The sequence below is a fragment of the Cervus canadensis genome, chromosome 20 (genome assembly GCF_019320065.1).
Source record: "Cervus canadensis isolate Bull #8, Minnesota chromosome 20, ASM1932006v1, whole genome shotgun sequence".
NCBI lineage: Eukaryota > Metazoa > Chordata > Mammalia > Artiodactyla > Cervidae > Cervus > Cervus canadensis.
Genome location: NC_057405.1, coordinates 19027070 through 19099158, shown reverse-complemented (window position 1 = coordinate 19099158; position 72089 = coordinate 19027070). Strand labels below are relative to the sequence as shown.

The window sequence follows — 72089 nt, the reverse complement described above, 5'->3', positions numbered from 1 at the left end:
GTTATATCAAAGCCAGTTCTCTTCTTTTGGTAATTAAGGGAATTAGAGATAGCAGAGCAATATTTCTAAAAGACTGAGGTTTCAGAAGCTTACTGACTTTAAGGAGACTTTTTGGGCACTTGTTTGACTATCATGAATGTAAAGCATGGATTGGACTTCAGGTCAGATGTCTGTCATCTCAAACCTTTTGGAAGATGGTAGGATATATCAAATAGCACAAAGCATCTGAGTAACTTAGAACCACAGAACCCTACAATTAAGAGGATCTCATTCTGAGCTCCATTTGCACAGTAAATCTTAAAACGCAATTTGTCTATTTTTCTACTTTACTGCAGATTAGAAGCCACAAACTTGACGTAGGAAGAATTAGGGGAGGTGGCAGTTAAATGTATTCTGAACATTAAGAAGTTAAATCTGACAGCTTGACATTGAGCAGTACAGAAACTCCACCAAACTCATTCTTTACCATTTGGTGAAGATGAAGAAGGATTAGGACATGAAATAATTTCCAAGGATATCTCTGTTCTTCTTGGTCTTTACCGTGACTTCCTGGGGATATCGTCTAGTGTTTGACCTTGAGGCACTTTTATGGAGATAGGGCAGCGGGTGAGAAGTGGCTCTTCTCTCTCTCTACTTCATGCAGAAGCGAGCTGACGACAAGTAGAAACAGAAATTATGTTTGCTGATCACGTGAGAAAAGAACTCTGTGACTAATGCACAAAGGTGTGTCATGCAAGCTTTGGGTAAACAAGTTGGAAGACTGGCGAGATGCATAAAATTTCTCTGGAAGAACATATACATTTAAACAAAGGTTTCATAAGTAATGAGGAAAAGGCACTTCAGTAAGTGATTTTCATGGCACCTGGGAGCTTGTTGTTATTCTTACCATTTATTTTGCTTTTCCCATTTTAGGAGGAAGGATTCATGGCATACATACATATATATATATACATATATATATATGTGTGTGTGTGTGTGTGTGTATATGTATATGTACATATACATATGTGTATGTGTATATATGTATATATGTATGTATATATATATGAATGTGTGTATATATATATATATATGTATGTATATATAAATTGTATATATATACAATTTACTAAAAAGGATGGCAAATTCAGTCTGAGAATACCAGTGTGTTAGAGGCTTCTCAGGTGGTGCTCTTGGTAAAGAATCTGTCTGCCAAAGCAGGAGATGCAAGAGATATGGCTTCGATCCCTGGGTCCAGAAGATCCCCTGGAGTAGGAAATGGCAACTCACTCCAGAATTCTTGCCTGGACAATTTGATGGACAGAGGAGCCTGGCAGGCTACAGTCCCTGGGCTGCAGAGAGCCGGACCTGACTGAGTGACTAAGCATGAGCATAAGCACAGTATCAGAGTACTGCGGTGTCCAACAGTGAGTGTTCCCTCCACATCCCCATTATCTGCTCTGTTCTACAGAACGGTGAACAGTGATGGAGCTGCTTTGTAATCTGGCTGCCCTACTGGTAGCCATTAGCCTCAAGTAGTTACTAAGCATTTCAGATATGGTTAGTGTGATCTAGGAACCAGTTTTGACATTTTATTTCATTTTCTTGGATTTAAATTTAAGTGACCAAGTGTCCTTTGTGTTTATGGCATTGAACAATATAGACCACTGCATGATTTTTGTTAAATATCAAAATAGTTGAAATTAATGGAAAGGTTTTAATTCAAAATGTTTAAGAAAATGTTTTTGTGTGTGTAGACTTAAAGCTAAGAACTAAGAAAATCTGAAAGACTCTTCATTGAAGCTAAATGTAAGAAAAATGGCATAAAATGTTGCACTAGTTGTTCTTTCATCCTGATGCCTACTGTGAAACTGAGTAGTGTTATCAAGCAGCAGAGGAGTTACTTAATCATCAGTTAGCACTTACTAACGAAGGAGGTGCATTAGGGGGTTTAGAATGAAAGTTTTTTTTTTTTAATTTTTTCAAGATGACACAATGCAGAAAACTTTAGTGAATATTCTCAAGGAATATTTATTTAATACTAATCTCTGTTATACAGGTGGTATAGCTGATACTGTAACAAGATAGCAAATAATTCCTTTTAGAGACAAAGCTAGGGGATGGTATCCCCACTAGTCCTGGTAGAATAGAATAGAGAAGACAAATTGATGCCTGGTTATTGTAAAATAATGACTTTTCAATAGAGGAAACTATAAGAAAATATTAGATATAATACACTATTTATAATTTCTCATATATATATATATATATATATATATATATATATATATATATATATATTAACTTCAGTTCAGTTCAGTCGCTCAGTCGGGTCTCACTCTTTGCGACCCCATGGACTGCAGCACACCAGGCTTCCCTGTCCATCACCAAATCCTAGAGCTTGCTCAAACTCATTTTCATTGAGTCAGTGTTGCCATCCAACTATCTCATCCTCTGTCACCCCCTTCTTCTCCTGCCTTTAATCTTTCCTAGCATCAGAGTAATTACCATGGAATCAGTTCTTTGCATCAGGTGATCAAAGTATTGGAGCTTCAGATTTATCATTTGTCTTTCCAGTGAGTATTCAGGACTGATTCCCTTTAGGATTGACTGGTTGGATCTCCTTGCAGTACAAGGGGTTCTCAAGAGTCTTCTCCAACACCACAGTTCAAAAGCATCAATGCGTTGGTGCTCAGCTTTCTTTAGAGTCCAACTCTCATATCCATAAATGACTACTGGAAAAACCATAGCTTTGACTAGATGGACCTTTGTCGGCAAAGTAATGTCTCTGCTTTTTTTTTTTTTTTTTTAATTATTTTTTTATTGAAGGAAAATTGCTTTACAGAATTTTGTTGTCTCTGCTTTTTAATATGCTGTCTAGGCTGGTCATGGCTTTTCTTCCAAGGAGCAAGCATCTTTTAATTTCATGGCTGCATCACAATCTGCAGTGACTTTGGAGCCCCCCAAAATAAAGTCTGTCACTGTTTCCATTGTTTTTCCATCTATTTGCCATGAAGTGATAGGACCAGATGCCATGATGTTTGTTTTTGAATGTTGAGCTTTAAGCCAACATTTTCACTCTCCTCTTTTACCTTCATCAAGAGACTCTTTTGCTCCTCTTTGTTTTCTGTCATAAGGGTGGTGTCATTTGCATATCTGAGTTTATTGATATTTCTCCCCACAATCTTGATTTCAAAGCGTGCTTCATCCTGCCCAGCATTTTGCATTGATGTACTCTGCATATAAGTTAAATAAGCAGGGAGACAATATACAGCCTTAACATACTCCTTTCCCAATTTGGAACCAGTCTTTTGTTCCATGTCGAGTTCTAACTGTTGCTTCCTGACCTGCATACTGATTTCTCAGGAGGCAGGTCAGGTGGTCTGGTATTCCCATCTCTTTCAGAATTTTCCATAGTTTGTTTTGATCCACACATTCAAAGACTTTAGCATATTCAATGAAACAGAAGTAGATGCTTTTCTGGAATTATCTTGCTTTTTCTATGATCCAATGGATGTCAGCAATATGATCTCTGGTTCTTCTGCCTTTTCTAAATCAAGCTTGAACATCTGGAAGTTCTCAGTTCACATACTGTTGAAGCCTAGATTGGAGAATTTTGAACATTACATTGCTAGCATATGAGATGAGTGCAATTGTGTGGTAGCTTGAACATTCTTTGGCATTTCCTTTTTTTGGGACTGGAATGAAACCTGTCCTTTTCCAGTTTTCTGACCACTGCTGAGTTTTCCCAATTTACTGGCATATCGAGTGCAGCACTTTAGCAGCAGCATCTTTATAGTGTGAAATAGCTCAGCTGGAGTTCCATCACCTTCCACTAGCTTTGTTCATAGTGATGCTTCCTAAGGCCCACTTGACTTCACACTCCAGGATGTCTGGCTCTAGGTGAGGGATCATACCATTGTGGTTATCTGGGTCATGAAGATCTTTTTTGTGTCATTCTTCTGTGTATTCTTGCCACCTCTTCTTAATATCTTCTGCTTCTGTTAGGCCCATACCATTTCTGTCCTGTATCGTGCCCATCTTTGCACGAAATGTTCCCTTGATATCTCTGATTTTCTTAAAGAGATCTTTAGTCTTTCCCATTTTATTGTTTTCCTCTATTTCTTTGCACTGATCATTTAAGAAGGCTTTCTTAAAAAATTATTACTAAAAGTAGAATTAAGGCATCAATTATATTTACTATCTGTCAGATTATCTTATAATGAATATGGCAAACATGTAAACAAGATTTAGAAGTAAAGAATGCTTTGTTTTTCAATCTTCATTTTGAAAGGATAATATATTATAAAGAATGAAAAATATCTATGTAATTGGAATTTCAGGTGATTATTAATATCCAGATAACCATTTCCCCACACCACAGAGGATGGTGTGGGTGGTGGTATGCACTGCTCTTGCATGCTCTAAAGCAGTGTTCTTTCTGTCAAAGGCACGGAAAAGTTTCATGCCCTCAAGTAGCCGTCCCATTTTTAAGTACAGAGTTCTTTAAAGGAGATTTTTCCATATTTTCAAAGTGTGTGCTCTCTACTCAACACCCCTCTTTGCTTTTCTAGTTTGTCTAGGCAAAATCATTTGCTAAAGGGGAAATAATATATTTTTATTTTAAATATTGTCAACCTAAGAAAATTAAGTGCCTTAACAGAGAAAAATATCTATCACTTATTGTAGTAAGAATCCTATGTATAAAGAATAGCTATCACTTTTGAGCTTTCCTGATTAAGAATATTTTTCAGAATTCTCAGAATTTTGATAATCAAAAATTGAATGATACAATAACATAGAATGTAAAAAGATACTTAGTAGGACTTGATGAAAATGTAAAACCACCAAATGTCTTTAAATGAGTAATAATTGGCTGCCTACACTGCTCACTGTGTCCTGACAGGGGCTCTGGATGTGTCAAATGAAGAAAGTACAGAGACACTCCACCAAGATTTGGGAATGTTGCAGATGCTAGGGGCAGGTAAACAATTGCTACCTCAGCTGGTATGAAATGAAAGTCTTAGTAAAAGTAAAGTCAAATAGTGTGTGAACATGTAATGTGATTAGCTTCTTTTGTAATATTTTAGTTAATTTGGATGAAATAATGTTTAATCCCAAAAAGAAACAGAACTTCTAACCTGGATAGTAAAGGTTTGTATAATTTTGAGAAATAATACAAGGTGAAGAGCATCTCATTCTGAGGAAAATAATCTTGAATTTCTGCATAGTCATGAATTTTCATAGAAAATGGAGAACTAAATGGGGTGTGGGGTGCATGTGAATGTAACATAGAAAATGAGTTTGGATGGTAGTTGGATGGTCCAACTGAAATGTTTTTACATAAATTGTAGGTAATATAGTATAATAAAAACATTTTTCTCCATCAGAAAAGAATCAGCAATTTACACTGTGCTTTAAGATTTAATTATTGATTTTGATGGAAAAGATGGCTGGAAAAACAAGAACTGTGCACACAGAAAAGCCTATTAACAAATATGTTATGGTGGTCCGGCAAAACAATAGGACAGTCTGAACCTGTCTGCATCAGTAAGGTTGCAAAGGATATGTGCTCAAATGACAGTGCACATTTAGAAATTTGAGGAAACAAATGAGCAAAACTTGTTGTTTTGTTCACTTTGCCGAGTGGGGATACATGATGCCCTCAACACAGCAACAAGAGTGAAAATAAATGACAATAACTGAGCAGAAAGTCTATGAAAATGGAATAAATTCTACTTACTTTACATCTTTTGGACTGTATTACGTATGATGTTAGGTTCTGGATAACATTTGCTTCTAATACATGAAAAAGTTTGATTGAGGTATGCTATATATACTCAGGGAGGGGATTCACATTGCTGCATGGCAGAAACCAATACGACATTGTAAAACAATTACCCTCCAATTAAAATAAATTTAAAAATAAAAAAATAGTAAAACAGAAAATATTGTCTGGTCATACTTACAACATAATTAAAATTTCTTCTGGCTCCCTCTTTCTCAGTGAAAGTGTCAGTCCCTCAGTCGTTTCCGACTCCTTGCGACCCCATGGACTGCTGGAGTGGGCTGCCATTCCCTCCGACTGGCTTCACAGAAGGTAACTCAGGACTTAGAAGAGAGTGTTATATCAGCTGTTTATAACCTCAGTGAACTGTGGAGATATTCTTCCAGTATATTAAATATATCCCAGAAAATTAAACGTCACATAAAGTCATTGCCCTCCCCGGTCCTATCTGTTTACTATAATGACACGTTTTTGTTCTCTAACTTTCTCTGTTGTTCTTTTTACAAGAGTGATATGGTAAAAGCTTCTCCATCACAGTCATCATTCTTGAGGTTGTGAATTGAGCAACTGGTTAAATAGCTGGTTCCATTTACCGAGTTATGATACACTTACACATGAGGTCATATGAGGACAGAAATCAATGCTTCTGTCTTGGAAATGTAAATTTTGAAACACCTTTTATATATTCAAGTGGAGAGGATCAGTAAGCAATTTGACATATCAATTTTGTTCATTTTTAAATGTAACAATTGTGTCCAATATATCCCAGATATCATTCTCATGGCAACATACAGTAGTCCAGACACACTTGATCTAAAGATATTAAAATGTAACAAAAAGCATTAAAATAATTCCATGTCCTCCAAATAATAATATTTTTAAAAAGTTTATATAACATATAATACACATCTACTATGTGGAAATTTTGTTATATTCTTATTGAAAATTAGTCATGAATATTTCTTTATGAAATATTGGTTTATGGCTTCATAGAACTTTTTCATTTCTCTGAAATATATGTAATAACATAAAGATTCAATAGTAGTTTTTAATATGTGGTTAAGCCATTTTGAAAAATTTCCATGAAAAAATATTACTATAACATCTGAAATCAGGGTATATTTGGTTGTTCTGTTATACCTCCTTAGTATACCCTCTTGTACTCAACATAGAATATGGATCTGCAATGAAATTTAGTTACCTTATGCATATATTTATTTTCTGACATGACATTACTTCAGAATGTTTACATTCCATACATGTTAGAAAGTGAATCTATTAAACAAATTCACATGCTTTTATTTTTTATCATGTAGTTACATATACTGGCTTCCCTGGGGCTCAGATGGTAAAAAATCTGCCTGCGATTCAGGAGACCTTGGTTTGATCCCTGGGTTGGGAAGATCCCTGGAGGAGGGAATGGCAACTCACTCCAGTATTCTTGCCTGGAGAATCCCCTTGGGCAGAGGTGCCTGGAGGGCTGCAGTCCTTGGGGTGGCAAAGAGTCAGACACGACTGAGTGACTAAGCACACAGCACAGTTACATATGAGTGAGTGAGTGAGTGAAGACGCTCAGTCGTGTCCGACTCTTTGCGACCCCGTGGACCTACCGGTTCCTCCGTCCATGGGATTCTCCAGGCAAGAATACTGGAGTGGGTTGCCATTTCCTTCTCCAGGGGATCGTCCCGACCCAGGGATCGAACCCAGGTCTCCCGCACTGCAGGCAGACGCTTTAACCTCTGAGCCACCAGGGAAGCCCAACACACTGCACTTTTTCTATGGAGAAGATCAGGGAGATAAAGTAAAAAGGGGAAATCCAAGTATTGCATTCTTATTTGCCTGCATTACCTCCTATAAAAATTCCAACTCTAAGGGACTTACTACTTTCATATGTATATATTTCTGAAAAATTCACCTAAGTTAAAATGTTAACAAATTATCATTTTTTACAAAATTTTAAGTGATATATTAAAGTTTTATAAGGGAAAAAAGGCCACATTTAGATAGCTAGGACAAGGTATGACAAGTAGGGAGAATTAGAGTCTGACTGCCATTCTAATAAACATTAAAAGTAATTGAAAGTGGCACATATGATTTATATATAATTTTTATTAAGCCTTACTAGGGTTTTGTTATCCTATTTTCCATTAACTAGTCTTAAATTTTAGGAAATAAATATTTTAAGAAAAATATATATTTTAAATATCTCAAAAACCCATTATCTCTATTCCATTCACACTTCTAAAATTTCCACCACACTAGTATAATAGCTGCCCATATATATAATGTTTCTCTTCCAGTTGCTTCCTTCTTAACTCATCACTCATTTTATATCAGATATTATGATACAACTATAAGTGGTCATATAAATTAGCTACTTCTTATATTATACATTATATATATATATATATATATATATATATATATATATATATCTGTGTGTGTGTGTGTATTATATGTAATATATGAAGCATGTATAAAATACACATACACAAACTTCCTGAGTGCCAGCAAGGCCAATTGAGAGCAACAAAGACGGATAAAAGTGGCAGCTGTCAGAAGTTAAACTATGTAAGAATCTTCTGAAGAATTTCTTAAATCACAGATTGATGGATGTTACATTTAGTTTTTGATTTAGTGCATCTGAAGTGCTTCCCAAGAAGTTGTATTTCTATAAACTTTTCAGGTGATTCTAGTGCTTTTGATCTATGGACTACACTCACAAAACCAATGCTCTTGAATATGTGTCAAAATATATTATTTTAAACCTGTCATGCATTCAATTTTCCCTTGGCTAGCTTTTTATTTCAAAGAAGTTAGCAAGAATCTGTTCTTGAATGTTATGCTATAATTTACAATGCTTTATTTGTTCACTTTAAAATAGAAACAACAGAATGATGAGATTACTTAAAAGCTGAAAATATTCAGTTTAATATTTTAACACTCTTCCACATGATGAAATGTGCTATTAATAGATTTTTTTTCTTCTAACTTTACTAGGAGAAGTAAAGACTGAGATAACAATAATGCACACTGAATATGGTGAACAATTTACTTTTCCTTTTTATAAGAATTTATTTCTGAAACAATTTGAATTTTTGATGAAGTATTTTGTTTCTTTCCCTTTGAAATGTCAAGACAGCATAAACAATCTAAGGTTTGGGGGAGTTTGTTGAATGAAAGACAAATGTGTGTATATAATTTTAGGTTTATCATAAATATATGACCAATTCACCCAATCGGGTTGCCTCTGTATTTATTAGACATTATGGATAGAAAAAAATGCTCAATGTATTTTAACCTTTTTTTATGGATGTGATCCCATACCTACTTCAAAGAGAAAGAGCTAATAATTTTCAAAAAATATAAAGTGTTAAAAAGGCATATCTATTGGCCCATCTTCAGAAAAACTTTTTTTAATTTATTTATTTTAATTAGAGGCTAATTACTTTACAATATTGTAGTGGTTTTGCTACACATTCACATGAATCAGCCATGGGTGTACATGTGTTCCCCATCCTGAACCCCCCTCCCACCTCCCTCCCCATCCCATCCCTCTGCGTCATCCCAGTGCACCAGCCCCGAGCACCCTGTCTCATGCATCAAACCTGGACTGGTGATTCATTTCACATACGATAATATACATGTTTCAATGCCATTCTCCTAAATCATCCCATCCTCTCCTTCCCCCACAGAGTCCAAAAGACTGTTCTTTACATCTGTGTCTCTTTTGCTGTCTCACATATAGGGTTATCGTTACCATCTTTCTAAATTCTATATATATGTGTTAATATACCGTATTGGTGTTTCTCTTTCTGGACTACTTCACTCTATATAATAGGCTCCAGTTTCATCCACCTCATTAGAACTGATTCAAATGAATTTTTTTTTAATAGCTGAGTAATATTCCATTGTGTATATGTACTACAGCTTCCTTATCCATTCGTCTGCTGATGGGCATCTAGGTTGCTTCCATGTCCTGGCTATTATAAACAGTGCTGCGATGAACATTGGGGTGCACATGTCTCTTTCAATTCTGGTTTCCTCGGCGTGTATGCCCAGGAGTGGGATTGCTGGGTTGTATGGCAGTTCTATTTCCAGTTTTTTAACAAATCTCCACACTGTTCTCCATAGTGGCTCTACTAGTTTGCATTCCCACCAACAGTGTAAGAGGGTTCCCTTTTCTCCATACCCTCTCCAGCATTTATTGTTTGTAGACTTTTGGATAGAAAAACTTTAATATCACTAGGATGACATATCATCATTACAAAAAGATAACATAATGAATACAAGAATATAAAGAAAAAAATGAGTAAAATTTATGGGCATGGTAGGCAAAAGAAGGAATACACATAAATGGTCAATAAACATGTGAATATATATATTCCCACACATATTATTTGTGAAAGAGAAATAAAACAACTGACTTTCAATGTATAAAGCACAATGGGAGAACATTTTCCTGTCTTCAAGTGGTCAATAATTAGAAACAGACAAAAATCTTAATTATTTCAAGCTCTGATTATGATGGGAAAAATAATAGATTTTAAAAGAATAATCTGGCAAGATTGATTCAAATTACATTTCAAATGCCTCTGTGCCATTTTATTCCTAGTTTAAACTTTTACAAATCTTCTAGCAGCAATGTAGACACCAGAAAAATCAATATCTTTGCAAGGACATTTAATAATAGGCTAATCTATAAAGGCATAAACAAAACAAAAACAACTGGAAACAACCAGAATGCCCATCAAATTGGAAAGATTGAATGCATTAAACTATAGACACTATGCACCCACAGAAAAGAACTCTGTATCCAACATATCTAATATATATATATATGTGTGTGTATATATATATATATATATACATTACACATAGACACATATATGCATATGTGCACAAACATACGTAAATCATGCTAGAGGGTTGGAGACAGAAAGACTGAAAGACTATTAGTTCTAATATTCCAAACTCCAATATTCTATTATTGGTCAGAATATTACTGTATCTACTGTATATGTCCTCTAAGACTCTACAAACTGAGATCTGTTCTAGAGCTTGTGTTCAGGACATCATTTTATTTTTTTTTTTGCAAGGCTTATGTTCTTTCCCATGTTTATCTTATTCTGTCAGCTCATTTCTGGATGATTTATCTTATCATGTTATTAGTTTACATAAAATGAATTTCTCCTTGTATTATAGATATCAAATCTGGATCTCCCTTTACATTTTTCAGTTTCTTAAAAGATCCAGTATTTTTTGGTTGCTCTTTCATAATACAAATAAAACATATCCCAATGGACTTAAACAGCTGTAGAAGATTTTTCCTCCATTGCCTCCATATGCCATGAGTGGGCCATGCCTCAGTGAGATGTGGATAAAGAGGACCAGACTTGCCAATGAGCCACTTCAACAGAGTGTAGATGGAACTCTGGAAAGTCTGTATTGTCAACAGAAATGTTCTCTAGAAATCGTGAAATACAATGTATTTGCTGCTGTATTATTTTGTCTTATTTTTTTAACTCCATTTTTTTTTTTTTTTTGGAGAATCGTGTTCCATGATGAGTTAATGTGATGATTCCTTAATGTCCAATCTTGTCTTCCTTTATAGTAAATTATCCTTCATTTAGTACACCTTTGGTGCTCCCTTTAAAAAAAATAAATAAATCTTACTTATCTCTGGAAAACTTTCCCCTTACCTATTTTTCTTTATCGATGTGATTTCTCAAGATGTTGATATATGAAATATCTTAAAACAGTGTGTGCACTTATGGCTGTCCTTCCAGTTTTTAGCATTTTGACTGGATATTCTGCGTGTTTGTCTGAGGCTGCCAACGACACCCCAGGCCCACTTATCAGGCATTGCAGTTTGCTCTACAAGTCATGACCTTCATTCTGAAGAGCTCTTCTTTACCTGTTTATCATACAGTACTTAGGCTATTTCTCATATTCTAGCTCTGACTTTGCTCCTCTGCCTTGCCTCTATACTCTGATTTTTTTTTTTTTTATACTCCGATTTTATATTTTTATCACATTAACCTTAATTCAGTCTCTTTCTACAGTCTCCCAATGCAAACATATTGATTGCTATTGACCACAGAATCTTAGTGCCAACCTTTTATGGCTGATGTTTTATTCAAGTTAATCGCTGCCCTGCAAGTTGGAATTGTTCAGTGGTGTTGACTGCACACTCTGGGGAGATCTGTCCTGTGTCAATACACTTAGTCTTTGTTTAGTAATGTCCTGAGATATGATATTTGCTAAAACAATATTTATCCAGGAGAACATTTTAGTGACAAGGTTGAGAAATATATTTTTCACACTATTTTCATAAGTGCTCATTTAACTTTGTAAATCTTCAAGACATGATTTGATGTTTATTGGATTTTAGTTACCAGTATACAATTATAAACTTTGGGGGCAAGGTTGAAAGCCATTCCTGATCTTACATGGAAGTCAAAAGTCGTTGAGCACTTCAATTTCACTGGAGAAGGTAAAGATTTAGAAGAGCTTGCTGGTGGAGGGATGGTATCAGAGAAAACTCACAAAACAGTTCAGTTATTGACAGCTTCTGGAGCTCCTAAAGGAGAACAGTATTTTAAAGTGGGAAAGTTTGCTAGGGGGATTGACAAGACAAATGTTTGGTTTATGAAATGAAGATAAATATCCCTACCAAAGGACAATGTAGATAAGTGGGAATAAAGAACTGAACAGACTCAAGAACTACCAAGTTACTCAACATATAATGAATACAATTGACCTTATTGTATCCATGTACATTCAAAGACAGACTTAACCTAATTTTTCTATGATTTATATCTTGCAGTTTGAAATTTGTGCTACTTTTGAGGCATTTTTTTTTTTTTAAATAATCAAATTAGATAGTAATTGTCTATGAGTCCAGTCAACTGGACTTCAGTATGTACTGCACTTACGGATGATTAACCTTCACCTCATAATTTCATTTCTTAACCTTTGCCAGTTAGTTCCCACACACGTACTAGAAACCAAGCCTTTCTGATTCTAAATCCTTGTGCTTTAAAGTTTTGCGTCCTTTTTGTGGTGTGCTCTCAGACACAAAGAGACAGGGGGTTATGTTCTGCAAGAATTTGCAAATATCTTACAGGTGGCCCTGAATCACAATGATCTACCCATGCAGGGAGTGATAGAATTATCTTTTTGGTGGTGATAAAAGTGCAGTGACTGTATATTCAACTATATGCATAACGGTTGGATCAATTCATAATGTATCTGAATTATCTTCCAAGATGAATGACTTTTTTTTTTTTTCCTTCTGCAGAAAATGATGGCTTCAGGTAAAAAGCTTTAGCTTGGCAAAAAGTCACTTTGAAATACTTTGGACTGCTTCCCAGATCTGCTGTGCTTCTTTTTTTTTTTTTTCCAATATAGTGACATCAGCATTTCACATTTCAATATTTATTCTAAGGGAAAAAGTAATTTTCAAATTTAAACAACGATATCATTAAATTGGCAACATTGAGGAAATAACAAAATTTCTGTATATACTTTATATTCTTTTAAAATTGTGGGCTGTAGAAACAAAAGAAGATGGCTTTGTTAATCAAAACTAGGTTATACAACTGATAACATAAGCAGCTTTTCTTAAGCTGGAAAATATGCACATTCTTGCCTCTCATGTTTCAAAAGTGACTTATCATGGAATGTAACAAAATAAGTCTACTTCATATTTAAGGAAAAATGCTTCACACTTAGTATTTGAAGAAATGTCTTCTGTTGAGGGTTTATATAATAAATGTTTCTCAAGGGGACAGGAAATATCACATTGTTTAGTTCAAACATGTTGACATAGAAAACTACCAAGCTTTTTCATATGAGATGTTAGATTCATTACAAGTAACAGGACTTTTAAGTTACTTTTTTTATATGACTTAACCGTGTAAATAAAGCTCAGGAATGTGAATGCATTTTTAAACTTTATATATTTTAAGCCCATTTCTCAGTGGTAAATCAAGCAAGCGAGAAAAATATTTATAGTATTCAATGTTGCTGTGGGCTCTAATAAGATACATAGAATTGACTCCTTAATAAGGAGTCAGTGATATTGATAGAAGAGAAAGAAATGTAAAAGTAAATTACAGTTTATGTGAATAATTCATGGGGATTTTTGTTACATGAGATGTACACATAGAGGCCTTATAGAGGAAAGTATGTATTTTAAAGACTCTGATCAGAACCTGAGTTTCATCTATCACATTGACTCAAAGCCAACCACTTCTAATTAATAAGATTTCAGCTTGAATCAGATCCCTTCAAATAGGTCTTACCTGACCACAAATTATTGACAGTGGTGATCTTTTTCACTTCTGATTTCCTGAAACACTTAATTATCTAATTATGTGTGTATAGATATATTGGTTTGGCCAAAAATTTGTTTGGCTTTTTGCATAATATCTTACAGAAAAATCCAAGCAAACTCTTTGGCCAATCGAATATACACACACACACATGAATATGCAATTTAAATTTAATATTTTATGCTGTTATCTATGACTTTATGAGTACATTCAATTGATCTTCCCAATTTTACTATAATCTCACAGTAGAGATTTTTTTATATTATACCCCTTGTTAACCCATCTCTCAGCAGAGTGTTATATGTAATAGGCACTTAGTACATGCTTTCTGATCAAACAAAATGAAATTGTAAGAGATGTAGTTTTCGGCATGTCCTCTGTCCAAAAAATCTTTAAAAGGCAGTCCTAATGTAATACGGGAACGTTCCAGACGTAGATTATTAGATCTATGCATCTGGTAAACGGTCTTTAGATAGCCAAATAATTGATGACACATAAGATGGTAATCATCAGATTTTGTCTATTGATTATCTAAAACAAGAGACACAGAGAGACTTGCCTTCAATAGTAAGCTGTGCATGGGCTAACTCAGTCATAATGAAGAATCAGGGATGGGCTGTAATTGGGCCCAGAAGGAACTGGTGAAGAAAACCTTGCTTTTTAAAGAAAAGACAGATTTGAAAGAGCAAGAAGTCCCAGAGAAATGCTGTGTTAGGCCCTGAAGGATTTCTAGAGAACAGTTTTACTTTGCAAAGATTAACCTCTGTTTCATTTTCTACCTAAGGGAGAAGATAGGTCAGAATATTCTATGTATAATCTGAAGAAAAAAAAATTTTCTCAAGTTATTTTGATGAGTGCATCTCAGATAAGTCCTCCTATTATTTGATAATCACTGCTGAAATAGACAAAAACCAATGTGATTTCCTAGATCTCATTGCTTAATTCACCAGAGCAGATAAATAAGGTAAAATAGCTTCTTTCCTTATTGCAAGCATAGTACAAAAATTAAGGATAAATATCCAAATACTGTCTTTGCTTATCTGTTTAGGTTGATAAATGCTATTTTAAACCTAATTTATATACACCAAATCAAATTCTAAATATATATATATATATGAATAAAATAAATCTAAATGTACAGAATCACACATTATGATGTTATTGCCATTGACTAGCTTCTATCTGAATAAGCAAATCATCCCATATGCTTTATGTATCTCTTGAAGAGCAGTTTGAATTCTAAATATTTCATATTAAGAGCATAACATCCATTAACTTTCTAAATGTTGGGAATATGTTTGTTTGTTTGTTTTTTAAGAAAGTGTTCATTTTATCTAGCTTGATAGCATTCTAGCAACTGCTCAATTATTCTGTGACAGAGTCTAATGCCAAACCAGGGTATGCCTGATTCAACAGCATTTAGAAAACGGATGTTAAAAGTCATTAAATGAATTGCTTATAAAAAGTTTAAATTCTAAAAAGAGTATCTGAATATGTTGAACTCTGTTTGTTTGAAATGCCATTTCCAACATTTATGTTGAAAGTAATGTTCAGTTTATTAAACTTACTCCTGGCCAGAATGTGTCAAAAGAGCTATTTAAAGTGATAAAATTTTCAATTTAATTCTGCAAGTATTTATTGGGCAATTACAATGTGCAAACCATGGCACTAGACTCAGTGTAGAAGACAAGATGAAAAAGATAAGGTCTCTGCCTTACATTCTGTCAAGAAAATGTAAGCAACTATACAAGCATGTAGTTATTATCTGTGGAATTAGCTATATACATCTTTCCTGAATTGCTATTACAGTTTTCAAAGTGTAAGCCACATTTTCCCAAGCTGTGATTATCTATTGCTCCTTCAAAAAGCATATCATAGGAACTGATTCAATAAGCTCATTATATATTTTTTTGTTAAAGGAAACAAATCTGTGAGAGAGTTGTAATAAAGAAACCAACTCTTGAAGCCAGGGATTGTCATTAGAGTTTTTACATTGTCAACATCATAGTTTCCTTTTCTCTAAATCACTAGTTTGAGGAATGAAAAGTTATTGTCTTAGCAGAATGGAGACAATGTAAAGAATGACTGCCTGAAAAGAGAGTTCAAATTAGGGTGTAGGAAAACCCTATGGTCATCCCCTCCCTCAGACACAGCGAATAGAGATCAGCATATAGGACAAATCACTCTAAAAGGACCCCGAGGACTAGCTAAACACTTGCTCTACAAAAAAAAAAAAAAAAAAAAAAAAAAAAGGATAAAAGAAACACCTCTAAATAGTAGAACAGAAACATACTCTTGGCAAAAATCTCATCCCTGATGCGGCAGCCCACAAGCAAGAAGAATCTCAGAATTAACTAAATATATAACGTGAAAATAATTAGAGTTTCTCCCTGAGAAGCAAGGGGTTTGTGCCCCACACTAGGCATCACAGCCATTAGGTCTTGTACCATACAGGCAATATCCGAATTGTCTAGCTTTGAAAATCAATGATGTTTGTGTTCAAGGAAAACACTGGCATGTAAGGAAAAAAGATTTTGCTCCTAAAGGACTACTGAAGACCCACTTGGCCCAGGACTCAGTACAAAAAGCAACAATTTGTAAAGAGCCTACACCATATATGAAGGAGATTTTGTGGCTAATCTTAAAGCATCTGCCAGAGGGGCAGAAGTCTGCTGGGGCTCTCTTCAGGACTGGAACCCTGCTAATTTTTACAGGTTTCCTCTACTTTGCTGGTGCTGGTGGGCAGCATTAGTGGAATCTTACTCTAACCTGCTAACAGTGGTGGTTTAGCAGACAGAGATTGAGTGTCCCTACAAACCTGCACTATTGGCAGAGCTAGTCATCCCACTAGAGTTAATTATATACAGTCCACAAAGGAAAGTGCTAGGTTCAGATCAGGGGAAGAAAGCAAAAATCTGATGCTTTTAGAAAATGTCAAATGTAAGTGATTATCTACTTAAATTAGACTGATGTAAATTGGTAACCAAAAGCCTATAATAGATACACCCAAAAAAGGATAAAGGAACAGAAATACACAACTGAAGTAGGCCATCAGACCATAAGGGAAGTGAATAAGTAAGTAGACAGGAAGGAAAAAGCAGGGAAAAACAAACAAATAAAAATATGGAAAAGCAACCAAAGCAATCAGAAAATAATTAGCAAATGGTGATAAGTCCATAACTATCAATAATTACTTTATATATAAATATACTAAAATCTCCAATCAAAAGACAGGGTGAGTAGAGGACTATAAAAAAAGACCCATGTATATGCTGCCTGAAGTAAAGTGAAGTGAAAGTCGCTCAGTCATTTCCTACTCTTTGCAACCCCATGGACCATACAGTTCACGGAATTCTCCAGGCCAGAACACTGGAGTGGGTAACCTATCCCTTCTCTAGGGGATCTTCCCAACTCAGGAATCAAACTGGGGTCTCCTGCATTGCTGGCAAACATTTTACTAGCTGAGCTATCAGGGAAGTTACATATGCTACCTAGAAGAGACTGATTTCAGATCACACACAGGCTGAGAGTTAAGGAAAGGAAAACGTTATTCCATGCCCACCCACCAAAAAATGTTGGGTAGCGAAACATATTAAACAAAGTAGACATTAAAAGAAAAACTGTAACAAAAACAAAAAAAAGCATTACGTAATAACAAGGGGTCATTCCAACAAGAAAGTATAACATTGGTAAATATTTATGCACCCAAAAGAGAAGTGCCTTAAGCATAAAGCAAATATTAACTTTCATAAAACAAGAAATTTTATAGTAATACAATAATAGTAGGGACTCTTACACCCCTGTTATATCAATAGAAAGATTATCCAAATGGAAAATCAGAGAACATCACCCTTAAATAACACACTAAATTGGATGGATTGCAGAATCTTTTATTCAAAAATAGCAGAATATACATTTTTTCTGAAGTGTAAATGGAGCATTCTCCAGGAGATATCATATATTGAGCAATAAAACAACTTCAATAAACTTAAGAAAATGGAAATTATATCAATAATTTCTGACTTCAATGGTACAAAAGTATAAATCAGTAATAAAAGAAATGGAAAAAAATAAACATACACAGAGACTAAAAAATATGCTACTAAAAAACAATGGGTCAATAAATAAATCAAAAGTGCTTTTAAACAATGAAGATGGAAACACAATACATAATCTATGAGATAAAGCAAGAGCACTTCTAAGAGAGGATTTCATAGAGACACAAGCCATTCTCAGAAAAGAAGAAAAATCTCAAATAAAAAACCTAAACTTACATCTAAAGAAAGTAGAAAAGAAGAATTTAAAAAAAAATAGCAAAAGCTTTAAGGAAGGAACTAATAAATGTCAGAAGAGGTATAAATAAAATAAATACTAAAAAGTTGATAGAAAAGATCAATGAAACTAAAAACTGGTTCATTGATGTAATAGAGTAAATTAAGAAGTCTTTAGCAAGGCACATTAAGAAAAAAAAAATAGTGGCCACAATAAAGAAAATTAATTATGGAGGAGGATAATGTTAAAAGTGAAACCACAGAAATACTAGTAATCATAGGAGACTACAAACAATTCAGTTCAGTTCAGTTCAGTCACTCAGTCGTGTCTGACTCTTTGAGACCTCATGAATTGCAGCATGCCAGGCCTACCTGTCCATCAACAACTACCAGAGTCCACCCAAACTCATGTCCATTGAGTCGGTGATGCCATCCAACCATCTCATCCTCTGTCGTCCCCTTCTCCTCCTTACCTCAATCTTTCCAGAATCAGGATCTTTTCAAATGAGTCAGCTCTTCACATCAGGTGGCCAAAGTGTTGGAGTTTCAGCTTCAACATCAGTCCATCTAATGAAAACTCAGGACTGATCTCCTTTACGATGGACTGGTTGGATGTCCTTGCAGTCCAAGGGATTCTCAAGAGTCTTCTCCAGCACCACAGTTCAAAGCATAAATTCTTCAGCACTCAGCTTTCTTTATAGTCCAACTCTCACATCCATATATGACTACTGGAAAAACCATAGCCTTGACTAGACAGACCTTTGTTGGCAAAGTAATGTCTGCTTTTTAATATGCTGTCTAGGTTGGTCATAAGTTTTCTTCCAAGGAGTAAGGGTCTTTTAATTTCATGCTGCAGTCACTGTCTTCAGTGATTTTGGAGCCCCAAAAAATAAAGTCAGCCACTGTTTCTATCATTTCCCCATCAATTTGCCATGAAGTGATGGGACCGGATGCCATGATCTTAGATTTCTGAATGTTGAGCGTTAAGCCAATTGTTTCACTCTCCTCTTTTACTTTCATCAAGAGACTCTTTAGTTCTTCCTCACTTTCTGCCACAAGTTTGGTGTTATCTGCATATCTGAGGTTATTGATATTAATGCCAGTAATCTTGATTACAGCATTTCACATGATGTACTGGAAAAGGTCAGTTTTCACTCCAATCCCAAAGAAAGGCAATGCCAAAGAATGCTCAAACTACTGCACAATTGCCCTCATCTCACACACTAGTAAAGTAATGCTCAAAATTCTCCAAGCCGGGCTTCAGCAATACATGAACCGTGAACTTCCAGATGTTCAAGCTGGTTCTAGAAGAGGCAGAGGAACCAGAGATCAAATTGCCAACATCCACTGGATCATTGAAAAAGCAAGAGAGTTCCAGAAAAACATCTATTTCTGCTTTATTGACTATGCCAAAGCCTTTGACTGTGTGGATCACAATAACTGTGAAAAATTCTGAAATAGATGGGAATACCAGACCACATGACCCACCTCTTGAGAAATCTGTATGCAGGTCAGGAAGCAACAGTCAGAACTGGACATGGAACAATGGACTCGTTACAAATAGGAAAAGGAGTACGTCAAGGCTGTATATTGTCACCCTGCTTATTTAACTTATATGCAGAATACATCATGAGAAACGTTGGACTGGAAGAAGTACAAGCTGGAATCAAGATTGCCAGGAGAAATATCAATAACCTCAGATATGCAGATGACACCACCCTTATGGCAGAAAGTGAAGAGGAATCTCTTGAAGAATTTTCCATAGTCTGTTGTGATCTACAGTCAAAGGCTTTGGTGCGGTCAATAAAGCCGAAGTAGATGTTTTTCTGGAATTCTCTTGCTTTTTCTATGATCCAGTGGATGTTGGCAATTTGATCTCCGGTTCCTCTACCTTTTCCAAAGGGTTATATTGCTTCTGTAAGTAACTCTAAAGTGCCTAATATGAAGTGAAAAGTCAGTGTCATGAATCTCTGTCCATAGTTCTACAGGCTCTTTGTCTAACAGATCTAATCCCTTGAATCTCTTTGTCACTTCCAATGTATTATCATAAGATCATAAGGGATTCGATTCAGGTCATAACTGAATGATCCGGTGGTTTTCTCTACTTTCTTCAATTTAAGTCTGAATTTTGCAGTTAAGGAGTTCATGATCTGGGACACATTCACCTCCCAGTTTTGTGTTTGCTGACTGCATAGAGCTTTTCCATCTTTGACTACAAAGAATATACGCAATCTGATTCCGGTATTGACCATCTTGTGATCATATGTAGGGTTGTCTCTTGGGTTGCTGGAAGAGGGAGTTTGCTATGAAAAATGTTTTCTCTTGGAAAAACTCTGTTAACTTTTGTGTTGCTTCATTTTGTAATTTAAGACCAAATTTGCCTGTTACTCTAGGTATCTCTTGACTTCTTACTTTTGCATTCCAGTCCCCTATAATGAAAAGGACATGTTTTTTGGGTGTTGGTTCTAGAAGTTCCTGTAGGTCTTCATATAACCATTCAACACCAGCTTCTTCAGCATTGCTGTTTGAGACGTAGACTTGGATTACTGTGATAATGAATGGTTTGCCTTTGAAACAAACAGAGATTATTCTGTTGTTTTTGAGACTGCATCCAAGTACTGCATTTCAGACTCTTCTGTTGAGTATGATGGCTACTCCATTTCTTCCAAGGGATTCTTGCCCACAATAGTAGATATAATGGTCATCTAAATTAAATTCCCCCATTTCAGTCGATTTTAGTTCACTGATTCCTAAAACTTCATTGTTCACTCTTGCCATCTGCTGTTTGATCACTTCCAATTTACCTTGATTCATAGACCTAACATTCCATGTTCCTATGTTTTATTATTGCTCTTTACAGCATCAGACTTTACTTCCATCATCAGTCACAAACACAACTGGGCATTGTTTTCGCTTTGGCTTTGTCTCTTAATTCTTTCTCGTGTTATTTCTCTACTGATCTCCAGTAGCATATTGGGTCCCCACTGACCTGGGGAATTCATCTTTCAGTGTCATATCTTTTCTCCTTTTCATACTGTTCATGTATGAATGAAGTGGTTTGCCATTCCCTTCTCCAGTGGGCCACATTTTATCAGAACTCTCCACCATGACCCATCCGTCTTGGGTGGCCCTTTGGAGCATGGCTCGTAGTTTCATTGAGTTATACAGGTCTGTGGTCCACGTGATCAATTTGATTAGTTTTCTCTGATTGTGGTTTTCATTCCATCTGGCCTCTGAATGATAAAGTTAAGAGGCTTGTGGAAGCTTCCTGATGGGGGAGACTGACTGTGGGGGAAGCCGGGTGTTGTTCTGATGGGAGGGCAGGCATGCTCAGTAAATCTTTAATCCAATTTTCTGTTGATGAGTGAGACTGTGTTCCCTCCCTGTTATTTGACCTGAGGCCAAACTAGGGAGGAAGTAATGAAGATAGCGGTGAGGTCCTTCAAAAGGTGTCATGCACGCACTGCCACACTCAGTGCCTCTGATCCTGTATCAGGCTACTGCTGTCCCCTGCCTCCACTGGAGACTCCCGAACACTGACAGGCAAATCTGGATTAGTCTCTTATGGGGTCACTGCTCCTTTCTCCTGGGTCCTGGTGTGCACACAAGATTTTGTTTGTGCCCTCCAAGGGTCTGTTTTCCCAGTCCTGTGCAAGTTCTATAATCAAATCCCACTAGCCTCCAAAGTCAAATTCCCTGGGGGTCCTCAGTCTCTTTATCAGATTCTCAGGTTGGGAAATCTGTTGTGGGTCCTAGAATTTTTCTTTAACAATGTGAGAATTTCTTTGGTATAATTATTCTGCAGTTTGTGGGTCGTCTGCTTGGTGGCTCTACAATTGGGTTAATAGTGACCTCCACCAAGAAGGCTTGTGCCACATGCTGTGTGACCCAGGTCTGCTGCACCCAGAGCCCCTATCCTTGCAGCAGACCACTGCTGACCTGTACCTCCACAGGAGATGCTCAAACACTCAAAGGCAGGTCTGGCTCAGTCTCAGTGGTGTCTCTGGGTCCTGGTGTGACAAGGTTTTGTTTGAGTCCTCCAATCATCTCTGGTGGGTATGGGGTATGATTCTAAATACGATTTCGCTCCTCCTACCATCTTCTTGTGGCTTCTCCTTTACCCTTGGACATTGAGTATCTTATTTTGGTGAGATCCAATATTCTGTCAATTGGTGTTCAGCAGCAAGTTGTAATTTTGGAGTTCTCATAGGAGAAGATGAGCACACATCCTTCTACTCCACCATCTTGATACAGAATACAGATAAATCTATAGCCAACATCATACCCAAGGGTGAAAATCTAAAAACATCATTTCCTCTAAGATAAAGAAAAAGACAAGATTGCTTACTGTCACCATAGTTATTCAGCCTAGTATTGGAAGTGTTACCCTTAGCAATCAGACAAGAAAAGTAAATAAAAGTTATCCCAACTGGAAAAGGAAAAAAAAGAAAAGAAGATAGTCACCATTTTGCAGTTGAAATGATACTATACATAGAAAACCCTAAAATTTCAATCATAAAGACTGTAAGAACTAATAAATAAATATTTCAGGATACAAATTTAATATGTTTCAGGATGCAAAATTAATACAGAGAAATCTGTTATGTTTTTATAGAATAATTAACTATCAGAAAACAAGTAAGAAAAGAATCTCATTAATAATTGAATTGAAAAGAAAAGAAAAAAAACTAGGGAAAAATTTAAAATGAAACAACTGAAAAATCTGTTATCTGAAAACTATAAGATAACAATAAAAAAAAATAAAGACTACACAAATAACTAAAGGAGATAATGTGCTCATGGATTGGCATAATTAGTATTGTTAAAATGTCCATAATAACTAAAACAATACAGATTCAGGTCAATTCATCTCAATATACCTTTGGAAATTTCCATGGAATCAGAACAAATAGTCCACAATTTCTATGGAAGCACAGAAGACCTTGAATAGCCAAAACAAGCTTGAGAAAGAAGAATAAATTTGAAGCTTTCACACGCTTTGGTTTAAAACTACACTACAAAGCTATAGTGATCAAAATGGCATAATACTGGCACAAAAACAGATACACAGATCAGTGGGACAGAATAGAGACCCCAGACATACATGGGCAATTAATCTACAGTAAAGGATTAAAGAATAAAGTATAAATGAATCTATTTACATAACAGACTCACAGACATAGACAATAAATAGACAACAAACTTATGGCTACCAGATGGGAGAAAGAGGGAAGGAAGAAAAGATTAGAGTATGGAAATAAGAGATAGAAAGCACTGTACATAAAACAGATAAGCAGTAAATGTTTACTGTGTAACACAGAGAACAATATTCAATATCTTGTAGCAACCTATAATGAAAATAATCTGAGATATATATATATATATATATATATATATATATATATATATGTTTATACATTGTTTTATTTTTATATTTACTTTATAAAATCAAAGACATAAGAGAAAAGCAAATTGTTGTACACTTTAAACTATAAAAATCCTGTAATAAAACACAGACAGTGATCTCCTTGACATCATTCTTAGTGGTATTTTTTTTTTTTTTTTTAATGAATTTGACTCCACAAGCAAGGAAAATAAAAGCAAAAATAAGAAGCATGATTATAAAACACTAAAAATTTCTGCACACTGAGGAAACCATCATCTGTTTTGATTCAGCCTACTGAATGGGATAAAATATTTGCAAAGCATATATCCAGTAAGAGTATAATACTACAAAATATATACCATATAGCTCAATATTTTTAAAAATCCAATTAGAATAGACATGAATATACATCCCACCTAAGAAGACATAAAGATGACAAATAGGCGTATCACTATGAGCATTGAAAATAAGCTCATCATTAATCATTAAGTAGTTACAAATCAAAACCTCTGAGATATCACCTTACACATATCAGAATGGCTATTATCAAAAAGTTAAATACCAAATCTGGCAAGGCTATAGCAAAAAGATAACCTTCATTCACTATTGAAGCACTTGTATACTGGTGCAGTCACTATGGAAAATAGTGTGGATGTTTCCCAAAAAATCAAAAATGGAACCATATAACCCAGCATCACTTTGTTTTTATCCAAGGAAAGCACTTATTAAAATATATGCCCCTCTGTGTTCATTTCAGCAAGGTTTTAATAGCCCAGGAAAAAAGCAACCTATATGTCTATCATTACATGAGTGTATAAAGAAGTTGTGTATGTGTATACAATGGGATACTCCTCAGCCATTAGAAAAAGAATGAAATCTTGCCATTTGTGATAACATGAGTGGAACTTGAGGTCATTTTGCTAAGTGAAATAAGTCTGAAATAGAAAGAAAAATATTTTGTTAATTCATTTATATGTGAAATCTAAAATATGAAACAAATAAATAAAGCAACACCGGACTAATAGATAGGAAACAGACTGGTGTTTGACAGGGGAGTGGATTGGGGCAGTGGACAAAATTCATGGGGTAATTGAGAGATATAATTTACCATCAATACAGTGAACAAGTCTTGGGATAAAATGTACACCACAGGGATCAAATCAATAATATTGTCATAATTTTGTCTGGTGATGGATGATAACTAGACTTACTGTGGTGGTCATTTGGGAATGTATGTAGACATTGAATCATTATGCTATATGCCTGAAGCTAATATGATATTATATTTCAATTATACTCCAGTAAAAAGATATGAAAAATGGCTACTTAAGGGGTAATTGAAAAGTATCAGTTCAGCATGTAAAGTCCTTTTTGAGAGTAAAAAGGGTTGTTGTCACTTTAAATGAAAAAGAGAAAAAGTGGTAGATGGTAGGATAAATCCCCTAAAGAATAGAGACACCCTTTTGCTTTTTTGATTTTAAAATTGTGAGATAAAGACATGGAATTTATTTAGTGTATCTTCAGTCAGTTCAGTCTCTCAGTCCTGTCTGACTCTTTGCGACCCCATGGACTGTAGCACACCAGGCTTCCTGTCCATCAACAACTTCTGGAGTTTACTCACACCCATGTCCATAGAGTCAGTGCTGCCATCCAACCATCTCATCCTCTGTTGTCCCCTTCTCCTCCCACCTTCAATCTTTCCCAACATCAGGGTATTTTCTACGACTCAATTCCTACGCATCAAGTGGCCAAAGTATTGGAGTTTCAGGTTCAGCATCAGTCCTTCCAATGAATATTCAGGACTGATCTCCTTTACGATGGATTGGTTGGATCTCCTTGTTGTAAAACGGACTCTCAAGAGTTTTCTCCAACATCAAGTTTCAAAAGCATCAATTCTTCAGCACACAGTTTTCTTTACAGTTCAACTCTCACATCCATACGTAACTACTGGAAAAATCATAGCTTTGATAAGACAGACATTTGCTGGCAAAGTAATGTCTCTGCTTTTTAATATGTTGTCTAGGTTGGCCATAACTTTTCTTCCAAGAGCAAGCGTCTTTTAATTTCATGGCTGCAGTCACCATTTTCAGTGATTTTGAAGCCCAAGTAAATACCGTCTGTCACTGTTTCCATTGTTTCCCCATCAATTCATCATGAAGTGACGGGACCAGATGCCATGATCTTAGTTTTTTGAAAGTTGAGTTTTAAGCCAAGTTTTTCATGCTCCTCTTTCACCTTCATCAAGAGGCCCTTTAGTTCTTCTTCACTTTCTACCATAAGGGTGGTGTCATCTGCATATCTGAGGTTACTGATTTTTTTTTTTTTAATTGAAGGATAATTGCTTTACAGAATTATCTTGTTTTCTGTCAAACCTCAACATGAATCAGCCATAGGTATACATATATCCCCTCCCTTTTGAAACCCCCTCCCATCTCCCTCCCCATCTGACCCCTCTAGGTTGACAGAGAGCCCCTGTTTGAGTTTCCTGAGCCATACAGCAAGTTCCTGTTGGCAGCCTATTTTACATATGATAATGTAAGCTTCCACGTTACTTTTTCCATACATCTCACCCTCCCCTCCCCTTCCCCCATGTCCATAAGTCTATTCTCTATGTCTGTTTCTCCACTGTTGCCCTGTAAATAAATTATTCAATACCATTTTTCTAGATTCCATATGTATAGAATATGGTATTTATCTTTCTCTTTCTGACTGACTTCACCCCAATAGGTTTTAGGTTCATCGACCTCATTAGAATTGACTCAAATGTGTTCTTTTTTATGACTGAGTAATATTCCATTGTGTATATGTACCACAATTTCTTTATCCATTCATCTGTTGGTGAACATCTAGGTTGCTTCCATGTTCTACCTATTGTAAACAGTCCTGCAATTAAATAGTGCTGTGATGAACAATTGGATACATGTGTCTTTTTCAATTTTGGTTTCGTCAGAGTATATGCCTAGGAGTGGGATTGCTGGGTCATATGGTGGTCAAACCACAATATTCCTAGTTTTTTAAGGAATCTCCATATCATCTTCCACAGTGACTGTATCAATTTACATTCCCACCAACAGTGCAGGAGGATTCCATTTTCTCTACATCCTGGAGATAAAAGTATTCACTTTCAAAATTTGTGTTCATTTCTCTAATATTGAGTGATGTTGAGCATCTTTTCATGCATTTGTTAGGCATCTGTGTGTTTTCTTTGGATAAATGTATGTTTAGAGTTTTTTTTTCCCCATTTTTTGATTGGGTTGCTTGTTTTTCTGGTGTTGAGTTGTATGAGGTGCTTGAATATTTTGGAAATTAATCCTTTGTCACTCATTTTATTTGCTATTCTTTTCTCCCATTCTGAGGGTTGTTTTTTCACCTTGCTTATAGTTTCCTTTGCTGTGAAAAAGCTTTTTAATTTAATCAGGTCCCACTTGTTTACTTTTGGTTTTGTTTCCATTGCTCTAGGAGGTGAGTCATGGAGGATCTTGCTTTGGTTTATGTCATCGAGTGTTCTGCCTACGTTTTCCTCTAGGAGTTTTATAGTTTCTGGTCTTACATTTAGGTCTTTAATCCATTTTGAGTTTATCTTTGTGTATGGGTGTTAGGAAGTGTTCTAAATTTATTCTTTTACATGCAGTTGTCCAGTTTTCCCAGCATTTATTAAACAGGTTGTCTTTGCCCTATTGTATATTCTTGCCTCCTTTTTTAAAAAAATTAGGTACCCATAGGTTCATGGGTTTCTTTCTGGGCTTTTTATCTCATTCCATTTGTTTATATTTCTGTTTTTGTGCCAGCACCATACTGTCTTGATGATTGTAGCTTTGTAGTATAATCTGAAGTCAGGAAGGTTGATTCCTCCAGCTCCATTCTTCTTTCTCAAGACTGTTTTGGCTATTCAGGTTCTTTTGTGTTTCCATATGAATTGGGAAATTTTTTGTTCTAGTTCTGTGTAAAATGGTAATTTGATAGGGATCACATTAAATCTGTAGATTGCATTTGGTAGTATAATCATTTTCACAGTATTATTTCTTCCTACTCAAGAACATGTAATATCTCTCCATCTGTTTATGTTGTCTTTGATTTCTTTCATTAGTGTCTTATAATTTCCTGTGTACAGTTATTTTATCTTCTTCACTAAGTTTATTCCTAGATATTTAGTTATTTTTGTTGCAATGGTGAATGGGATTGATTCCTTAATTTATGTTTCTGATTTTTAATTGTTATTATACAGAAAGTGATTTCTGTTCATTGATTTTGTATCCTGAAGCTTTGCTAAATTCACTGATTAGCTCTAGTAATTTTCTGATACTATCTTTAGGGTTTTCTATGTACAGTATCTTGTCATCTGAAAACAATGAGAGGTTTACTTCATCTTTTCTGATCTGGATTCTTTTTATTTCTTTTTCTTCTCTGATTTCTATAGCTAGGACTTCTAGAACTATGTTGAAAAATAGTGGTGAAAGGATGCCTTTGTCTTGTTCCTGATCTTAGGGGAATTCTTTCAGTTTTTCACAAATAAGAATAATTTTTGCTGTAGGCTTACCATATATGGCCTTTACTATGTTGAGGTAGGTTCCTTCTATGCCCACTTTTTGAACAGTTTTAATCATAAATCAGTGCAGAGTTTTGTCAAAGGCTTTTTCTGCTTCTATTGAGATGTCATATGGTTTTCATCTTTCAATTTGTCAATATGGTGTATCATGTTGATTGTTTTCCATATATTGAAGAATCTTTGCACCCCTGGAATGAACCCAACTTATCATGGTGTAAGAGCTTTTTGATGTGTTGTTGAATTCTGTTTGTTAAAATTTAGTTGAGGATTTCTGAATCAATGTTCATCAGTGATATTGGCTTGTAGTTTTCTTTTTGAGTGTTGTCTTTGTCTGGTTTTGGTATCAGAGTAATGGTGGCCTTGTAGAATGAATTTGGAAGAGTTCCTTCCTCTGCAATTTTTTGAAAGAGTTTTAGAAGGATATGCATTATCTCTTCTCTAAATGTTTGATAGAATTCTCCTGTGAAGCCATCTGGTCCTGGGCTTCTGTTTTTGGGGAGATTTTTGATCACAGCTTCAATTTCAGTGCTTGTAATTAGGTTGTTCATAGTTTTTATTTCTTCCTGGTTCAGTCTTGGAAGATTAAACTTTTCTAAGAACACGTTTGTTTCTTCCAGGTTATCTATTTTGTTGCCATATAGTTGTTCATCATAGTCTTTTATAATCCTTTGCATTTCTGCATTGTCTGGTTTAACCTCTCCTTTTTCATTTCTAATTTTGTTCACTTGATCCTTCTCTTTTTTTCTTGATGAGTCTGGCTAAAGTTTTTTTTTTGTTTGTTTGTTTTTAATCTTCTCAGAGTATCAGCTTTTAGTATTACTAATCTTTACTATTTTTTCCTTTCATTTCTTTTTCATTATTTCTGTTCAAATCTTTATGATTTATTTCCTTCTACTAATTTTGTGGGGTTTTTGTTGTTGTTGTTGTTGTTCTTTTTCCAACTGTTTTAGATGTAAAGTTGGGTTGTCTATTCGATGTTTTTCTTGTTTCTTGAGGTAGGGTTGTATTGCTATAAACTTCCCTCTTAAAGATGCTTTTGCTGAATCCCATAGGTTTTGATTGTTGTATTTTCATTGTCATTTGTTTCTAGAGGTTTTTAGTATTTCCTTTTTGATTTCTTCAGTAACCTGTTGGTTATTTAGAAATGAGTTGTTTGATCTCTACTTGTTTGTATCTTACACCTTTTTCTTGTAATTGATATCTAGTCTCATAGCATTGATGTAGGAGAAGTTTCTTGATATGATTTCAATTTTCTTAAATTTACTTAGATTTTATTTGTGACCCAACATGTGGTCTATCCTGGAGAATGTTCCAAGTGCACTTGAGAAGAAGGTGTATTCTGCATTTGAATGGAATGTTATGAATACATCAATGAGATCCATCTCATCTAAAGTATCATTTAAGACTTGTGCTTCCTTATTAATTTTCTGTTTTGATGATTTGTCCATTGGTGTGAGTGGGGTGTTAAAGTCTCCTACTATTTTTGTATTACTGCCAGTTTCTCCTTTTCTATCTGTTAGTGTTGTTTTATGTACTGAGGTGCTTGTATGTTGGGTGCCTAGATAATTATAATTGTTGTCTTTTCCTCTTGGATTGATTCCTTGATAATTATGTAGTGTCTTTCCTTATCTCTTGCAATCTTTATTTTTAAGGTCTATTTTGTTTGATATGAGGATTGCTACTCCAGCTTTGTTTTGCTTCCCATTTGCATGGAATGTATCTTTCCACCCTCTCATTTTCAGTCTATGTGTTCTTAAGGTCTGAAGTGGGTTCCTTGTAGACAGCATATATATGGGTCTTGTTTTTGTATCCATTCAGCCAATCTTTTGGTTGTGTCTTTTGGTTGGAGCATTTAATCCATTTATTTTTAAAGCAATTATTGATAAATATGTGCCTATTGCCATTTTCTTAATTGCTTGGAGTTGATTTTGTAGATCTTTTTTCTTCTGTTGTATTTCTTGACTGTATAAGTCCCTTTAACATTTGTTGTAAAGCTGGTTTGGTGGTACTGAATTCTTTTGACTTTTGCTTGTCTGAAAATCTTTTTATTACTCCATCAATTTTGAATGAGATCTTTGCCTAAAGTAATCTTGGTTGTATAATTTTCCCTTTCAGTACTTTAAATATATCTTGCCATTTCCTTCTAGCCTGCAAAGTTTCTGCTGAAAAATCAGCTGTTAAGCATATGGGGTTTCCCATCTATGTTACTTGTTTCCTCTCCCATGCTGCTTTTAATATTCTTTCTTTGTGTTTAGTCTTTATTAGCTTGATTAGTATTTGTCCTGGTGTGTTTCTGTGTGGTTTATACACTATGGTACTCTTTGTCCTTCTTGGACTTGATTGACTATTTCCTTTTCCATGTTGGGGAAATTTTCAACTGTAATCTCATCAAAAATTTTTTCATATACTTTCTTTTTCTCTTCTTCTTCTGGGACCCCTATTATTTGAATGTTGGTGCATTTGATATTGTCCCAGAGGTCTCTGAGGCTGTTTTCAGCTCTTTTCATTCTTTTTACTTTATTCTGCTCTTCAGCAGTTATTTTCACCATTTTATCTTCCAGCACACTGATTTGTTCTTCTGCTTCAGATATTCAGCTATTGATTCTTTCTAGAGTATTTTTAATTTCAGTAATTGTTTTTTTTCTGTAGGTTTATTCTTTATTTTTTCTAGGTCTTTGCTAGTTGATTCTTGCATTTTCTCCATTTCGTTTTCAAGGTTTTTAATCATCTTTACTATCATTATTCTGAATTATTTTTCAGGTAGTTTTCCTATTTCCTCTTCCTTTATTTGGACATCTTTGTTTCTAGTTTGTTCTTTCATTTCTGCAGTATTTCTCTTCCTTTTCATTATTAAACCACTAGTTTGTTGGGTGATGTCAGGTTTTATATTCAGGTGGTTTCCTTTTTGTGAGTTCTCACTATTTGATAGTCCCTAGGGTTAGTTCTCTGGTAGTCTAGGGTCTTAGAGTCAGTGCTCCCACTCCAAAGGCTCAGGGCTTGACCTCTGGTCAGGAACTAAGATTCCACAAGTGGTTTGTTATGGCATTAAGTGAGATTAAAATAAATATCCAAAAATGGGAAACCAAAGATGAAACCAGACAAATGGAGTCACAAAATCAGGCCATAAATAAATAAAATAATGGAATATGCACATATATGTATGCACCCAGAACAAAGTGAAAACAATGTAACAAAAATAAAGTACAGTCTACTGACCTGGCAAACAAGAAATCAAAAATTATATTTACAAGTTAAGAACAAAATTAACTTAAGCACAAAGTGGAAAACAAAACTAAAGCAAGGTGCCAAGTGGAGAATAGAGTAATGAAAATAAAATTATCAAATATGTTGAGAGAAAAGGGAAGAAAGAATAGATATGCAAGGTTAAATAGAGGTTGATGAAAAAAATAAATCAATAAATAGAGGTTGATGAAGATTTATATACATTAAATATTAACTGTTAGGAGAAAAGTACAGTAGGACAGGCAAACAAAGGAATAAATGTAGAAAAAATATAGGTTAAAAAAATTAAAACTTAAAATTATATAAAAGAGTAAAGAAAAAAAAATGGAAGAAGAAAAAAGGGGAGGGGGGTAGGAAAACCACAGAACTGCAAAAGCCCACATTGATGCAGAGGTTTATAACAACAATAGAAAGTGTGAGGGAATATCAGTTCCATTCAGGTCAGTTCAGTCGCTAGGTCGTGTCCGACTCTTTGCGACCTCATGAATCGCAACACGCCAGGCCTCCCTGTCTATTACCAACTCCCGGAGTTTACTCAAACTCAAGCCCATCGAGTCAGTGATGCCATCCACCCATCTCATCCTCTGTCGTCCCCTTCTCCTCCTGCCCCCAATCCCTCCCAGCATCAGGGTCTTTTCCAATGAGTCAACTCTTCACATGAGGTGGCCAAATTATTGGAGTTTCAGCTTCAGCATCAGTCCTACCCAATGAACACCCAGGACTTATCTCCTTCAGGATGGACTGGTTGGATCTCCTTGCAGTCCAAGGGACTCTCAAGAGTCTTCTCCAACACCACAGTTCAAAAGCATCAATTTTTCGGTGCTCAGCTTTCTTCACAGTCCAACTCTCAAATCCATACATGACCAATGGAAAAACCATAGCCTTGATTAGACAGACCTTTGTTGGCAAAGCAATGTCTCTGCTTTTTAATATGCTGTCTAGGTTGGTCATAACTTTCCTTCAAAGCAGTAAGCATCTTTTAATTTCATGTCTGTGACCACAATCTGCAGTGATTTTGGAGCCCCAAAAAAGAAAGTCTGACACTGCTTCTACTGTCTCCCCATCTATTTCCCATGAGGTGACGGGACCAGATGCCATGATCTTAGTTTTCTGAATGTTGAGCTTTAAGCCAACTTTCCCACTCTCCTCTTTCACTTTCATCAAGAGGCTTTCCAGTTCCTCTTCACTTTCTGCCATAAGGTTGGTGTTATCTGCATATCTGAGGTTATTGATATTTCTCCCGGTAATCTTAATTCCAGCTTGTGTTTCTTCAAGCCCAGCGTTTCTCATGATGTACTCTGCATAGAAGTTAAATAGGCAGGGTGGCAATATATAACCTTGATGTACTCCTTTTCCTATTTGTAACGAGTCCATTGTTCCATGTCCAGCTCTAACTGTTGCTTCCTGACCTGCATACAGGTTTCTCAAGAGGCAGGTCAGGTGGTCTTGTATTCCCATCTCCTTCAGTATTTTCCACAGTTTATTGTGATCCACACAGTCGAAGGCTTTGGCATGGTCAATAAAGCAGAAATAAATGTTTTTCTGGAACTCTCTTGCTTTTTTGATGATCCAGCAGATATTGACAATTTGATCTCTGGTTCCTCTGCCTTTTTTATAACCAGTTTGAACATCTGGAAGTTCTCGGTTCACGTATTGCTGAAGCCTGGCTTGGAGAATTTTGAGCATTACTTTACTAGTGTGTGAGATGAGTGCAATTGTGTGGTAGTTTGTGCAGTCTTTGGGATTGCCTTTCTTGGGATTGGAATGAAAACTGACCTTTTCCAGTCCTGTGGCCACTGCTGAGTTTTCCAAATTTGTTGGCATATTGAGTTCATCACTTTCACAGCATCATCTTTCAGGATTTGAAATAGCTCAACTGGAATTCCATCACCTCCACTTGCTTTGTTCGTAGTGATGATTTCTAAGGCCCACTTGACTTCACATTCCAGTATGTCTGGCTCTAGGTGAGTGATCACACCATTGTGATTATCTGGGTCATGAAGATCTTTTTTGTACAGTTCTTCTGTGTATTCATGCCACCTCTTCTTAATATCTTCTGCTTCTGTTACGCAATATACACATATACATATACACCCAAAAGCTAAATCAAAACTGTCCCACAAAAATAAATAAAATAGATTGATCTGGTGAACAGAGGAAACCAAAAATTATATTTTCCAGAACAAAGCTAATTAAAGCACAAACTGGAAAACAAAACTAAAGCAAGGTGCCAATTGTGGATTAAAGCAGTGAAAATGAAACTAACAAATATTTTGAGAGGAAAAGAGAGAAAATAAAGAAAGAAAGTATTGACACACAAAGGCAAATAGAATTAGATAAAGAAGATTTATATACATTAAAGGTTAACTGCAAGGGGAAAAGAACAATAGGAAATGTGAATTAAGGAATAAATGTAGAAAAAATAATAATAGGTTTTTTTTAAATAAAAGAAAATTCCACAGAACTGCAAAAGCCCAATGTAGAGGCAGACATTTATGACAAAAATAAAAAATGTGACTGAGAAAGAAAAAAAAAACAAAAAGCTCAAAACTTAATTGGATTTCTTCGTGTCAATGAAATCAACAAGTACAACAGAGCGGGTGTGGAGGGGTACAGGGGGTTGGAGAAAACATCCAAAAGAATCTTCAGAACAAATCAAAAAATAAGACAATAAATCTTTTTTTTTTTTTTGAGTCACTGCTGTCAGAGTCCTTTCCCTTGCTGGAAGTCACAGTCCAACTTACATCCCTAGGATGCCCTCCAATGTTGTGCCGATCTCTGGACCTGCTGTTGGGGCAGCTCAGATTCTAATCTGGTCCTACTCCACAGTGTTCTTGCCTTCAATGTCCACAGCTATCAGAGCGAGTGCGTTTTATTTTGTGGGAGCTCTCAGTGACCTTTTATATATCCCAGAGACACAGAGCCTGCTTAGTTTAATCTGCAGCTTGTACAGCTAGTGGGAAGGTTTTGGGTCTTCTTCCTTAGCCACACTGCCCCTGGGTTGCAATTGTGGTTTCATTGCCATCTTTGTATGTCGGCCATCCACTGGGGCTTCCTCCTGAGGCTGCCCTGGAGGGCTTGGGTCTGCCCCTGTGAGGGCCAGGTGTAGAGGTGGTGTAGCTGCTTGAGTCGCAGGGATTCTGGCAGCACCAGGTACTCAGTGAGGTTGGCTGCTAAGGCAGCAGGAAATATAGTGCTCTAGAAGGGTAAGGCAAGCAGTATAGGCCAATACACTCCAGTATTCTTGCCTGGAGATCCCCCCGACAGAGAAGCTTGGTAGGCCACTGTCCACAGTCACAAAGAGTCAGACACGACCAAAGCGACCCTTCACACATAGATGCAAGACTTTTTTTCCCCTGTGGCAGCTCTGCTCCAGTGAGAGTTAAGTGTGAAGGTGGCACAGCTGCTTGGCTTGCAGGGACCCTCATGGCACCAAGTGTCCAGGGACACTGACTTCCTCCGAAGCAGGAGTTATGGCCCTATCAGTCTTTATTGGAGTCTCTTGTAGTTGGCAATCAAAAGGCCTCCTTGGCCAGTCTTTCTCTGAAGCTCTGCCCATTCAGGCACTTAAAAGGCTCCCTTGCCTAGGCTCTCTGTTGTTAGGCATAGCAGGCACATAAAGGGGCACCCTGGGTGGGGTCCTACTCTGTAGTTCAGTGCATCAGGCATTTGATGGGCCAGTCTCTCTATTAGCTGCCAATGCTGGCAGAGTTTTGCGTGATCCTATACATTCTTTTCTACTGGGCAGGTCCTCCTGTCCACTCTCAGCTGGTGTTCTGCATGCACTTCTGTGTCTGAAGGTGTATTCCTGATGTATCCTTGGAGAGATACGTACTCCACGTCCACCTACTCCTCCGCCATCTTGTTCCCCCTCCACCACCATCTTATTCTCCTTGTCTATTTCTTAAAGACAGTAGTAAACTTTCTGTACTAATTGACTCTTCTTTTCATGAGTGACTTCCATGTAGCATGCAATTCTGTTTGATAGCATTTTACTCACATCATAACTTCCTTCAAAATTGAAGTTAATCTTCTCAATTTTTTCAGCTATGTTTTATGTTGTATCCTAAATCCTTTGTTGTCTTTTCAACAGTCTTCAAATCATCTTTATCAGGTGTAGATTCCATCTAAAGAAACCACTTTTTATGCTCATTCAAAAAAAAAAAAAAAATTCCTCATTTGCTTAAGTTTTACCATGAGATTGCAATAGTGCAGTTGTATCTTCATGCTCCACTCCTATTTCTGATTCTCCTGCTATTTGCACCATATCCGAAGTTACTCCTTCCACCGAAACAGGAATTCCTTAAAGTCATCCATGAGAGTTGGAATCAAGTTTTTCCAAATTCCTGCAGATATTGATAATGTGACCTCAACCCATGAATTATGAATGTTTTTAATAAACAGAATGATGAATCCTTTCCAGAAGCTTTCCAATTGACCTTGCCCATGTCCATGGAAGAAATCATGTTTACAGTAGCTATATCCTTACAAAAATATATTTATTAAATCATAAGACTTGGAAATCAAACTTACTACTTGATCCATGGACTGCAGAATGGTTGTTGTGTTAGACGGCATGAAACTAAAATTAATTTCATTGTACTTCTCCATCAGAATTCTTAGGTGACCAGGTGTGTTGTCTATGAATAGAAATATTTTAGAAGGTATCTTTTTTTTGTTTGTTTGTTTTTTTCCCCTGAGAAGTATTATCAAGAGCAGGCTTAAAATACTCAGTAAACTGTATTGTAAATAGGTGTGCTGTGCTGTCATCTAGACTTTGTTTTTCCATATATAGAGCACAGTCAGAATATAATTAGCATAATCTTTAAAGACCGTAGGAGTTTTGGACTGGTGAAAAATAATTGGCTTCAACTTAAAGTTCTCAGCTGCATTAGTCCCTTATGATAGAGTCAGCTTATTTTTTGAAGCTCTACAGCCAGGCATTGACTTCTCCTTGCTAATTATGAAAGCTCTAGATGGCATCATTTTCTAATAGAAGGCTGTTTCTTCTATGTGAAATTCTGTTATTCAGTGTAGCCATCTTCGCTAATTATCTTGGCTCAATCTTCTGGATAACTTGCTGAAGGTTCTCTGTTGGCACTTACTGCTTCAATTTGTACTTTTATGTTATACAGAAGACTTCTTTCCTTATACATCATAAACCAACCTCTGCTGGCTTCAAGCCTTTCTTTTTCCTTTTTTTTTTAATTTTTTTATTAGTTGGAGGCTAATTACTTCACAACATTTCAGTGGGTTTTGTCATACATTGATATGAATCAGCCATAGATTTACACTTATTCCCCATCCCGATCCCCCCTCCCATCTCCCTCTCCACCCGATTCCTCTGGGTCTTCCCAGTGCACCAGGCCCAAGCACTTGTCTCATGCATCCCACCTGGGCTGGTGATCTGTTTCACCATAGATAGTCTACATGCTGTTCTTTTGAAACATCCCACCCTCACCTTCTCCCACAGAGTTCAAAAGTCTGTTCTGTATTTCTGTGTCTCTTTTTTGTTTTGCATATAGGGTTATTGTTACCATATCTTTCTAAATTCCATATATATGTGTTAGTAATGCTGTAATGTTCTTTATCTTTCTGGCTTACTTCACTCTGTATAAGGGGCTCCAGTTTCATCCATCTCATTAGAACTGATTCAAATGAATTCTTTTTAATGGCTGAGTAATATTCCATGGTGTATATGTACCACAGCTTCCTTATCCATTCCATGCTGATGGCATCTAGGTTGCTTCCATGTCCTGGCTATTATAAACAGTGCTGCGATGAACATTGGGGTGCACGTGTCTCTTTCAGATCTGGTTTCCTCAGTGTGTATGCCCAGAAGTGTATTGCTGGGTCATATGGCAGTTCTATTTCCAGTTTTTTAAGGAATCTCCACACTGTTCTCCATAGCGGCTGTACTAGTTTGCATTCCACCAACAGTGTAAGAGGGTTCCCTTTTCTCCACACCCTCTCCAGCATTTATTGCTTGTAGACTTTTGGATAGCAGCCATCCTGACTGGCGTGTAATGGTACCTCATTGTGGTTTTGATTTGCATTTCTCTAATAATGAGTGATGTTGAGCATCTTTTCATGTGTTTGTTAGCCATCTGTATGTCTTCTTTGGAGAAATGTCTGTTTAGTTCTTTGGCCCATTTTTTGATTGGGTCATTTATTTTTCTGGAATTGAGCTGCAGGAGTTGCTTGTATATTTTTGAGATTAATCCTTTGTCTGTTCTTCATTTGCTATTATTTTCTTCCCAATCTGACGGCTGTCTTTTCACCTTACTTATAGTTTCTTTTGTAGTGCAAAAGCTTTTAAGTTTCATTAGATCCCATTTGTTTAGTTTTGCTTTTATTTCCAATATTCTGGGAGGTGGGTCATAGAGGATCTTGCTGTGATTTATGTCGGAGAGTGTTTTGCCTATGTTCTCCTCTAGGAGTTTTATAGTTTCTGGTCTTACATTTAGATCTTTAATCCATTTTGAGTTTATTTTTGTGTATGGTGTTAGAAAGTGTTCTAGTTTCATTCTTTTACAAGTGGTTGACCAGTTTTCCCAGCACCACTTGTTAAAGAGGTTGTCTTTTTTCCATTGTATATCCTTGCCTCCTTTGTCAAAGATAAGGTGTCCATAGGTTCGTGGATTTATCTCTGGGCTTTCTATTCTGTTCCATTGATCTATATTTCTGTCTTTGTGCCAGTACCATACTGTCTTGATGACTGTGGCTTTGTAGTAGAGTCTGAAGTCAGGCAGGTTGATTCCTCCAGTTCCATTCTTCTTTCTCAAGATTACTTTGGCTATTCGAGGTTTTTTGTATTTCCATACAAATTGTGAAATTCTTTGGTCTAGTTCTGTGAAAAATACCGTTGGTAGCTTGATAGGGATTGCATTGAATCTATAGATTGCTTTGGGTAGAATAGCCATTTTGACAATATTGATTCTTCCAATCCATGAACACGGTATGTTTCTCCATCTGGTTGTGTCCTCTTTGATTTCTTTCATCAGTGTTTTATAGTTTTCTATGTATAGGTCTTTTGTTTCTTTAGGTAGATATACTCCTAAGTATTTTATTCTTTTTGTTGCAATGGTGAATGGTATTGTTTCCTTAATTTCTCTTTCTGTTTTTTCATTGTTAGTATATAGGAATGCAAGGGATTTCTGTGTGTTAATTTTATATCCTGCAACTTTACTATATTCATTGATTAGCTCTAGTAATTTTCTGGTAGAGTCTTTAGGGTTTTCTATGTAGAGGATCATGTCATCTGCAAACAGTGAGAGTTTCACTTCTTCTTTTCCTATCTGGATTCCTTTTACTTCTTTTTCTGCTCTGATTGCTGTGGCCAAAACTTCCAACACTATGTTGAACAGTAGTGGTGAGAGTGGGCACCCTTGTCTTGTTCCTGATTTCAGGGAAATGCTTTCAATTTTTCACCATTGAGGGTGATGCTTGCTGTGGGTATTCAGTCCGTAATAAGCTTTTATTTAAGTTAGTATATCCTTCGTATTCTTGCTTTTTGGAGAGTTTGTTAATCATAAATGAGTGTTGAATTTTGTCAAAGGCTTTCTGCTGCATCTATTGAGATAATCAATATGGTTTTAGCTTTCAATTTTGTAATGTGGTGTATTACATTTGATTGATTTGCGGTATTGAAGAATCCTTGCATTCCTGGGATAAAGCCCACGTTGGTCGTGGTGTACGATTTTTTTAATATGTTGTTGGATTCTGTTTGCTAGAATTTTGTTAAGGATTTTCGCATCTATGTTCGTCAGTGATATTGGCCTGTAGTTTTCTTTTTTTGTGGCATCTTTGTCAGGTTTTGGAATTAGGGTGATGGTGGACTCATAGAATGAGTTTGGAAGTTTACCTTCTTCTGCAATTTTCTGGAAGAGTTTGAGTAAGGTAGGTGTTAGCTCTTGTCTAAATTTTTGGTAGAATTCAGCTGTGAAGCCATCTGGTCCTGGGCTTTTGTTTGCTGGAAGATTTTTGATTACAGTTTCGATTTCCTGTGATGGGTCTGTTAAGATCTTCTATTTCTTCCTGGTTCAGTTTTGAAAGTTATACTTTTCTAAGAATTTGTCCATTTCATCCAAGTTGTCCATTTTATTGGCATAGAGCTGCTGGTAGTAGTCTCTTATGATCCTTTGTATTTCAGTGTTGTCTGTTGTGATCTCTCCATTTTCATTTTTAATTTTGTTAATTTGGTTCTTCTCTCTTTGTTTCTTAATGAGTCTTGCTAATGGTTTGTCAATTTTGTTTATTTTTTCAAAAAACCAGCTTTTAGCTTTGTTGATTTTTGCTATGGTCTCTTTAGTTTCTATTGCATTTATTTCTGCCTTAATTTTTAAGATTTCTTTCCTTCTGCTAACTCTGGGGTTCTTCATTTCTTCCTTCTCTAATTGCTTTAGGTGTAGAGTTAGGTTTTTTATTTGGCTTTTTTCTTGTTTCTTGATGTAAGCCTGTAATGCTATGAACCTTCCCCTTAGCACTGCTTTTACAGTGTCCCATAGGTTTTGGGTTGTTGTGTTTTCATTTTCATTCATTTCTATACATATTTTGATTTCTTTTTTGATTTCTTCTATGATTTGTTGGTTATTCAGAAGCGTGTTATTTAGCCTCCATATGTTTGAATTTTTAACAATTTTTTTTCCTGTAATTGAGATCTAATCTTACTGCACTGTGGTCAGAAAAGATGACTGGAATGATTTCAATTTTTTTGAATTTTCCAAGACTAGATTTATGGCCCAGGATGTGATCTATTCTGGAGAAGGTTCCGTGTGCACTTGAGAAAAAGGTGAAGTTGATTGTTTTGGGGTGAAATGTCCTATAGATATCAATTAGGTCTAGCTGGTCCATTGTGTCATTTAAAGTTTGTGTTTCCTTGTTAATTTTCTGTTTAGTTGATCTATCCATAGTTGTGAGTGGGGTATTAAAGTCTCCCACTATTATTATGTTACTATTAATTCCTCTTTCATACTCGTTAGTGTTTGCCGTACATATTGCGGTGCTCCTATGTTGGGTGCATATATATTTATAATTGTTATATCTTCTTCTTGGATTGATCCTTTGATCATTATGTAGTGTCCTTCTTTGTCTCTTTTCACAGCTTTTATTTGAAAGTCTATTTTATCTGATATGAGTATTGCAACTCCTGCTTTCTTTTGGTCTCCATTTGCATGAAATATTTTTTTCCAGCCCTTCACTTTTAGTCTGTATGTGTCTCTTGTTTTGAGGTGGGTCTCTTGTAGACAGCATATATGGGGGTCTTGTTTTTGTATCCATTCAGCCAATCTTTGTCTTTTGGTTGGGGCATTCAACCCATTTACATTTAAGGTAATTATTGATAGGTGTGGTCCCGTTGCCATTTACTTTGTTGTTTTGGGTTCACGTTTATACAACCTTTCTTCATTTCCTGTCTAGAGAAGATCCGTTAGCATTTGTTGAAGAGCTGGTTTGGTGGTGCTGAATTCTCTCAGTTTTTGCTTATCTGTAAAGCTTTTGAGTTCTCCTTCATATCTGAATGAGATCCTTGCTGGATACAGTAATCTAGGTTGTAGGTTATTCTCTTTCATTACTTTCAGGACGTCCTGCCATTCCCTTCTGGCCTGGAGGGTTTCTATTGTTAGGTCAGCTGTTATCCTTATGGGAATCCCTTTGTGTGTTATTTGTTGTTTTTCCCTTGCTGCTTTTAATATTTGTTCTTTGTGTTTGATCTTTGTTAGTTTGATTAATATGTGTCTTGGGGTGTTTCGCCTTGGGTTTATCCTGTTTGGGACTCTCTGGGTTTCTTGGACTTGAGTGGCTATTTCCTTCCCCATTTTAGGGAAGTTTTCAGCTATTATCTCCTCGAGTATTTTCTCATGGCCTTTCTTTTTGTCTTCTTCTTCTGGAACTCCTATGATTCGAATGTTGGGGCGTTTCACAGTGTCCCAGAGGTCCCTGAGATTGTCCTTATTTCTTTTTATCCTTTTTTCTTTTTTCCTCTCTGCTTCATTATTTCCACCATTTTATCTTCTACCTCACTTATCCTATCTTCTGCCTCCGTTATTCTACTCTTGGTTCCCTCCAAAGTGTTTTTGATCTCATTCATTGCATTGTTCATTTTTAATTGACTCTTTTTTATTTCTTCTAGGTCTTTATTAAACAGTTCTTGAATCTTTTCAATCTTTGTTTCCAGGCTATTATCTGTAACTCCATTTTGTTTTCAAGATTTTGGATCATTTTTATTATCATTATTCTAAATTCTTTTTCAGGTAGATTCCCTATCTCCTCCTCTTTTGTTTGACTTGGTGGGCATTTTTCATGTTCCTTTACCTGTTGGTTATTTCTTTGCCTTTTCATCTTGTTTAGATTGCTGTGTCTGGAGTGGACTTTCTGTATTCTGGAGGTCTGTGGTTCTTTTTTATTGTGGAGGATTTACCCAGTGGGTGGGGTTAGACGATTGGCTTGTCAAGGTTTCCCGGTTAGGGAAGCTTGCGTCAGTGTACTGGTGCGTGGAACTTGATTTCTTCTTTTTGGAGAGCAATGGAGTGCCCAGTAATGAGTTTTGAGATGGGTCTATGTGTTAGGTGTCACCTTGGGCAGCCTGTATGTTGACATTCGGGGCTATGTTCCTGTGTTGCTGGAGAATTTGCGTGGTATGTCTTGCTCTAAAACTTACTGGCTCTTGGGTGGTGGTTGGTTTCAGTGTAGGTATGGAGGCTTTTGGACGGTCACTTATTGCTTAAAGTTCCATGTAGTCAGGAGTTTTCTGGTGTTCTCAGGTTTTGGGCTTAAGTTTCCTGCCTCTGGATTTCAGTTTTATTCTTCCTGTAGTCTCAGGACTTCTCCAACTATACAGCACTGATAATAAAACTTCTAGGTTAATGGCGAAAAGATCCTCCCCTGTTAGGGACACCCAGAGAGGTTCACAGAGTTACATGAACAGGAGAAAAGGGAGGAGGGAGATAGAGATGAGCAGGAGGAGAAAAAGGGGAACTCAAGAGGAGAGAGACAGATCTACGCAGCTGTCTGTTCCCAGAGTGTTCTCCGTATCTCAGACACCTACAAGGATTCACAGAATTGGATTGGGAAGAGAAGGGGAAAGGAGGAAATAGAGGTATTCTGAGGTAGAAAACAGAGAGTCAAGATTGGGAGAGAATAATCTTCGGTTTAAAGATAGGGCTTCTCTTTTTTTTTTTTTTTTGGTAAGGTTATAGTGTAGTGAAAATGAAAATGAAGAGTAGTAGAGGAGTTCTAGAGGACTTTAAAAGAAATAAGAGAAAAAGAAAAATAGAAAATAAAAGAGAAAACGGAAAGAAAAAAAAGAAGAAAAAAGAAAAAAAAGAAAAAGAAAAAAAAGAAAGAAAAAACAAAAAAAAAAAAATTTTTTTTTTCCCCTAATTAAAAAAATCGTAAAAATCTATGTAAATGAAAGTTAAGGAGTAATGGGGGAGTAATAGGGAATTTTAAAGGAAAATAAAAGAGAAAAAATAAAAAAGAAAAAATATAAAAAGAAAAAGAAAATTTTTTTTTTTTCTTACTTAGAAAAAAAAAAGTAAAAATATATCTAGGAGTTTCTCTGGAGCTGCTGCGGTCAGTGTGGGTTCGGCTCAGTTTCAGATAGCTCCTCGTTCCAGCTTACACTTCTCGATATCTACAGGGCCCTTCCGGTGAAGTCGGTGTTTTCTACAGGGATTTTAATCTGTTGCACCAGTCCCTTCTGAAGCGGTTCCCTTTGTTTATTTGGCTTCTGTTTGCCGGTCTCTTCAGAGCCTCATTTCCGCCCTGACACAGGCAGGCGGAGGTGGGCTCTTATTCAGTTAGCTAGTTCAGTTGCGCTGCTGGGAGGGGCTGACGCTGCGGGGATGGGCTGGCGCTGCGGGGCGGGGCTGACGCTGCGGGGCGGGGCTGACGCTGCGGGGAGGGGCTGACGCTGCTTTCTCCGTCTGCGCTGCTCAGGCTCCCGGCTGTTCTATATGGAGCGCGCCCCGCGCTGCGCTAGGTTCCAGCCCTCGGGTGTTACACAAAAGCGCGGAAGGAAAAGCTGCGCCTGCTCTCTGTTCCTTCCCCGTCAGAGCGGTCCAGGCAGCGAGGGGCTTGATGGGCGCACTATCCCCAGGTGTGGCGCACTCACTCCCTTCCGCGGACCCAGTCTCAGTTTCCGCTGACGCCAGTCGGGTGCGCGCGCCTTCCGCCCTCTGTGTCCCCAGCCCCAGTCCCCGCCCGCGCCGGTCGGGTGCCTGCGCCCTGTGTCTCGCCGCGACCTTCCCCTCCCCCCTGCCTCCTGCCTCCGGCGGGGCTGGGCGGGTCCGCAGCCTGCGACCTCTTCTTGGGACTTTCTCCATCCCTTTGTTCTGCGAACGGCCGGCAGTGTGTTCCGGCCGGTTAATTTTCTCTCTCTCTCTTTTGGTCTCCCACAGTTCAAGTTGGCACCTCACAGAAGCTCCCTCCGATTGTCCTCAGGGCACTCAGGCCCGGACCCTAGCCCAAGCAAGGCCGCCTAAGACTCCCTTCCCGGGACGGGTCTCCGTCCTTAGCTCTTTTGTCTCACTTTTTATCTTTTATATTTTGTCCTACCTCCTTTCGAAGACAATGGTCTGCTTTTCTGGGCGCCTGATGACCTCAGCTAGCGATCAGAAGTTGTTTTGTGAGGTTTGCTCTGCATTCAGTTATTCTTTTGATGAATTTGTAGGAGAGAAAGTGGTCTCCCCGTCCTACTCCTCCGCCATCTTGGCTCCTCCCTCAAGCCTTTCTTTTGTAGCTTCCTCACCTCTCTCAGACTTCAAAGAATTAGAAAGCATTAGGACTCTGCTCTGGATTCACTTAAGGGAATGTAGTGTTTGATTTGATCTTCTATCCAGACAACTAAGGGTTTCCCTGGTGACTCAACAGTAAAGAACTGGCCTGCAATGCAGGAGATATGAGTTCAATCACTAGGTTGGGAAAATCTTCTGGAGGAGGAAATGAAAACCCACTCAAGTATTCTCGCTAGAAACATCTCATGGACAGAGGGGCCAGGAAGGAGGGGTATATCCAGTGCAATCGCAAAGAATAGTGCATGACTGAGCATGCATACATGCAACAGAACACTAAAAATTTCTATTTGTAATAAAGTTCCTTTACTCTTATTGTTTGTATGCTCCCTGGAGTAGCACTTTTAATTTTCTCTAAGAACGGTTCCTTTGCACTAACAACTTGGCCGACTGGTGAAGAGGCCTCACTTTTGGCTTTTCTCAGTTTTGGACATGCCTTCTTTGCTAAGCTTAATCATTTATATAGTTTGATTTAAAATGAGAGATGTGTAACTCTTCTTTCACTTGACACTTACAGGCTATTCTAAGGTTATTAATTGGCCTGATGTTAGTACTGTTGTGTTTCAGGGAATAAAGGGGCCCAAGGAGAGTGAAGCAGAGGGGGAACAGTCAGTTGGTATATCAGTCAGGACACACACAATAATTACCTATTAATTTCCATCATCTTATATGGACATAGTTCTTGACACCACCACACCCCAAGCCATTACAATAACAAGGTCAAGGTCAAGTTCATTAATCACAGACCACTATAATAAATGTAAGAATAATGAAAAATATCAACTATTTTAAGAATTAACAAATAGTGTTGCAGAAACATGAAGTGAGCAAATGCTGCTGCCCCTACTAGTTGCTTGATTCATGGTTGCCACAAATCTTCAATTTGTAAGTAGCACAATATATGTGCAGTATAGTAAAGTGAAACACAATAAAATGAGGTTTGCCTGCATATCTCATTAAAAAAATATTATAGTGGTATCAGCAAACTGATTCTAATATTTACAGAGAAAGACATAATAGCCAACACAGTATTAAAGGAGAAAAACAAAGTTGTAGGCCTGACACTACCCAATCTCAAGACTTCCTATAAAGTTATAGTAATTGAGACACTGTGGTACTGATGAAAGAATAGACAAATAGATCACTACAGAGAAAGATCTACATAAATATAGTCAACTGAGTTTTGATGAAGAGGTAAACACAATAAATGGAGCTTTTTCAACAGGTGGTGCTGTAACAACTAGATATCCACATGTAAAATTATATGTGTATATATATATATATATATATATATATATATACACACACACACACACACACACATATATATATATATATACCCTTCTAAAATATTTGCTGAAACTAGGTCATAGACAGGAGTAAAACACAAAACTATAAAACTCCTGGAATATAACAGGAGAAAACTCAGATGACCCTTCGTTTTGTGGTGACATTTTTTTCATATAACATGAAAGGAATGATACATGAAAAAAACACTGATAAGCTAAACTTCATCAAAATAAAAAATTCTGCTCTGGGAAAAACAATGTCAAGAGAATTAAGAAGATAAGCCACAGAATGGGAGAAAATATTTGCAAAAGATAAGTCTGCTAAAAGTCTGTTATCTAAAATATAAAAAGAACTCTTAAAGCTAAACAACAGAAAGAAAGGCAACATGATTAAAAAATAGGCCAAAGGCCTTAACAGATACTTTACCAAAGCAATAAATACAGATGGCAAATAAGGTAATAAAAATGTACTGTGTCATATGTCATCATGAAATGCAAATTAAAGCAATAAAAAGACATCACTACACACATCAGAATGGCCAATATCTAGAACATTAACAACACCAAATGCTGGCAAGGATGAACTCTCTTTCAGAAACTCTCAACAGTAGAAACTCTGATTCATTGCTGGTGGGAATACAAAATGGTATGGCCACTGTGGGAGATAGTTTGATGATTTCTTACAAAACTGAACGTACTACTAACATATAATCCAGCTATCATGCTTTTCCCTATTTACTCAAAGGAGTTGGAGACTTGTGTTTACACACAAACCTGCACATGGATATTTATAATAGGGCTTCCCTGGTGACTCAGATGGCAAATAATCCACCTGCAATGTGGGGGACCTGGGTTCAATCCCTGGGTTGGGAAGATGCCCTGGAGGAGGGCATAGCAAACCACTCCAGTATCCTTTCCTGAAGAAACCCCATGGACAGAGAAGCCTGGCAAGCTACAGTCCATGGAGTCACAAAGAGCTGGACACAACTGAGTGACTAAGCACGCAGTACACACAGGAAAAGCAGATGAATGGGCAAACAAACATTCTCACATCCAGATGATGGAATAGCATTCAGAGCTAAAAGCAAATGAGCCATCAGGGTGTGAAAAGTTAAATCCATTTACTAAGTGAAAAGAAGTCAAACAAAAATATAAAACATTCTATAAAAGGTGAACTATGGAGTCAGTGAAAAGACCAGTGGTTGTCAGGAGTTGGGGTTGAAGAGAATGATAAATAGGCAGAACACAGAAGATTTTTTAAATAATGAATATGCTCTGAATGATACATAGTATTATACATCTTATTTCACATTTGTCCAAACCCATAGAATGTAGAAAATGACATTAATGTAAACATTGGGTGACTCTGATGTGCCAACTTAGTTTATCAATGGTAACAAATGTACCATTCTGAGGGAAATGTTGATTATATGTATATATACACACACACACACACACACACACACACACACACACACTAGTTTGCTAGGGCTGCTGCAAAAATATACCACTGACTGGGTGGTTTAAACAAATTATTTTCTCATGATACTGGAGACTCAAAATCAGAGATAAAGTTATTATCAGGGATGCTTCCTCCTGATGTCTCATCTCTAGGTTTAAATGTTGTCTTTTGTTTCCCTCAAGGTCCTTCCTGTATAAGGGTTTCCGGGTCCTAATCTCCTTGTCTTATAAGAGGATCATTCATATTGGATTGAGACCCACTCTAACAAACTCTGGGGCTTCCCAGGTGGTGCCTGTGGTAAAAAGCAAAACAAAACAAACAAACAAGCAAACAAAGAAAACCACCTGCCAATGCCTGAGACATAAGACATGTAAGAGATGCAAGTTTAACCCCTGGGTTGGAAAGATGCCCTGGAGGAAGGCATGGAAAGACACTCCAGTATTCTTGCCTAGAGAATCTCATGGACTGAGGAGCCTGGCGAGTTACAGTCCATAGGGTCTCAAACAGGTAGACATGACTGAAGAAAATTAGTATGCATGCACTAAGAAATTCATTCTAACTTAACTACCATGATAAAGACTCTACCTTCACATAGAGTTATATTCTGATGCTGAGAGTTATTACTTCAATGTGATAATTTAGTAAGGGGAATACAAATAAGCCCATAATGCATGCATGTGTGTGTATATGTGTGTATATATATATATTTACACACACACTCATATAGAGTATATACACATATACATATGGTCACATATAGTAACAAGCATCATTCTGGGAGATGGTGTATATATACATATACATATATGTGTGTATATACCAGTCAGTTCAGTCGCTCAGTAGTGGCCGACTCTTTGCAACCCCATAGACTGCAGAACGCCAGACTTCCCTGTCCATCACCAACTCCCAGAACCTGATCAAATTCATGTTCTTCGAGCCAGTGATGCCATCCAACCATCTCATCCTCTGCCATCCCCTTCTCCTCCCTCCTTCAGCCTTTCCCAACATCAGGGACTTCTCAAGTGAGTCAGCTCTTGGCATCAGGCGGCCAAAGCATTGGAGTTTCAGCTTAAGCATCAGTCTTTCCAATGAATATTAAGGACTGGTTTCCTTTAGGATGGACTGATTGGAACTCCTTGCAGTCCAAGGGACTCTAAAGAGTCTTCTCCAACACCACAGATCAAAAGCATCAATTCTTTGGTGCTGAGCTTTCCTTATAGTCCAACTCTCACATCCACACATGACTATTGGAAAAACCATAGTTTTGAACTGATGGACCTTTGTTGGTAAAGTAATGTCTCTGTTTTTTAATATGCTGTCTAGGTTGATCATAGTTCTTCCAAGGAGTAAGAATCTTTTAATTTCACCATAGCTTTGACTAGATGGACCTTTGTTGGCAAAGTAATGTCTCTCCTTTGTTTTTAAAGGTTTCAAGTTGAATAGCCACACTCTCTCCAAATGCAAAAAGCAGGTACAATTTAACTCAACACAGAAGCTTGTGTGCAAGGTTAGGAGAATCTGAGGCGTTGTATAGAACGTTAGGTTAAAGATGATACTGTGGTTTTCTTTTGTGTGTGTTTTGAGGGTGTGGCTCGTCCTCTGTCACCTGAACTTAGCAAAGAAATGGTTATCCTAATGAAATATCAACAGCTGACCCACAGAAAAATGGGCAAATTCTAAAAATTGAAAAAAAAAAAAGAAAAGCATAATTAAAAAAAAAATTGTCACTGCTTCCTCCCTCTACATTTTGCTTTCTAAAATTTGCCTGTGTGTTTTTTAAAGTTTTTGATCCTTTTTTTTTTTTTTAATCCTGAAAAGTAGACAGTAAAACAGCTGCTGGAAGAATTTACAACCAATTGCATGAGAGTCTGGAGTCTGGGGAGCTGAAGTGCCCTTGCAGGGCTGGGAGGAGAAGACAGGAAGCACCCCCACCCCCCACCCCCAGCCCTGTAGCCTCACTGTAGGACCAAGGAGGGGGGGCACAGATCTTTAGTCCAAAAGGAGGAAGTGGGGAGGAGGAAGAGGGAGAAGGGGAGGGGGACAAACAGAAAATAAAAGGTCACCGCTGCCAGTTTGAATCCAGAGGAAATGCACAGCCCATTGTGGGGGAAGAGCCCCACAGAGCAGAGGCAGCCCTGGGGTACCCTGCCCCCAGCACCTCCTCACCCGGTGGGAGTGGACGAGGAGCGCCCGGGCGGGCACTGGTAGAGGAAGCTGGCAGGGGCCTTCAGGACTCGCCAGCCGCTGTGTGCCTGTGCCCCTCGTGTGTTCCCGGAGTAGCTCCATAGTCACAGTTCCCCGGTACGGTGGCCACCGGCCCTGGTTCTGATAGCCCTGGTCCCACTGCCGGTTGTACTGTTGACCCTGGTTGCAGTCACGCCGAGGGTAGGTCTGTGCCGCGGGGGGTGGTAGGGGGTGCAAGGGGCTCGCATAGTTGTAGGCAGGTGGTGGCGGAGGTGAGGTGTGGGGCTGTGTAGCTCTGGCTGCACCCTCCCTGGTTGTAGGGAGGTGGTTGGCTGTGACTGGCAGTGGAGGGCTGTAGCTGCTGACCAGAGGGATGCTGGTATTGGCGCTGGAGCAGGGGGTGTTGCAGCTGGAGGGTTCGGAGCAGGGCGGTAGGTGGGTGGCGGCTGAGGCTGCTGTGGGGGAGGCCGTTGCTGGGGAGCCCGGCTGTAGCTGCCTCCGTTGTTGGAGTTGCGGTTGTCCCCCGGTTGTTACCCCAGCGGCTCAGGTTGTAGCCACCACCTCCACTACGGTTGAAATCTCCTGGGCAATTGCCTCCTGCACCGCTGCCTCCTCCTCAGTTCTGGAAGCCTCCGCGGTTGCCCCCTGCCCGGCCCCTGGGACCTCGGTTGTCACAGCGCTGGGAACCGCCGCCACCACCGCGGCCCCGGGAGCCGCCCCGCCTCGGTGGTCAGCGCTCCCCTCGGCGGCGGTCCCGCCCCACCGCCTTCCTCACTCGGCTGCCTTGCCAGCCTGTCTGCGGCCTCTCTCCGCGGCTCAGTGAACAGCACCTCCTCCAGGAGGTCCCCAGCATCAGGCAAGGAGAAGCCGGCTTTCATTTCTAAGACCGTGTGATCCCGGACATCCGTCCCTTCTCCTTCGGTCTGCTTTATTGTTCGGTCTTTCAGGTCTTGCTCAGTAGGACAAATTCCAATAGCTCTCCGCTGGAAGCCTCCACATGGTCTCATTTTTCATCTCCGGGCTGACCCATAAGCATTCGTCTGATTTAGGCTATAGCTGAGCTTCTTGCGGGCGGTGATCTGGACCAGGCTGTCGGGCGCTGGGTGGTGGCCGGGGGCATCAGGATGGCGCAATGGCCCGTGTGGTTACGCTGAGGCCTAGGCCCATTACCTGCGTCTCATCCACGATGGCGCTGCCCTCCAGAAGTTTGAGCTTCTCGAAGGGGCTGCAGGCTGCGCGTTTGATGGCCCATGTGGTTTTGCCGGCAGCCGGCAGGCCCGCCAGCATCAGAATCTCACACTCCACCTTGCTCTTTGGCCCGACGGTGCCCGCGTTGTGCTCACTTGGGGAAAGGTGCCGGATGAAGGTGAAGCCTGGCAGGACGGAACAGTAGGGCTTGGCCCGCTGCCCGAAGTTGAACGCCACCGCACAGCTCACCAGGACGTGAGGGTAGAAGGCCTGACCCCCTAAGGCTTCCTTCTGGATTCGGAAGGCGGTGCCCATCCACTTCCCAGTTTTGGTGAAGGAAAGTTCCACGTCGTTTCCACATTCAAAGTCCACAAAACAGCCGGTTACATCCTTCTCTGCAAACCTGTCTCCAGAGTTCTCAAAGAGGTTATTGGTGAACTTCTTCTGAGTGCCTCCGTGGCCACAGGAGAAAGGTGCTCCGCCTAGCTGAGTGCTGCGGGAGTCCAGAGACCAACCAATGTGGAACACGTGTGGGTCAGGCTCCAGAGACGGAAGGTGCGTCACAGAACTTTCTTTATGGATCTTCATCTCAAAGCACACACGGCCCCTCTGACCCCATAGCTGGTATGGGCTCCTGACCACATGTATGCAAAACTTCAGCTGGGGGTGAATAGCCGCTACTCTGGCCTCGGGTCACCTTGAAGTGGAGGTTGCAGTTATAGGTGTCAATGGCCACCAGGGTGTCGTCTCAATGGATGAAAGTCATCTTCACCGTCTTCAGCCGGAAGCTGAAGAGATCCCCCCCTCCTATCCTCTCAGTGCTCAAAGTACCTCCGTCCCCAGTTTTCCTCATAAGGCCTCTTGCGACGCTGGAGTTGTTGTCTGTCTAGCTTGTGTTGAGATGATGCTTCGGGTGGGAGGAAGCCGGTGGGTGCTTCTTGCTTCATCTCTGTCTTTACTTCTGGGCTATAGGCCATTTCCAGCAGTCTCCTCTCCTTGCCAGACTTGTTCTCTGGCTTTATGGCCTGCATCTCATAGAAGTGGCTCTGCATGGTAATATTGTCCATGACATCTCGTTGCTTTGCCGGGTCGTCCCGGTTCGTCAATGGCCTCGAGCTCCCGCCCATCGTCAGGGTCCTCGGCCTTCAGTGGTGCCTGTAGCCGCTCAGCAAGCTTGGCCTTGACGCAGCGAGTGTCTGGGCCGTGGTGCTGCAGCTCCTTGTTAAGTTCGTTCATCTTCAGACGCCGTACATCTATGACCTGGGCTCCCAGGGCTCTGTCCCCCTTGAACGTTTCTTGCCAGCAGATGAAGGGTAAGCAGGGGCAGGTGGGGGGGTGGGGTGGGTAGCTCACTCCAGTGGTGGCAGCTTCTCTGCTTTTTAATATGCTTTTTCATAGCTTTTCTTCCAAGGAGCAAGCATCTTTTAATTTCAAGGCTTCAGTCACCATGTGCATTGATTTTGGAGTCCAATAAAGTCTCTCACTGTTTCCATTGTTTCCCCATCTATTTGGCATGAAGTGATGGGACCAGATGCCATGATCTTAGTTTTCTGAATGTTCAGTATTAAGCCAGCTTTTTCTGTCTCCTCTTTCACTCTCATCAAGAGGCTCTTCAGTTCCTCTTAGCTTTCTGCCATAAGGGTGGTGTCATCTGCATATCTGAGATTATTGATATTTCTGCTGGCAGTCTTGATTCCAGCTTGTGCTTCATCCAGCCCCCCATTTTACATGATGTACTCTGCACATAGTCACTAAGTCCTGCCTGGCCCTTGCGACCCCATGGGCTGTAGCCTGCCAGGCTCCTCTGTCCATGAGATTCTCCAGGCAAGAATACTGCAGTGGGTGGCCCTTTCCTTCTCCAGGGGATCTTCCTGATCCAGGGATTGAAACTGGGTCTCCTGCATTGCAGGCCATCTTCCCCTGTAGCTCAGTTGGAAAAGATTCTCCCTCCAATGCAGAAGAAACTTGGGTTCAACCCCTGGGTCAGGAAGATTCCTTGGAGGAGAAAATGGCAACCCACTCCAGTATTCTTGCCTAGGAAATCCCATGAACAGTGGAGTCTGGTGAGCTACAGTCCATGAAGTCACAAAGAGCCAGACAAGACTGAGTGGCTGAACATATATATATATATATGTGTGTGTGTGTATATATATATATGCACACACACACACACACACACACAGATGGGCTTCCCTTGTGGCTCAGCTGGTAAAGAATCTGTCTGCAATGGAGGGACCTAGGGTTGATCTCTGCATTGGAAAGATCCACTGGAGAAGGGAACGGCCATCCACTCCAGTATTCTGGCCTAGAAATGCCATGGACTGTATGGATTCTCAAAGAGTTGGACATGACTGAGTGACTTTCACTTATTTAAATACACACTTATATTATGAATGCACATACACTATGCACATATACTATGTTTATATATATATGTACATTATCTCTTTTAGCGCGTAGATTAGCTTAATGCTTTTACCTTAAGACATTGTTATACCTAACACAAAAATTACATCTAATATTTAAAATATTCCTTCATTCTCCATTGAGGTGGAAAAGACAGTTCCTTTTAGTTGGTGTCAAAAATCAAAGGCAAATGTTTTTGCTTATGGGAAACACCTAAATATGATATATTGATCAAGATTTCCTTAGGTGTAATCATTTTATGAAATCATGATCCAATTAAATTTAAATTCTAGCACATATTCTTAGAGTATGCATTATGATTTATTGAACTAATATTTATTACAACAGAGCAAGGATAGTTCAATTTAGGAAAAGTATCAATATGTGTTTTTTAAATAAATTAATGTTTATAAAATGGTATGATTGTTAGGATGCTAACAAGTCATACAAAAATTCTGGTAGTCATATCTAATTTCAATTTCAATTTTAACTGGGTAAGAACAGATGAAAACTAAATATAGTCAAACTAATCAGCCCACCCAAAATCCATCTAGTAACTGATCAAATAAAAATGAATAAAGGCACAATGATTAAAACAAGAAAAGCTAAATGCATGCCTATTATTTTGGCCAATATTTAGCTATGTTCTGGAAGTATGCTGATGTTTAGAGAAACAATGATGATTCAGTTACTTTTAATAAAACTTACAGAAGGTGGCCCCCACATGAATGGACAAACTTCAGATGTCAGGTAATCACTGTGCATTTGACCTCAGTTTTGTGTCATAGTAGCAAATTTTGTAACACAGGGAAATCACACATTACAAAATATAAATGTTTTACTGTATGATAGTACCAACAAATAAAAATAGTTTTTAAAATTCCATTATAGTAGTGGAAATAATATAAAATGAGAAAACTTATGCAGAATATGTAGAAAGCCTCTGCATAAAAAGAAAAAAAATATTAAAGTAACAAAGGATCCTTGAATTATATGGAAAAAGATGCAGTTTTCCTGAATTTGATGATGTAATATAAAAATGTAAATCACTTTTACTAATATAGCATTTTACTAAAATTATAATCATAATTCACAAATGGTTTCTTGGAATTCATAAAAAAATGGATTCATAAATTTAAAAGGAATATATTTCTGAGAATTTCCTATTGATTTTTGAAATCTAAACAATATTTAAAATAATGCCAGCATAATGAAATAAATTGCCATTATAAAGTCATGTATTCTTAAACAGATTTTATGTACATAATTATGCATATCGTTGGATTTCCCCCCAGAACTTCATCAATTATGAATAAATCAATTAGTCATCATTCCCAACTTTTTTTACAGTTGTGATTGGAATCAATTATATAGATTCTTCTTATTTTTTGTTTAATCTTTTATTGTTTTAAAAATGAAATAGAAAATTTAAGAAGAATTTATATGACTGTTTTTAGTGAAGGCCCAGTAAAGGAAGGCAAGAAATATAAAAGCCGTAAAAGAAAATATTAATCAATTTTTTCAGTGTGAAAGAAGACCAAGCCAAAATCAGTAGATAAATTGTAGTACAGGCTAAATTCTATGATATATACTTAATTTTTTTTTCCATTTATTCTTATTAGTTCGAGGCTAATTATTTTACAATATTGTAGTGTTTTTTGCCATACATTGACATGAATCAGCCATGGATTTACATGTATTCCCCATCCCGATCCCCCCTCCCACCTCCCTCCCCACCACATCCCTCTGGATCTTCCCAGTGCACCAGCCCTGAGCACTTGTCTCATGCATCCAACCTGGGCTGGTGATCTGTTTCACCCTTGATAATATACATGTTTCGATACTGTTCTCTCAAAACATCCCACCCTCGCCTTCTCCCACAGAGTCCAAAAGTCTGTTCTGTACATCTGTGTCTCTTTTTCTGTTTTGCATATAGGGTTATCGTTACCATCTTTCTAAATTCCATATATATGCGTTAGTATACTGTATTGGTGCTTATCTTTCTGGCTTACTTCATTCTGTATAATGGGCTCCAGTTTCATCCATCTCATTAGAACTGATTCAAATGAATTATTTTTAATGGCTGAGTAATATTCCATGGTGTATATGTACCACAGCTTCCTTATCCATTCGTCTGCTGATGGGCATCTAGGTTGCTTCCATGTCCTGGCAATTATAAACAGTGCTGCAATGAACATTGGGGTGCATGTGTCTCTTTCAAACCTGGTTTCCTCAGTGTGTATGTATGCCCAGAAGTGGGATTGCTGGGTATATATACTTTAACAAAAGTAAATATCCCTGTACACAAAGATCTCTATGGATCTCTATAGAAAAAATTATTGACTGAAAATGTAGGAAAAAGTTAGGGCAAATGTTAGAAACAATGAAAAATGGTAAAAAGCAAAAATGTAAATATTTTCTCATTTATATATTAAAGAGTATTTTGTTTTAAAATTATTTCATTTTAACCATACTTTATCTTTTATAAAATGATGCAATAATGGAAAAGCTACAAATGAGTTTTTGTTACTGTAAAAATATCTATACAATTTGGATATTGGTAGGATTAATTTTTTAAAAATCAGTCATTGTTAGTAGGTTAATATACAAGTTTAATGAATAATTCAATTTTCTCTGACTAGTTCAATGCAAATATACATAAGCCTATTGTAGTAACCATAATTTTTGATGGAAGAATTTCTTTGCATATTGGATTACAGTAACCCATTGCAATTAAGTCCACAGGAGAATATTTGCTAGTGATCTTGATTCTTGATGAAATATGAAATGTACATAGATAAAATTAAAATGGGACTTTTACTCCATTTGGTTAATCTGATAGAGTGCCTGAAGAGCTACAGATGGAGGTTCGTAGCATTGTACAAGAGGTGGTGATCAAAACCATCCCTAAGAAAATGAACATTACTTTACTAGCATGTGAGATGAGTGCAACTGGAACAACAGACTGGTTTCAAATAGGAAAAGAAGTGCATCAAGGCTGTATATTGCAACCCTGCTTATTTAACTTATATGCAGAGTACATCATGTGAAATGTTGCACAGGATGAATCACAAGTTGGAATATCAAGAACCTCAGATATGCAGATGACACCACCCTAATGACAGAAAGTGAAGAGGAACTAAAGAGCCTCTTGATGAAGGTGAAAGAGAAGAATGAAAAAGCTGGCTTAAAACTCAACTTTCAGAAAACTAAGATCATGGCATCCAGTCCCATCACTTCATTGCAAATAAATGGGGAAATAATGGAAACAGTGACAAACTTTATTTTTTTGGGCTCCAAGATCATTGTGGACAGTGACTGAAGCCATGGAATTAAAAGACACTTGCTCCTTGGAAAAAAAGTTGTGACAAACTTAGACAGCATATTAAAAAGCAGAGACATCGCTTTGCTGACAAAGAGCCCTATAATAAAAGTTATGGGTTTCCCAGTACTCATGTATGGATATATGAGAATTGGACTATAAAGAAGGCCAATCAATGAAGAATTGATGCATTTGAACGGTGCTGTTGGAGAAGACTCTTGAGAATCCCTTGGACAAGAAGGAGGTCAAACCTGTCAATCCTAAAGGAAATCAACCGTGAATATTCACTGGAAGTACTGATGCTGAAGCTAAAGCTCCAGTAATTTGGCCATCTGATATGAAGAGCCAACTCATTGGAAAAGACACTGACACTGGGAAAGATTGAGGGCAGGAGAAGAAAGGGGTAACAGAGGCTGAGATGGTTGGATGGCATCATCAACTCAACGGACATGAGTTTGGCAGACTCTGGTTGATAGTGTCAGACAGAGAAGCTTGGCATGCTTCAGGCCATGGGGTTTCAGAGAGTCAGACACCGCTGAGTGACTGAATGAGGACAGCAACCCCATTTGGCTACTGTGATTGTGCTGTTAGTGCAGTGAATCTGTTTAAAATTTATCCAATGTAAGTTTTGGTAAAGTCTTTACATTAAAATTTTCTCAGTAAAGTTTGATTATTACTCAAAGCTGCATATATTTTCAATCATACTTTCAGCCAAGGATGAATTAAACTTTTTGGCACATATGTTTATATTCTCATGTAATAAATTTTTCTATAATTAACTATTCAAATATCTTAAAGTGAGTTAATATCTAATGTTGTGAAAACTTATATATACAGTCACACTCATATTTTGGGGGGAGCTTGGTATTTACTACAACATTTTGGGACTACTATTTACAACATTAATTATATTTTAAAAGTTATTATCTATGACTGAAAATTTTCGATTTTGGTATTCTCTTATATGAACAAAAGCATCAAGACAGAAGATATATTTAATAACACTTATTTTATCAGTGTCTGCATTGTTTAAACAAACCTAGGGAAATGTCTATTTTAGGAAACAGTTCCATCAATTATGAACTCTGCATGCTATGAAATACCTCCAGCTACAATATTTTTAAAAGACAACTACTGGTTAATTGACTTTATAGTCATTAAAAATACTTACTTTGAGATAAATATATATTGAAGAAACAGAGTAGTGCAAATACTCCTATGTAATGTTGTTATATTTTTGAAAAAATATACAAATAAATTAAGAACAAGAATAAATATAATAAGCTTAAAATTTTCATGTTGTAAGATCACAGAGAATACTAGAAATACTTACACATTTATTTTAATAAAAATCAGCTCCCATGATTCTAATAGAGTGAATGAGTGGTAATTAACTTTGTCAATATACTTTTTTATTGATTAATTTATTAAGAAATTATATTATTTATGTGAAAATTCATTTAAGGTCAAATATGTAAAGAATTACTTTTTATAATTGTATCTCAGTTATGAGGGGAAAATTATAGATTCAAGTTTCAACAAACTATAAATACACAAAAATTTATACACAAACTATTGTCTTTTCTTTTATAATTAATTGGATTTTCCATTAGCATTTGATCTTTCAGTGTTGGCTCCTGTATGCTAATTTCAAGAGTTGGAATGTAGAACAAAAACTCATTTTTGCATGATATTTGCAATGCAATTATCTCATTCAGGCATCTTTTTTTGTATAATTTTCTATAGCATAAGACTATGTTGACAGTTATTTTTGAATCACTTATGATTTTCAAAGAATATTGAACTGTTATTTCAATTTTCACCCACACTGCAAGTGCAAGTTACACAAACATAACTACAACTTGCTGAATTGTCTGGTCAAAACCATACAGTATTTCAATGTATGCAATTATTTTAGCTTGGTAAATTTCTGAATGTCTCCATACATGCGTCTCTAGGCCTTTAATCAAGAATGAATGCTATTTTTCAAAGAGTTTATAAAATTGTTTTCTGATTAACTACTCTACATATAATTTATTACTGTTTAATGTTTGTTTTCTATAAAATTCATCAAGACAGAAACCATCTTTACAAAACTCATACCTCACAAAAGAGTGTTTGGAAAAAAACAAAATCAAGTTTTGTGTATGTATATGTACACATACATATATTTATGTGTGTTTATATACATTTATGTGTATATATGTATTAATTGCATAAGATCTTTTATATGATACCATTATTTCTTATACTTCAATGCTATGCTCCCTTCTCTTCTCAGAGGGATATTTTTACCAGTCATGTGATATGATCTTAATAGGCACTATGTCCTGACTTTGCCCTAAGATCTGCCTTCCTTCGGATATTTCTATAATGTGCATAGGACATGACCATGAGGCTGTCACTTGGGTATTGTTCCTTGGGGGTCCCACAGGCATTTCAACCTCAATATATTTAAAATCAAAACAATATCTTTTTTTTAACAACAGGGTTTCAGTTGCCAACTACATGTGACTTTTCCCAAATACACAAGTCCAAAAGAACTATGTCCCTTATGTAGATCAATATTATAAACAATTTTAGATATTTGCTTTATGTAAAAATGTGCATAATTTTTAATTCAATACTAAAATATTATACACTTTACTCAGTGTTATATCATACTTCTGTTCCATACTACCTCATGTAGTTGCCTGTTCATTCAAGTACTTGCATGGTTGTTGTTGTTGTCAATCACTCAGTCGTGTCCAACTCTTTGTGACCCCATGGACTGCAGCACGCCAGGCTTTCCTGTCCATCACCAACTCCTGGAGTTTACTCAAGCTCATGTCCATTGATTGATGCCATCGAACCATCTCATCCTCTGTCATCCCCTTCTCCTCCTGCCTTTAATCTTTTCCAGCATCAGGGTCTTTTCCAATGAGTTGGTTCTTCACATCAGGTGAATAAAGTTTCAGAACTTTAGCTTCAGCATCATTCCTTCCAGTGAATATTCAGGGCTTGATAATGAAGGGTTAAAAGTCATTTTTGTTTTAGACTAGGAATCAGCAATGACGTTCTTGGTAAATATTGCTAGCAGATCATTTTGTATAGTATATGAACTACGAATTATTTTTACAAATTTGTACCATTGTAAAGACAAAAAGGCTGAAGCTGAAACTCCAGTATTTTGGCCACCTCATGTGAAGAGTTGACTCATTAGAAAAGACCCTGATGCTGGGAGGGATTGGGGGCAGGAGGAGAAGGGGACGGCAGAAGATGAGATGGCTGGGTGGCATCACCAACTCGATGGGCATGAGTTTGAGTAAACTCCGGGAGTTGGTGATGGACTGGAAGGCCTGGCGTGCTGCGATTCATGGGGTCACAAAGAGTTGGACACAACTGAGAGACTGAACTGAACTGAAAGACAAAAATAAAAGCAAAGTGAAACAATTGATAAACAGGCAACAGAAATATATGGCGTGCACAGCCTAAAATATTTATTATAAATGGAACCTTTAAAAAAATTCCTAACTTGATTCTGCAACTGATTGTAAATCTACCACATCCCATGCTCAATTACTTTTCAAAAGTTTAACCCTACACAAAAATTCATTCCCATGCAATAAACATGAGATTTATTAAAGTTTCAGATTATTATTTTTTGAATGATAACTATGTTGCAACTTTGAAAAAGCAAAAATCTGACATCTGAAGCAGTATGATGCCAGCTTGTGACCATGGGTAAGTAACTAATCTGGTCTGAACTTAATTTTTCTCATCTGTAACGTGTGATAAAAGTGCTAGGTTATAGTTTGAAGTTCAGTGAAATAATGTAGGCTATTGATCCAGTATAGTGACTTAGCAGTAATAAGTATCCTATTGATGCCAGTTTTGCATTCCTATTTCCATTGATTCAATTATATGTTCATTTGAATTACAGAGATATAATACAAGTGTAAAAATTAGAGCTCTAGCAACAGGAGTGAACATAGGAACATCTATATTAAAATGCAAAAAATAAAAAAAAAGGTATAAAAATTTTCCAAATGACAACATATATTTATATTTAGTATAATAAACTCTAAAAGCTAATTGCATGACTAATGTTCAGTGATTGATTTATATGGATAAACCACAGTACATTGAAATAATTCTGGCTAATAAATCCAGATACAGGAGGGACATAAAGTTGCCTATAGACTTAGTTATACTTAGAATGGAGGAAATTTCTATATGAAATAGAAAGCAAGAAATTTAAAGTGTTTTTATTTTCCCAAAATAGAGAAATCGTGGCTTACAAGTGAAGGAAAAATTATAATGATAACTTGGTTATGTTTTTAGCTAATATTTGTTACGAGCTAACATATTTCAAGGAACTCTGCTAAGTTATTTTAAAACATTTTTCTTTTAGTTAGTGCCAACTGAATATTGGATAATAATTAATGACAATAATTGCTCATAATTGTTAAATACTTATGTCTTAGTCTCATGCCATACAGAATACTTTTCATGCATTGCTGCATTTAATCATCAGAAACCCTTTGTATTAAGTATTATTACCGTCATTTCAAAGATGAGAGAACTGAAGCTTAGCAAATATAAATGATTTGCCCCAAATCTCACAGCTGTTTAACTGACTGAATCAGACCTCAAACTAAAGCAATCTGACCACAGTGAATGTCAAACCACTGTTGAACTGGGCACAACATTACCACCAGTAAATTTGAATTTGCTATTAAAGCTCATCACTAATTTTAGAAGCTCAACTGATTTTAATGGTTTAGACATGGGATATGAGGAAATTTAGGGGAGACAAAATAAAAGACATGCAACATTTAAAATCATTCTAGGCCTGCTGAGAAGACTAAAGCAATTCAGAATACAAAAATCATAAAAGGGACTTTTGCTGTTTGCTCTTTCTTTCTTTTTTTTTTAATTGAGGTAATTAACATATAACATCATGCAAGTTTAAGGTGTATAACATGTTAAACTGATGCATTTATTTTTGCAATATGATAACCACAATAGCTCACTTAATACTTCTCATCATTTCACATAATTATCACTTCTCTTCTGCAGTGGGAACACTTAAGATCTAGTTTTTTGTTTGCTTTTTTGTTTGTTTTATTTGCCACACGCTGCATGGCATGTGGGATTGTAGTTCCCTGACTAGGGAGCAAACCCAGGACATCTGCAGTGGAAATGAGGAATCCTAATCACAGGAATTTCAAGATCTGCTTTCTTAGCAGCTTTGAAGTTTATATTGCAGTATTGCTGACTATAATCTCTATGCCTTGCATTGATCTCCATTAATTATATGTCTACTAGTTACAAATTTGTAACCTTTAACACTATCTCCAGGATTCCCCCAACCCACAGTCCCTGATAACTCCATTTTATTCTGTTTTTATAACTATGATTTTTTCAGATTCCATATATGAGTGATGTCATACAGTTTTTATCTTTCTCTGATTTATCTCACTAAGCACAATGTCCTCAAGGTTCATTTATGGTGTAAAAAATGGTCAGATACCCTTCTTTTATCTGAATAATATTCCATTGGTATGTATCTGTGTGTGTCTGTGTATGGCAAATATGTATATGTGTACAGCTTTATCCATGTATCCCTTAAACCACACATTGTTTTTAAAAGCTGGATAGGTTTTAGGCTTTTAGGCATAACCATGACAAACTCAGTATCTAGTTTTAATTTCTTATTTTATTTGGAAGATTGGATTTTCATATATCATTCCCTTTGTATTAAACCATTCATATTCTTCTGTAAAAGTACTTATTTCACAGATTCCTTCCAGCAGTTTTTACAAGAAAACAACAATAAGGCTTGTCACCCAGTCACCCAGAAGAGTGGAAATTATTTTTGATTTCAACAGTGAACATGATAACTTTTTAGAGAGGAGACAATAGACTGCTCTAGTAATAGGATTATTTGTGGATTATATAAAAAATGCTGGAAATATTGAACATATCTGCTGTTTTAATTTCCTGCCTCAAAGAAAAGCCAGGGTCAGTAGTTGAACCCGGTATGTGTGTAAATTAATGCTTATAAGCTCTAAAGAACAGTGTCCAGACTCCTGAGGAGGTTCTGCACAATCTCGTTTTTGGTGATAAGAAATGGGGAAATGGAGACATTCCAGATTTAAGGAGTTTCCCAGTCTGAAGCAATTCCAGTGCACTTGAAGTATGAATTCTATTCAGCAGATCACTGTTTTACTCTTGCTTCAGTGCATACAGAGCTATTGCCATTAAAAAAAAAAAAAGAAAAGAAAAGAAAGGTAATCCCACAGACCATTTCAGTAGGAAGTTAATTTCATGCAGAACAAAATAAATCACTTAAAGATCCTCCCATTTTATTTAAAAATACAGCAACAAGAATAACAAAATGATCAATATCCTCCACACGGCCTAGCTGTAACTTTTGTCATTATTTGCCACAAAGGACCAGTAATGCTTTATTTTCTAATTAAGGGCAATTAAATATATTATGAAGCACTTAGTGTAATTGTGATATTCAAGAATAACTTTAACATTACAACAAATGTAATCCTTCTCAGAACCAATTCAAAAGTCTATCAGAAAGAAGTAAAGGAATTTAGAAACATGTGAAATGAGAGTTAAAAGATTTAGAATTAAGTACTTTGGAAGGCAGCCACTGACATTTAAATCAAATGGGCTGCACAGATGTAACATCTGCCCAGCAGGGAACTACACTAATAAACTTATATGTAGTTCTTAAAGTTATGAGTAAACAGCTAAGCTATGCATTTTTTTCTATTGCTATTTTGGTAGATCAAACAGGTTTGGTGTAAAAAGGTTCTAATTGTATGATTAAAAAGCTATTTTTCTTTAACCTATTAATAGGTGACAACCAAAAATAGAGCTAGCTTAATGTAATATTTTGATTATATAAAAGTTTAAGTCAATGTATGGCAAAACCAATACAATGTTGTAAAGTAAAATACATAAATTAAAAAAAAAAAAGAATATGAAAGTGAAAACATAAAAAAAAAGAGTTGAAATAATGTTTTATTAGATCTAGTATTTATTTAAAATAAGGAAATGAAATTTAAAATTTCTACCTCATTCATAAATTAAACTTTTAGAAATGTTTGAATGTAATTTTGACAGTTTTTACTATACTTCTAATTATTGCTGGAACTCAAAAAGAAGAGGTTAATATTTCCATAACTCATTTTTCTTTTATTTTTTTTAAATTTTTATTTTATTATCTCTCTCTTTCATTCTTTTTGATTGGAGAAGTTATTGTGTCATATTACATTTAATTAGATATTTCATTTTAGTCACTTACTTGAAGTCTTTCTTTTACTCTTGAATATAAGATGTATCTGGAAGAAAGGCCATATCTCTTAATTCACTAGCATTTTCTAGAATAGTGTCTGAGACAGGTTTGTTAAATAGAAAATGAAGAAATAAAATGTTGGATAATGGTGGTGGTGGTGGAGTTGCTCAGTTGTGTTCGACTCTTTGTGACCCCATGGACTGTGGCCTGCCAGGCTCCTCCATCCATGGGATTTTCCAGGCAAGAGTACTGGAGTGGGCTGCCATTTCCTTCTCCAATGTTGGATAATATCAGGTAGAAAAAATCAAAGATTCTCTTAAGAAAATTTCTGAAGGTAATTGTACCGAGATTTTAGGAGGAAATAGAAATAAGAAAAATACACAACATGTATAAATGTAATATAATCAGATAGATTGCAATTTTCATTTTTTGTTAAGATTTGTGAAGTTTACAGTATTTGAAGAATTAAGTAATTAAAAAAATAAAATCAGTATTGAAAATCAAAATCCATCATGAAGGAATATGTTAAAAAGTTGTATTGCTTAGTCCTCTTAGGTTTATGAAGACAGAGACTTTTCAGTCTAAGCATTTGAAGCCAGGAAATTTTCATAAATCATCTAGGGATCCACTTAAACACACTATTATATTAAGTGACAGAAGAACACAGAAAATACCTTGTCACATTGTACATCTCCTGAAATACTTTTATAAAGTATATATCAATTATTTAGTGAAGGATATTAGGCTGCAGTCCATGGGGTGGCTAAGAGTCAGACACAAATGAGCGACTTCCCTTTCACTTTTCACTTTCATGCATTGGAGAAGGAAATGGCAACCCACTCCAGTGTTCTTGCCTGGAGAATCCCAGGGACGGGGGAGCCTGGTGGGCTGCCGTCTATGGGGTCGCAGAGAGTCAGATACGACTGAAACAACTTGGCAGCAGCATTAGCATCGTAAGTATTCATTAGTTAGCAGGAGAGGTCCAGCAGGAGTTCATTTCTGACTCAGTTCAAATGGACATCAGCTAAATGGCCTGAAGTTTGCTTTTACTTTAATAATGTCTCGTGTTTGAAAAAAGAAAAAGAAAGAAGCGTCAAGGTCACCGAGCCGACAAGTTCTGCGTGTGTGCTTGCTAGGTAGTTTCAGTGCTGTCCGGCTCTGTGTGCCCTGTGGGCTGCCGCCCACCAGGTGCCTCTGCCCGTGGATTCTCCAGGAAAAGATACTGGGATGCGTTACCATGCGCTCCTCCAGGTGACTTTCTCGATCCAGTGATGGAACCCGCATCTCTTGCATCTCCTGCATTGGCAGGCAGGTTCTTTTTACCATTAGTGCCACATGGGAACCCAACAAGTTCTGAAGCTGGCTTAAATGACCTGCTGAAATTATTAATGTCAATTGAACTTGCATAGAGTCTTTTGGAATACAATGGGAAGGTAACTCTGTAAAGATACTAAATAATGGTTAAATGTTTCCTCTTCTGCTCTGGGCATTAGTTCTACAATAATGATTAATAGAAATCTTTGCTCTCATGGAACTCATCTTCTCATCAGAAACATACTTAAACCCCCAAATTAATATTGCATAATATAGGGAGAGCACACAATGCTCTCATAACACCTAAGCTATGTGTTTCAAAGAATTTTTATAGGAGTTTTAATTAGTTTGTAAGAAAATCTCCTGTCAAAGTATTTCAAGTAGACAGTATATCATGTAAGAAGAATCCCAAGCAAATACGATAATAGCACTCTAGAAAAACAAAGTGAAAGTGAAGTTGTTTCGTTGTGTCGGACTCTTTGCGACCCCGTAGACTGTGACCTACCATAGACTGTAGCCTACAGGCTTCTCCAAGCCTGGGATTTTCCAGGCAAGAGTACCGGAGTGGATTGCCATTTCCTTCTCCAGGGATCTTCCCGACCCAGGAATCGAACCCAAACCTCCCACATTGCAGGCAGATGCTTTACACTCTGGACCAAGGCGATTATATATGCTTAAAGATGAGTTGTCACAAATACACAGAAATCTGCTCATTAATTGCCTCAAAAGCTCAGTAAAGGAGATTTGATTTTATCTCAAGATAAAAATCAGGAAGTCATTAAATAACTTATCTTTAAGCAGGTAAGTAAAGTGATTTGAATGCTAATACATTTTTATACTCTCTGCCAAATAGTTTGAAGGAGACAAAATAAAGGCATGAAGATAAGGCTTCCAAATATCCTGTGGAGGTTGGTGACTTGAATAAGAGTACTACCAGTCACAATGAAGAAACTCAAGTATATTATGAACATAAAAATTTATAAGATGCAGGAAAAATAGTGCTTAAATGGACGTTTATTCTATTAAAGGCATGCATTAGCTAAAAAAAAAAAAAATGTAAAGTTAATAATCTAAAATTTCATTTTAGGAAACTAGGGAAGAAAAACAAGTAAAGCCTAAAGCAAGCAGAAGGAAAAAAATAATAAAAATAGAGCAGAAATCAATATAATTAAAAATAGGAAAAATGTGTTAGTGTGAGTTTCTCAGTCATGTCTGACTCTTTACTACCGCATGGACTGTAGCCCACCAGGCTCCTCTCTTGATGGAATTCTCCAGGTAAGAATACTGAAGTAGGTAGCCATTTGACAGGGAAAAGCAGCATAATCAAAAGCTGGTTCCTTGAACAGATCAATAAGTTGGTAAATCTCTAGCTAAACTAACCAAGAGAAAAAGAAAGAAGATGACAATTGCCAATATTAAAAGTGGAAGAAGATGAGCACCACAGATCACATAAAAATTGAAAATAAAATAAATTTTATAAGCAACTTTAAAATTTAATAGCTTTTATAAAAATAGGGCAGTTGCTTCAAAGACACATGCTACCACAAGTCACACAATGAAAAATAACTAATCTGAATAAGCCATAGGCAATAAAGACTTTGAATCAACCATCATGAACCTTCCAAAAATGAAATAACCTGTAACTGATGGTTTCGTTGATGAATTTTGCCAAACATTTAAGGAGAAAAGGATACTAGTTCTTCACAATCTCTTAGAAAACAGAAAAATGATCCATATTCTATTTTATTCAAAGTGGCCATAATAGCTATAAAAGGAAAACCATAAAGATATTACCAGATAGGAAAACTGTAGTCTCTCTTGTATAGAGAGGTCAAACTCTTAGCAAAATATTATTAAATCAATTCCAGTATGTACACAAAGAATTACATAACATGATCAAGGACGATTTATTTCAGATATGCAAGGCAGTTTTAACAATTGAAATCAATCAATCTAAACCATCATATCAACAGACTACAGAAAGTAATTCATATGATTCTGTCAATTGTTGCAGAAACAACATCTGATAAAATCTAAAGTAAAGAAAGCAGGAAATAGAGGGGAATTTCTTCAAATTGATAAATCCACATAACATCATTTATAACAGGAAGTTAGACACATTTCCTTTAAGCACTAGGAAAAGGCAAAGATATCCCTGTTAGCAACACTGTTCAATATTATACTGAAAGGCCCATCTAGCACATAAAGAAAATAAAGGTATAGAGACAAAATAAGAAAAATTAAAACTCTCATTCTTCATAGATGATATTATTGTCTATGTAGAAAATCCTAAAGATTGAAAAATAAATTCCCATAATGAAAAAACCACTACTTTAGTGTAATAGGATACAAGTTTAGTATTCAAAATTAATTTCTTTCCAAAATACTAGGAATGAACAATTAGAATTAAAGATTTTAACACAGTACAATTTATTTTAGCACCAAAAATGAGAATATTGCTTGTATATAACTCTAACCATATATGCACAAGAATGGAACAAAGAAAACTATAAAACACCAATGAACAAAAAATTGATGAAGGTACAAACAGGTGGAGATATATTCTATGTTTATGGATAGGAAGACTCACTGTTAAGATATTAATTCTTTCCAACCTGACCAATGCAATCCCATTCAAAATCCCAATGAAGTATTGTGCATATTAACAAAGTTTTCTAAATCTTAGGCAGAAATGCAAAAGACCAAGAATATCCAAAACAAAAACAAAGAAGGAGAACAAAGTGAGAGAACTCATGCATCTTGTCTTGCTGATCCTACCAACTACATCAATTGTCTTGCCGTATCTCACAACAAACTTTAAGACTAACTTTCTTTAAGCCTAGAGCTAATGGGTACACAACAAAACATCTCATCTTGCTCAAGCAAGATGTATTTCCTTAAGCTCTGTACTAATGATTACATAATAACAATGTATCTTGCTTGAGGCCATGTTTCTGCTTCTTAACAAGAACCTTCTGACTAATCTTGTTATCTTGTGGGAGTGGGTCTGGTAAAACTTTTCTATTGTTAGTTCTAATCTTGTTAATTTAAGATGTTAATTTAAGATGTTGTGGGAGTGGGTCTGGTAAAAGTATACATGGTCTTAATAAGATTAGCAAGTAGGGGATTCTCTGTCTCCCTTCTGACATCTATGTCAGAAGCTTTCTCTGTCTTTTTTACTGTAAAAAAAAATGTCTGCCACACAAAAGCTCTGAGTGATCAAGCCTGGATCCTTGTTCCAAAGTTAAATCTTCTTCTTCAGAGATCAAGATTCAGACATTATTCACCATAAGCTATCAAGAGGAACCTGATGTTAATTTTTAAAAAGAAAAAAAGAGTTTAAACACAAAGTTTACACCTTTCACAAAAATTAACTTAAAATGAAAGACTTATTTGTATAAATCACAAAACATAGTCTACAAAAAAATTAAAAGAATGTCTAGTTGATCTTTTATTCAGTGCTGAGCTTTTAGATACAATACCATAACTGTAATCCATGAAAAAAGAGAAGTTGAAGTGATGGGACCAGATGTCCCAATCTTAGTTTTCTGAAAACTGAGTTTTAAGCCAGGTTTTTAACTCTCCTCTTTCACCCTTTTCAAGAGACTCTTTAGTTTCTCTTCACTGTCTGCCATAAGGATGGTGGCATCTGTATATCTGATGAATTGATATTTCTCCTGGAAATTTCGATGTCAACTTGTGCTTCATCCAGCCAGCATTTCATATGATGTACTCTGCATACAAATTAAATAAGAAGGGTGACAATATACAGCCTTGACATACTCCTTTTCCAATTTTGAAACAGTCCATTGCCCCATGTCTGGTTCTAACTGTTGCTTCTTCTTCTTCTTTTTTTTTTTTTAATTTATCATTTTTATTGAAGGATAATTGCTTTACATAATTTTGCTCTTCAGAATGAATCAGCCAAAGGTATACATATATCTCTGCCCTTTTGAACCTCCTTCCCATCTCTCTCTAGCTGTTGCTTCTTAATCTGCATTCAGATTTAGCAGGAGGCAGGCAAGGTGGTCTGCAATTCCCATCTCTTTAAGAATTTTACCACAATTTGTTTGAGCCACACAGGCGGTCTGGAATTCCCATCTCTTTAAGAATTTTCCACAATTTGTTTGAACCACACAGCCAAAGGCTTTAGCAAAGTCAATGAAGCAGAAATAGTTGCTTTTTCTGGAATTATCTTGCTTTTTCTATGATTCAACAGATGTTAGCAATTTGCTCTCTGGTTCCTCTGCCTTTTCTAAATCAACTTTGAGCATCTGCAAGTTCTCAGTTCACATACTATTGAAGCCTAGCTTGGAGAATTTTGAGCATTACTTTGTTAGCATGTATGATTATTGCAATTATGTGGTAGTTTGCACATTCTTTGGCATTGCCTTTCTTTGGGATTGGAATGAAAACTGACCTTTTCCAGTCCTGTGGCCACTGCTGAGTTTTCCAAATCTTCTGGCATATATAGTGCAGCACTTTCACAGCATCATCTTTTAGGGTTTGAAATAGCTAAGCTGAAATTCCATCACCTCCACTAGTTTTGTTCATGGTGATGCTTCCTAAGCCCCCCTTGACTTTGCATTTCAGGAGGTCTGGCTCTAGGTGAGTGATCACATCCATCATGATTATTTATCTGGGTCATGAAGATCTTTTTTGTATAGCTCTTCTGTGTATTCTTGCCACCTCTTCTTAATATCTTCTGCTTCTTTTAGGCCCATATCATTTCTGTCCTTTATTGTGCCCATCTTTGCATGAAAGGGCTTCCCTTGTGGCTCAGCTGGTAAAGAATCTGCTTGCTATGCGGGAGAGCTGGATTCTATCCCTGGGTTGGGAAGATCCCTTGGAGAAGGGAAAGGCTACCCACTCCAGTATTCTGACCTGGAGAATTCCAATGACTGTACAGTCCATGGGGTTACAAAGAGTCAGACACAACTAAGTGACTTTGATTTTCACTTTCACTTGCATGAAATGTTCCCTTGGTATCTCTAATTTTCTTGAAGAGATCTCTAGTCTTTCCCATTCTATTATTTTCCTCGATTTTTTTGCACTGATTTCACTGAGGAATGCTTTCTTATCTCTCTTTGCTATTTTTTGGAACTTTGCATTCTAATGGGAATATCTTTCCTTTTCTCCTTTGCCTTTCCCTTCTCTTCTTTTCTCAGCTATTTGTAAGGCCTCCTCAGACAGCCATTTGCACTTTGCATTTCTTATTTGGGGGAGGGGGTGCTTTTGATCACCACATCCTGTACAGTGTTATGAACCTCTGTCCATAGCTCTTTAGGCATGCTTTCTATCAGAGCCAGTTCCTTGAATCTATTTGTCATTTGCACTGTATAAACACAATGAATTTGATGTAGGTCATCCCTGAACCCCTCAAGCCAGAAAGTGAAGAAGAACCCATTCAGGTATGACCTAAATCAAATGGTCTTTTGGGGGCTTTTCCTTTGCCCTTGGACATAGGGTATCTTTTTTGGGTGGTATCCAACATTCTCCTGGTGGTGTTTATTTAGTAGCTGGTTGTGATTTTGGTGTTCTTGCAGGAGAAGATGAGTGCATGTCCTTCTACTCTGCCATCTTAGGAGTCATGTGTGGTAATCAATAAAGAATTCTTAAAATTCAGCAATATAATAATGGAGCCAAATTTTAAAAAATGATTAAAGATAACTAACAAAGTATATACACAGATGACAAATAAGCATCCTGTAAGATTCTGTATATCATTTGTCATTAGTAAAAACAATAATGAAGTACCACAACACACCTATTAGTTCAATTCAGTTCAATCACTTAATCTTGTCCAACTCTCTGTGACCCCATGGACTGCAGCATGCCAGGTATCCCTGCCCATTGCCAACTCCCGTAGTTTATTCAAACTCTTATTCATTGAGCCACTGATGCCATCCAACCATCTCTCTCTGTCATCCCCTTCTCCTCCTGCCTTCTTCTTCTTCTTTTTTTTTTTTTCTCCTCCTGCCTTCAATCTTTCCCAGCATCACGGTATTTTCCAATGAGTCAGTTCTTCACATCAGGTGGCCAAAGTATTGGAGTTTCAGCTTCAGCAACAGTACTTCAAATGAACACCCAGGACTGATCTCCTTTAGAATGGACTGGTTTAGTCTCCTTGCAGTCCAAAAGACTCCCAAGAGTTTTCTCCAACACCACAGTTCAAAAGCATCAATTCTTTAGCACTCAGCTTTCTTTATAGTCCAACTCTCACATTCATACATGACCACTGGAAAAACCATAGCCTTCACTAGATGGATCTTTGTTTGCAAAGCAGTGTCTCTGCTTTTTAATATGCTGTCTAGGTTAGTCACAACTTTTCTTCCAGGGAGTTAGTCTCTTTTAATTTCATGGCTGCAGTCACCATCTGCAGTGATTTTGGAGCCCCCCAAAATAAAATCTCTCACTGTTTCCACTGTTTTCCCATCTATTTGCCATGAAGTGATGGGACTGAATGCCATAATCTTAGTTTTCTGAAAGTTGAGCTTTAAGCCAACATTTTCATTCTCCTCTTTCACTTTCATCAAGAGGCTCTTTAGTTCTTCTTCACTTTCTGCTATAAAGGTGGTGTCATCTGCATATCTGATGTTATTGATATTTCTCCCAGCAGTCTTGATTCCATTTGTGTTTACTCCAGCCCAGGGTTTCTCATGATGTACTCTGCATGTAAGTTAAATAAGCAGGGTGACAATATACAGTCTTGACGTACTCCTTTCCTGATTTGGAACCAGCCTGTTGTTCCATGTCCAGTTCTAACTGTTGCTTCCTGACCTGCATACAGATTTATCAAGAAGCAGATCAGGTGGTCTGGTATTCCCATCTCTTTCAAAATTTTCCACAGTTTGTGATGATCCACAGAGTCAATGGCTTTGGTGCAGTCAATAATGCAGAAATAGACCTTTTAGAATGAGAAGGCAATGGCACCCCACTCCAGTATTCTTGCCTGGAAAATCCCGTGGATAGAGGAACCTGGTAGGCTGCAGTCCATGGGGTCGCTAAGAGTCCGACACGACTAAGCAACTTCACTTTCACTTTTCACTTTCACTCGTTTGAGAAGGAAATGGCAACCCACTCCAGTGTTCTTGCCTGGAGAATCCCAGAGACAGCGGAGCCTGGTGGGCTGACGTCTATGGGGTCACACAGAGTCGGACACGACTGAAGTGAGTTAGCAGCAGTAGCAGTAGTAGAATGACTAAAATATGAAGAAATGATCACTCCAAGTGTTGGTACAGCTTTAGAAAATGTCATTCATATATAGAGGGAATGAAAAAA

At 37.1% G+C, this 72089-nt stretch overlaps 1 pseudogene; it reads right to left on the bottom strand.

The window, feature by feature from the left end:
* Window positions 1-45953: 45953 nt before the first annotated feature.
* Window positions 45954-51717, bottom strand: LOC122422546 (annotated as a pseudogene).
* Between the last annotated feature and the right edge of the window lie 20372 nt (window positions 51718-72089).